At 38.7% G+C, this 72,089-nt stretch overlaps 1 long non-coding RNA gene across 1 annotated transcript; it reads left to right on the forward strand.

Moving 5' to 3' along the window:
* The first annotated feature begins 35,887 nt into the window (after window positions 1-35,887).
* Window positions 35,888-43,430, forward strand: LOC140248808 (uncharacterized). The gene is made up of 3 exons (XR_011902890.1): window positions 35,888-36,013; window positions 36,650-36,697; window positions 42,333-43,430. It is a non-coding gene; the product is annotated as an uncharacterized lncRNA (long non-coding RNA).
* Window positions 43,431-72,089: the final 28,659 nt, after the last annotated feature.

A 72,089-nucleotide genomic window follows, 5' to 3' on the forward strand; every position in this document is an offset into this window, starting at 1 on the left:
TTGTTGTGCATTGGTGCAGTCCCCTCCAGCCTTTTGAAGTGACTGTAAACAGACATTAAAAGTAACTGTGAAGTGAGAGTGAATGAAGACTCCTCTCTGTGTAGATTTTACACCTGCTTTCCAAAGCATACATGCAATAAAAGGGACCTTAAGATGTACTAGGTTGCATTTTTGACAGATGTTTGGCCACATTCAAGGCCCAGGGTAACAACCATCTACCTGGTTGAACAGCTTTGTTTTATGTGTATTGTGAGGGGGCTTCTGCAAGGTTCAAGATCTGTCTGCAGCTCCAAACTGTGTGTGAAGTACTCTGGTACAAGTACAGCTTACAGGCCCTGGATGTCATAAAAGGGCTGCAGCATTCAGCTGTGTTTAAGAGAATAATGTCTATCACTTCAAGTAGGTTTTACAACTCAGGTGTACAGGGTCTTATCCTCTGCACCTCAGCATTGCAGGGAAAAGTGGTGCAAATGCAGTGTATCCGAACAGCTTTGAATATTTCCATGCAAATGACACCATGGGTCACTGCCGTTATTCCAGGAGGAGAAAAAACAACAACAACAAAAAACCCAACACAAAACAACAACAAAGAACCCCCACACACACATGCACACAAAAGAAATAAGTAAAAAAGATGAGAAAAAAGGAACATTTTCTCCTTTCAGCTCAGATCCCATGTAGCTTCCTGACAGCTAGCAGGCCGCAGACCCCAGAGAATCAAACATTCCCACCTCCAGCTGCCAGCAGAGATACTTCTGACCATTCTATCTCTGCACTTTTCCCTCTTGTTTTCTACATTATCTTCCCAGCTGTCAAAACTGCAGCCATTTCACAGAGGCTAGTTTCAGGCTGAGCCTGTTTTCTGGGCAGAAGAATGGAAAGAGAGAAGGGATGCCAGAAAGGCACGAGGACAATGAGACCTTTAGTGAGATGTGACACTGCTAATTTGTGTGTGATGGCTCTCCGGGCCATGAGCTGAACAATGCCAGCTCGTAGTGTTTGCCCTGACATCACCTCTTCAGTGAGAGCAGAGGTGTAGCTCTGGGTGTTGCTGCTTGCTGAGAAGATTCTGGCTCTTGCATGGAAACACTTTCTTGTCTTTCTGATTGGAAATCCCAAGCTGGGGATCCTTTGAATGCTGGGGTACTTTCTGCTTTCAAACACCTCGGCTCTCAGAGGCTCCCGTTGTGCATACTTGGAGAGAAAAGCTTTTCTTCTTCATCTCATATAAACGAACAAACTTGAGAGTGCATGATACAGCTGAGAAGACAACGCTGCTTGAAAAGCAGTGCTCTTTTGACCCATTTTTATCCCCGTTTCAGCAAGCAGTGCAAATTCTTCACTTTGGTTTTGTCCACTAGCATCAACAGTGCCTCATGATGTTAATTAATACTGCAGGAGGCTAAACCTCAGGCTGACTGCCTCGCATGTGGGAATTAGTTGCGTGGGTTTGCAGAGAAACATCTGCCCGTGAATAGATTTAAAGAAATAATAATTAAATTAAACAAAAGAGAAGCTCTAAGCTGAATCTGTGGCTAAATGATTAATATTGCTTCATGTTTAAGATTTTTTATTTTTTTTCTCCCAGCTTATTTTGTTTAATGATTTTCAGCTATGAATATTACATGTCCTTCTGCAGTTAATTATTTATGCTGATGAAACATGGCACTCTAACTGCCTTGGATTCTGAATGGAAAGGAACGCAGTTTCTAGATGTTTCCTTCTGAATAGTGATGGCTCATAGAGGGGTCTTTCATCAGAGATAGGGTCATACTCAAAGGAGGCTTGGGGTTCAGTGGAAGAAACTCTTGTGAGAGCAGAGCTTTCACCACTGGCCTCTGGTTGTATATGCCAGGCTGCCTGCTCTGTGCTTCAAACAGCCTGCCCTCAGAAACCCTGCCCTTCCTGGTGGGAAAACCTTTCACATGAAAAATTAATTAGTCATCAGGGTTTCTATTTCAAAATTTTTGGTGCTTCAGGAGCAGTTTGCATCTTGCCCCGGATTTTAAACTGAGATTGGAGTCTGGCTAAGCAAAACGTTGACATTTTGAGCTTTCATTTTAAATGGGCATGAAAGTGCTCATCAAATATTGAAATCCTCCCCAAGCTGGAATTATCTTTTTCCATCCAGCTCTGATAGTTGATGTTTATGGATCTCTTTGCAGCCAGATATCTCTCATTCTATGAGCTGATCTAGGCAAGAGCTTTGGCTGAAAAAAGTCTGCAAATATTATCTCTGCTACTGTGTCATTTTAGTCAAAAAATCATAAAATTATAGAATCATCATGACCTTTAAAGGTCATCTGGTCCAACTCCCCTGCAGTGAGCAGGGACACTTACAGCTACATCAGACTGCTCAGAGCCCTGTGCAGTCTGACCTTGTCTCCAAGGATGGGGGCGTCCACCACCTCTCCAGGCAGTGTTTTCCAGTGCCTTAACACACTTACTGTAAAAATCTTCTTCCTTATATCCAATCTAAATGTCCCTTCTTCTAGTCTGAAACCATTTCCCAGTGTTCTATCACAACAGACCCTACTAAAGAGACTGTTCCTTTCCTTCTTATAGCCCCACTTTAGATACTGAAAGGCTGCTCTCCAGTCTCCCCAGAGCCTTCTCTTGTCCAGGCTGAACAGCCCCAGCTCCCTCAGCCTGTCCTCAACCATCTCTTGTTCCATCCCTTGCATCATTTTTGTTGCCCTCCTCTGGACGCACTCCAACAAGTCTGTCTGTCTCCTGTACTGAGGACTCCACATCTGGATGCAGTACTTCAGGTGAGGCCTTACCAGCACAGAGCAGAGGGGCAGGAGCACCTCCCTCCACCTGCTGGCCACGCTTCTTTTGATGCAGCCTAGGATACAATTGGCATTCTGGGCTGCCAGGGCACATTGCTGGCTCATGTCCATCTTGCCCTCTATTAGTGCCCCCAGGTTCCCACATGTGTGGCTGTCCTGCACCATAAGACCCTTGATTTACCAAAACCCTAGCACCACTTTTGGACAAGTCAAACCTTAAAAGCTTGACCTTTATCCTAATTTGTATAGCCTGAATGACAAGGAAGCCTATGAAATATAATCCTCAGAGAAACTCAGCTTGTTTGACCATCCTTGCTACGAGGTACCATGGTATACCAATCCTACCTAGGAACTCAGGTATTACAAGGTTTACAAACTCTAGCTATTAACAGTACTCTAGCTGTTAGCAGCACACACGTACTGCAATTAAATAAAAGAATATTATTCTCTACAGACATCAAAACACAATTACAAGGAATGAGAGAAATGTGTTTTTTAATGAACTCAGAATTGGGATATACCATTAACATTTGGTGAGACTTCTTTAAATTAAATGGCCTGTACATCAGCTGTGATTCATACCTCTTTATTTTTTCCTAGTGGTAAATTTTTTAAGTCTCTTTAACTGCCTCAGAACCTGGGTGCTGCAAAACTCATATCAGTGTTGTTTGCCATGACAGCTCGGGTAGCTCCAGAATCTTACCTTGTGAACACAGAATGCTGGAAATCACTTGGCTATGGGGGACTCTGTGCCTAGCCAGAATTACCATCTATATCCTCACTCCCAAGGCTCTTCTTCTCCTGTCCTGGCAGGCAACCCCATGGCACACTTGTCTTTCTCTCTCCTCACTACCCTCATCCCAACTACATGACAAATGGCCTTTCAGGTATCTGCTCCCTAGATAAGACAGTCAGCGCTATATAATGTAAGTATAGTATATTGTCAAGAGCGTCTTGGATGCCTATTTAGGGTATGAGTCAGATATAGAGAACTGAGAGAAAGAGATACAGATTTATTTCAGGCTTGAAGGCTTGATGCTCTACCAGTTGGCCCTAACAAGCATTCAGGTTTGGAATCCCAAGTCAGCCAAAACAGTCCCTGTAAAACAAACTTCAAAAACTACGCTATTCAACATGCATCAACTATTCATAAGGAAGTTTGCTGATATTCTTGACAAAGCAATTTTTTATCCCCCCTGCACAGAAATTGACATTGTTAAATAATTGAAAAGAAAGCAGCAAGTCATGACAGTGGATGGTGCTCAGATAAAATTTTCAAAAGCATCTAAGAGTATTTTCAAATAGCACTTTATAATTCCTTACTTTTTTAATGGGACTGTTTATGCTATGTGAAAGTTTGTGCTAACATAAGCTGTACTGCTTCTTTTACACTGATCCTGGCAATCCTGAACTAACTCCAGAAGCAGCTAGTGCCATGTAAACATATTCTCTGTAGATTTTGTACATTTCCCCTAAGTCTCTTTTGCCTTGAAATCTTCCACATTTTAGGATTGTCTATGTTTAAAAAAATATATTTTCAGACTTCTAACAATGACATCTTAAATAAAATAACTTCCTGTAATTCTGATAGCAGCTACCATCCTTATTTCCATAGCTTTCATCATTCAACTCTGATCCTCTTTCTTTCTTGCTTGTCATTATTTTTCTTTGCTTTTATTCTTTCTGATCACTATTGTTATCCAATTTCCTTCCTTCTTTCATCTTTCCTCAACTCCCACTGCATTTGTGTTCTGTCATTTTGTAATTTTGTTTTTACTCCCCATGTAGCTTTCTATCAAATATACAACTTTGTAACTGACTTTACCTTCATCTTTCTACCTTTTTTCCCCTTTTCTTAGTCATGCTCTAGGGATCCAACAAAGGCTGGCAATGCAGGCAGTCGAAGACACTTCTCACAAAAAATCCACAGAGCACAACCACTCAGTCTGCTTCCCCAGTGAATGGCAGAACAGCCTTTGGCTTCGTTTGTTATTCATATCAGCCTGAAGGCTCTGGAGGACAGCAAGTATTTCTTACTGTGTAGTATGCAGTGCCTAGAACACAGGGGCTCTGATCCTAATTGGGGTAGAAGCTATTGGAGCAGTAATAATAATCTCAGGGATCTGGGTCTGGCCTCACCATCAGGCTTTGGCTCACTCAAGTGGTGCAAGAAGAGCTCAGAGGAGCACCTCTGCTACATTGGCTAATCAAGCATTATTTATTAATTTACTTAGACTGCTACCAAAAATAGAGAGAGAGAAAGAAATGAAAGAAAGAAAGAAAAGAAAGAAAGGAAAGAAAGAAAGAAAGAAAGAAAGAAAGAAAGAAAGAAAGAAAGAAAGAAAGAAAGAAAGAAAGAAAGAAAGAGAAAGAAAGAAAGAAAGAAGAAGAAAGAAAGAAAGAAAGAAAGAAGAAAGAAGAAAGAAAGAAAGAAAGAAAGAAAGAGAGAAAGAGAAAGAAAGAGAGGAAAGAGAGAAAGAAAGAGAGGAAAGAAAGAAAGAAAGAAAGAAAGAAAGAAAGAAAGAAAGAAAGAAAGAAAGAAAGAAAAAGAAAGAAAGAAAAGAAAGAAAGAAAAGAAAGAAAGAAAGAAAGAAGGAAGAAAGAAAGAAAGGAAGAAAGAAAGAAAGAAGGAAAGAAAGAAAGAAAGAAAGAAAGGAAAGAAAGAAAGAAAGAAAGAAAGAAAGAAAGAAAGAAAGAAAGAAAGAAAGAAAGACAAGAAGAAAGAAAGAAAGAAAGAAAAAGAAAAGAAAGAAAGAAAGAAGAAAGAAAGAAAGAAAGAAAGAAAGAGATGATAGAGAGATGAATGAATAACAACAGAACTAGGAGAAAAAGGATTTCTGCACAGAAATAATTTCATCCCAATAATTAGTCAAAGGTAAGGCCCAATGTATGACTTCATACTATGTTATAAGGAAAGGGAAGGAAGAGGATAGAAGTTACCAAATAGATGTTTGATCAGTTTCTCCCCAATAGTTTTTGTGTTTGGCAGTATCTGTCTTGCTCCATTAATTTTGGTGCTTTAGACTACTTGGATACATCTGACATGCAACCATTTCTTGAGGGCAAGGATTGTACTCATGCCTGCAATCTTACAAAACAGAATAAATCTTCTGAATATGTGAGAAAAATTCCCTTTTCTTCCTTTTCTACCTTCCGGAAGGAATGGCCTTCAAAATTCAGTGATATGCTCTTGAACAAGATAGTAATTAATATTTAATGTCTTATTTGGGATTGAAGAAAATGGAAAATGGGTCATTAGCTTCAACTGTATGTCAAAAAAATTCTACGATACTGAGTTACTTAACTGAAATTCTTGATATAGCTGTATTTGCTTTAGTTGTCAAATATGCCATACCGAATGATTTCTTATGTGGTTGCAAGAAAAAGTGATCATGTCTTTCTCTTGAGAAAAACTTGTCCTGACAGAGGTGTCAGGGACAATCTACTTCACTCAGCTCAGGGTGAAGCTCCTTGTCCCTGAAGCTGTTTGTTCAGGCAGGACAGCGAACAACTCCAAGATGTTGAGAAACTTGAACTCACATTCTATGAGATAGGGAACAGACCTATCTTAGAATACTCCGATTTGGGGAGACAAAATCCTTCTCACCTTTTCCTGAGTTATTCTTCATGGTCACATAATCAAAAGGCAGGTCACATAGGTAAGGTGAGCGAGCCCAAGATTTAGAAAGCATTACCCAAATGGAAGGCCAATGCTGGATGTTTTCTATCCAAATACACTGGAGCACAGTCTCCTGTGTATCTGTAATCACCGGATACAATTCTTGGTCCTTTTCAGTCTTACTCTTTCTGCAATTCCATCTTTCTCTATCTCAAAAGAAAGAGAAGATTGCTTTTGGACAAGTCAGATTTCAACAGGTTCATTCTCAGTTTGCTGAATTATTACTACATGGTGTGTAGAAACTTTTCTGCGTATGAAAACTCAACCATGTGAACCAACACATTTTCAGGAGTTATACAAGAATAAAATGTCTTTAGAGATAACTATAAATGGATGTGGTTGTATGGGTTTGTAAACACATCACCTAAATCCAGGTATTCATTTAATGCCAGAGCTGAGCAGAGAAATCCTCAAAACTTACTGTTTGATCCTGACCAAGCAGTGGTTTTGAAGCATTTGAAAAGTTTCAGGGTGTCAAGCACAATAATTGATCCACTGAGGAAGCCAGTCAGTCTCCCCCTACAGTCAACAAAGAGGGAAAAGATCTCTCCAAAGCAGCTATCCTCACCCCCAACATGGCTGCCTGGAATAGCCTTGCAGGTGAGAATTATTCTCCTCTGTACAGAAAGGACTTAGATAAGGCAGGTGCACGGCCCTGTACTGGAGCTCAGCAGAGTGATTATACAGCAGTATCAAAGAGGTACAGCCAGTGCAGCACAGCTGAGAGCTAAGCACACGTACAGCATGGCCCTGGTGGTTTCTGCATGGGTTGAAAGCTCCTTTCTCAGTGAGGGCAGGTTGCAGGCACAGCAAGGATGTGGTGGCTGGGACATGAAACAGATGCTTGCCTGTTGTTTGACCCAGAGAACACGCTTCAATTACACTGCTCATTATGGGAAACTAACATTTCCCTTGCCAGCTTGGTAAATCTGCTTTCACTCAGAGTGTGCAGTTGATGAAACTATTTGTCCTGTAATGAATACCAATTTAAACTTCTCATTCTAACTTTTGCACACCCTAATGTGTGGCTTTTTACTGTGTCTAAGCTAAAAGGATCTCTTTGCAGCAGCAAGGACCAGAGTGTTCTCAGCCTGGAAGTAGGGTTCTTGGTCCCCCCAGTAAAGAAAACAAAATTGACATTATTTGTTTTGTGATCATGCCTCTAGGCCTCAATCAAAAAAGACACAAGAGAACAGATGGATGCAAGTACACGGGGGAAACAGAAGACAAAACATTTATTGATTTAGTAAGCATCAGCCACAGTGCACCAGCTGCTCAGGTATTAAATATTTTGTAGGCAGCATTGTATAGATATAAAAATCATAATAATTGTTGTTATAAATTAGCATATATGAGAGAAAGAAAGATTTTTTCTTGCTGTTGTACCATGAGACTGGAAAATGCGGCCATTAAATGCAAGCACCTCTGTAAGTATAATCAGCTATTCTTCAGCTGCAAACATTACATTATCCTAGATTGAGTTGAAGTTGATGGTTGTGTTCTCATTTAGAAGCTGATAAATATCATATTTGAATTTTGTGACAAGTGTGTCTGCAGTACATAACTTGTTTAATTTGCAACACTGGCTAATTCTACATCTGTTCAGATATCTAAACTGTTCTGAAAACACCCCTCCCAAAAATGTCCAGAAGCATTTTAAAGTGGCGCTGATGATGAAATACGCAAAGAGGAAAAGAGGAAGATGAATTTTGTTTTAGAATGATATTTTGAGTATAAACTCATGAAAATGTAGAGATCATAACCATAAATCTTAAGATTTCAATAAATATATTTAGGGACTGTTTTTGAAGCTTGGTTTAAATGGGAAAAAAACTAGACTCCAAACTTATAGCTCACATACCTTTAGAATTGCTTGCTTGTTTTACTCGGTGAGTGGAACTATTGGAAATTTTCCAGTGAAACTTCTTTCAAATTGGAAAAGGCAAAATGGAATTTTTTTCAGGGCAGTATTCCAAGATCGATTAAACTTTTTTTCAGGATTATTTTCTTGGATTTGTAATCGTATTAATTCTACAACTGAGGGGGAAGAATCCATCAGTTGACCCAACTTTCCCGTTTCTGTTGGTGTCAGAAGTTCCATGCTGCACATTGTGGGTGGTCCATCAGGCAGAATTATGGTGTCTGTTATTCCCATGTCCAAAACTTAAGCTGAAAGATTTTTCTCAAGAGCACATTCCTTTATATGAAAAGACAGGGAGATTTGGTTAGGGCCAAATTCATTTAGATCTAAATAAATATTTTTCCTTGGTGCTTTTGCAGAATTTGCTGCCCAGTTATTTTGTTCAAAGTTGGAAAGCTCCATTGTTTTTATTGTCTTTTTAGTCTGGTTTTTAGAGACCCAAAATATTAATGGCATTTTTTCACCTTACTTTTCAAGGACTAAAGCAATTTTATGGGAAGAACATGAAACAAGTAAAAACACATGGAAAGGGGAGCTTATGTATACAGTACATTGTCAACTTAGCCAACATATATAAAGTTTATTCGTAATTCCAACTTTTTTTTTTTTTTTTTTTTTTCATTTTTTCATAAGATGGGGAAGAATGACAACAATACTGACTGAGCCAATGGACTTGATTACATATGTGTTAAATAACCCGTAACAGATTCCCAACTAATGTAACTAACCATGAACTGTAATGAAGGCATGTCAGATAAGGAAGCAGCCCTCTTATTTTTGCAAACCCTAGGGAAACATGACATAAAATTTAGAACAGCTTATATGGATTTTTACCCTCATCAATAAACAATAACTACCTTTCAGCTATTCATTTTGTGTTTTGACAGCTGACAAAATCTGTAATGTAAAGTTTCTAGGTATAGGAGTTATATGAGATCCAGATGTACCTTTTCTATGTAAACAAAATTGCTACATGCTCTTTAATATTCCCATTAGCTCATTTTTCTTCTGCAAATGGCTTTATTTCTAGGACAAATGGAACTAGTGAGAACCTTGGCTTGTTCCCAATTGAAGGAATGTTTGTATAGTGAATACGCAATTTATAAAGCATTTGTAAGTACTTGAGAGTGAGCATAAATTCTAATAAGTCCTTTTTCCAGTAGAACTTTCTTTAAACTTCTGGTCTTACAGATGGACTTAATGTGTATTTCAGAAAATCCAGAAGTTGAACTGTCTGAAGATATTCCTCATATAGCTTGTCTTCTCTCTTTCAGGATGAATTCTAAACTAAATTAGCCAGCATGTTGGCAGCTCCTTCCTTTGAATTACTGTTTATTTACCTCATTGCTGAAATTAGCTTGGAAAGACCTTTATATGGACAATCATATTCCACATTAGTGCAATATAAAAAGTATATAGATCAGACTCTAATTTCATCCCATGATTTTTTTTGTGTGGGTGTGACTGGAGTAAATGTTTTTAATTTTTTCTACGGATATGGATGGTCGGATAGAATTACATCCTTGTATACTAAGTAGGGCTCATAGTCTGGTATCTTCTCACAAAGAGCACCTTTTGAACTCTGATTATCTCCTGGGCTCTGGACAGCCTAAGGTGTCACGCTCATTGAGACTGTCAGACTCAACTCCTAAGATTTTTCCTGGCCATGGTGGACATCACCCAGATGCCACAGCCTTCAGCAATGCTATTCAGTTTGGCTTACCACAGGGGGTCACTAGAAATCAGTGAGAAATACTCCCTTCTTCTCCACTCTAGGAACTATGAAATGCTCACAGCCACTGTGCCATTCCCTATTATTTTCAAGACTTCAGTGAGGGAAAAGAAGATGTGATTATTTTTCTTTATAACCAGACAGCTTTTACCATTAAAATGTACGAGTGGTTTCCTAAAATTTCGTAGAAGTTTGCTCTTGATGAAAGCTAGTTTGAGTTCAAAAGCTTGTGTTCATTTATTTTTCTAGTATAACTTTGTATTTATATTATTTTTCATTATATTTGCTAAAGCAAGTTTCAAATGTGACGCAGACCCTTAAGTTTTATGATCAGGAAGCAGAACTTTTGTTTCTTCCAAACTACATTGCATGTAATAATTTTTCTTAAATAAAAATTAATACAATGAAAATCATGTTCTACTAACCACCATGCAATCAAGGAAGTAGTTATAAGCAGCTGCATATCTTTTCTCTTATATAACTCATTTCAGTTTTATTCATGACTGCCCCATAAAGTCTATGCTCCATGAAGTCTATTCACCATGCTTGCATTGTGCTCTCTCACATTCCTTTCATTCCAAAAGATACTAGGGAAAAGTCAGAATAAAGAGGTCACAGGCTTGAAGTTTGACTCTCTATTGCTTTTGGGACAAAGCAGTGTGCCTAAGGGAGCCTTCTCAACATAAATTACAAGAAATTAAAGACCTGCATACACCACAGTAGGAACTAACATCTCATAAACATTACCAAATGCTATCTGATCATTTTCCTTTAGGCAGATATGAGATCAAGCTGATATCAGTTAATCTTATACTGCAGCTGTGTGTTGGGTAGTGTTCATGAAGACCTTGAAATTCCTCTTTCTAGCTGCAGCCATTCATCCTGAACAGCTGAGACGTAATGCTAATGAAATAATGCTGGGAAAATAGATTAGGAAATATTCAGTCTTTAATTTATGGAGACTATTATAGCAGATGGGTCAAAATACTGGTTAACCAATAAATTAAAAAAGAAAAAAGAAAAAATCCAATGGTTGAAACTGTCAGGAAATGATGGTTTAGTAGACTGAGTCATTTGCTGGAGGTATTATTGCTGTTGGCTTCAGTTTTGCGCTAGACAGTGTTAGTAGTAGAAAATAAAACTCTCTCTATGTATGTATATATGTTTGTTTGTTTATTTATTTACTTATTTATTATTGCCTCCAGCAAAAATTTGGCCAGTCCTGTTGCTGCTTGAGAGAAAACACTGATATCTCTGCAGTGTGACTTCTCTGTGCTTTGCACTGAGTTAGAGTATAACAAATGTATGTTCTGCATGGTGTGCAAAAGGACCTTGGACACAGACTAAAAGGTTAATTTTTCATGTATATTGCTAAAGTCAAAGCAATGTTACCCTTAAAAATTCAGGCAATGGCATTCCCTAAACTTCTCACTGTTCATATGTACAACGAGCAGAGGCTCTGATACATTTTTATTTTGCAACACTCATAATTCATTACAACTATAAAATGCATACTCAATATTGTTGAAAGTACCTAATTTCAGTTGCAGAGTTAAAAAACAAGATGCTCAGACAACCCTATTTCTGGTTCCTGTGATGGACAGTAGGGAAGGAAAAGCAATGGTTTGGCAAATTGAAACTAAGCTTTGGATTCAGGAGGTGAGCATCTCAAGGTACATCTTCTCCAGCAGTTTGCTGGTGTTCAGTGCATAGCAGCAGTGCCACACCAGCGTTTGTGTGAACCCGGAATGCTTGTTTTCTTATTCTCCTGACATGTAGTCAAAACCTGAAGTATGTTAAATCATTTATTTATATATTTTAAGATGATAGTTAACCAGGCAAACTTAAAACCAGAATGTTTCAGTCACCAGAGCTCATTTCCTCTTCCACACTGTGTGTCAGTTCTACTTTGTCACCAGGACCTGATCAAAGCCATGGGGATCAGAAAGCTTTGTGAAGAACAGTTGTGTCTGGAGGCCAGAGGAAAGGTTGGTCCCTAGGTGTGTTAAGTCCTGTAAATGAACATTGCAAGTGATAGCTCATCTACTATGAACTGAATAAACAAGATGGAGAAAAACTAATGATACTATCCTCATGCAGACCCATAGAGCTGAGATACAGTTGTGACTAAATGACTTCCCACAAGACACAACAGAGCTAGAAACCAAATTTTAATACCCTCACCCTCCCTTCTGTCACCCTGCCTTGCAGAAGAATCACTGACTTACTCCTGTGGTAGTGATCACATGTGACACGTTGACATTTGGGGCCTGACAGGCCAACCTTCCTGAGGACTGGTATTGCACTGGTGTGCTGAGAGGGAAGGTGGGCTGGGGCTCTGACAGACTGGGTGCTGATAAAAGAGCTTGGTTTGGATGCTTCATGGTAGCTGTGAGGTGAGGAGAAAAGGGAAAGTTTATAACTGGGGGGAGAGGAGGGTGGAACTCAATTGAAAAATATAAATTTAATGCATATTTAAAAGCTGGGTATGCAAGCTGAACTTTCCCTGGGGCTAATTGCTGTAATGGCATGTTAAATAAAACCTTTCTAAACTTGGCTGTACCACAGGAACACTGTTTAATAATGAAGTGCTCGTGGACAAATTCTCCCAAGTATCGGGCAGAAACAGGCTTTTATTTAACATGAATTGCAGTATATGTTTTTTCCTAACTAGGTATTGGCCATCACAAATCAGATCATTTCTTTTCCTGTTACTCTCAGAGTTGCCTTCTCCTTATGCTGTCCTGGTTAGCAATGAATAAAAAACCTGTTTCTCCTCTTTGCTTTTTTTTTTTTTTTTTTTTTTTTTTTTTTTTTTTTTTTTTTTTTTGTATAGTTCTCTGATAGATACAGAAATGTTCTTTGTCCTTTTCTGAGCAGCTGGTAACTGAGGCTGTTCCTCTTCCAGTATGTATGTGCTCAAGAAAAGGCAAAGCTGCTGGAAAACCGAAGATATGAAATAGTAGTACCCACTGACAAGCCTCTTGAACAATTGTACTTCAGCTGATGAGCCTGTACCTCAAATAAGTCTGAATGATGGCATTCCATGCTGAGCAAAAGAAGGGGGAAAAAAACAGCAACAGAAGATTACAAGATCTTTCTAAAATTAAAGCATTTAAGCCTGAAAAGTTTCTTCCAGTCTATGTATATAGAAACAGCTAGATATAGCCATGGATTTCCTGGTTTACTTGTGATACAGGCAAGGGACTCTGAGAAGTAGTTCAAGGGTTCAATTGGAAAATATTTCAGAATATTATCTAGTTGTTTGACAGTTTCTGCCCCCAGATAGGCTGTAAACAGTGCCAGTATCTATTCTTCTGTTGCAATACTTGGGGCATTCCTGCTTCTCATTCCATTAACTGGGATAAATGACCTCATAGGTGACTGAAAGACTAGTAGTAAAATTCTGAAATATTTCTAAATGTTTCCCTTTTGAAGGAAAAGAATGATGGACTTAATGAGAAAACTCTGTCAGTTGCAGATGCTGTCCAATAAAAGGAGGTTTGCTGTATCTGATTCATCCCTATTCCCCATCTCTTCAGTGGTTTTTGTGCTAGAGTAGGGCAAGAGTGTAGAGCAAGGAGATCTGCTTTTGAAATGCAACCTCACAACTACACATGATGTTATCATACTGGTGCAACCTTGTACCTTTCAGTGTTCAGTGGCATTTAATAGAATAAGTATTTTATTTACTTATTATTTATTTTATTATTTATTAGTATAAGGCAAAATTGGGGATGTATATATCCACTGTGTGAAAGGGCACCATAGATATTAGTACATTTTTCAAGAAGCGTACACAACACTTTATTTTCATAAAACCTTTATTTTGAGTGTCTTCAGTACAGAAATAAAAGTATATGATTCATCTAAGCCTTAGAATAATGAGTTTACGTATTAGGGAATCTATTTGGTAGAAATCAATATCTTTTCATTTCATCTGGGGAAGAATAATATTAGACACTTGTTGGTTCTTGGCATTCATAACATTCTGCTTGTAAAGGGAAACAAAGAATTTTACAGCTACTTCCAAGGCAGTGTATTATTAGATCTTAATACTTAACTGCATTTTCTCATAAACACTGATTTGTTGTTGTTATTGCTATGAGTGCATCCAGGTGGTCTTATAGTTTAAAAGAAATGAAGAAATAAAAGAAATTAAAAAAATATACTTTGTTTGTTTGTGTCTGCCTAGGTCCTGAACTCAGATGCAAGTCATTTGTTTTTGCTTCAGAAATGTAAAACTCAACTTCCTCTTATGAACTCCTCAGCTGTTAACAACCACAAAGAGTGATGGAGCATGACTCTTTTTCTAACCAAGAGCTTTTGCTGAGAGTGATGCTTCAGGTCTTTCATACTGCTCAATGGCATGGGAGACATCCCATTTTAGATTGCTATGCACATCCCAGAGAAGTGCCATAACTACCAAGCTTTGTTTTGGGTGGGGTGGGGGACAAGAAAGGAGAAGAAAGCAGAGGAGCTGGTGTAAGATACTGTCCAGCTCTAAATATTCTCCTCAAACTGCTTCACACTGTTGCCCAGTAGTTAAAACACTCTTCTCTGAGTTGAACTGATGAGAATTAAGGTCTTAAGATTTTTCTGTTCCTCCTGCCTGCAGGGGCTATAGCCAGTGCATAATTGGTTCTATATGTATTCCGACCAGAAATTCTTTCCACTTTGAAACTGTAGATACTCTATTGTTGAGAGCCTTTTTTCACAAACTGATTTTTATGTTTGAAAAATGGATCCTCCTAAACGTTCCTAGCCAGCTCCACTCTATATTTTCTAAAGATATGACTTCAAATACATTATTGCATCATTATTGTTGATTTTTTTTTCTTTTTTCTTTATTTTCTTTTTTATTCTGTTGACCTTTTATTCTGTCTGTTCCAATGCCAGAGTTACAAAGGCCATGTGATCTGAGTGTAACAGTGTCCTACCTAGGACATATTTATAGAACATCAGGTCCACTGTTTCCCAATATCAGGCATACGCAGATTTTTTGCTGTCTATTTTGGTTTTTGGACAATTAGCCATTCCAACACATTTTTTACAGCTAATGATCGTGAGCAGAAGCTTTGTCCAAGAAATGATCAGTTGAGCCATGTATTGGCTATGTGGTCTTTGAATGTCAACACTGCTCAGGTATACATTTCCTGCATGTTGTGTTTTATCTGCTAGTGCATCTCCACTGACACTGAAGGGCAGTGGGAGCCTTTGCAGAATGAAACTTTGCAAACTCATGTCTTTTATTCTTACTGTGGGGATATCCTCTGCTTACAAATGGCATCCTGTAGTACCACAGCTGGACACTTAGTGGTCCAAGAGCAGGGATGGATTATGTGGAAGGACTGGACTGATCCTCCTGATGGGCAGCACTCCTGCTCATAGGTCTGGGGCCAATATTGGTCTGGGGCCAAACTTGCAGATAGCTGGAGTATATTGTTCTGCTTGGAAGGGCTTTAACTTGCAGATTTAACTCTACTCATGAGAAAATTATGCCAGACCCTTGCCTTTGAAGATTTCGGTAAACTTCTTTTTCAGGGAAAAAGAGTTGCCAACTGGGATTTTTTGTGAGTTATCTGCTTTTCAAAGATCTTTGTCAGAGGGGCTTGGTTAAGGGCATTGCTAGGGGAAACCAATTATAATTTTCAAATACGTTAGACTTGAATAAACATTTAATTAAACTGAGACCAGCACTTTCAGCCATTGCCTATCTTCTCCTTTTTGCAGAGTTGAGGAGTTCTGGGAAATTCCTGATGCTACACATTTTTTGACACTGTCAGCAAACTCCAAACCAATTTTCAGTACTTCCTTTTCCTTTCTCTTCCTTCTCTCCTAACTCCTTCTCATAGATGCTGTAGCCTACCTTTTAGTCTCTTAATTTTCCATTTTCCCTCCATTCCTTATAATCACCAATTTCCTTCTAACTTCTCCTTCTTTTCTCATTACTCCATGGTCCCTTCTCTATGTTTTTCTTTTCTCCCTCTTTCCTCTGCTCAGCTGAAACTCACAAACTGAGTTATCTCCCCAGCATCCTAGTGATGGATAGAATATCCTAAATCTAAGTTCTTTACTAGGAGAGTGGTGAGGTCCTGGAACAGGCTCCCAGGGACGTTTTGGATGCCCCATCCCTGGAAGTGTTCAAGGCCAGGTTGGATGGGGCCCTGGGCAACCTGATCTAGTAAACATGTAAGTTTGGTGGCCCTGCCAGGCAGGGGGTTGGAGCTTCACAATCCTTGAGGTCCCTTCCAACCCAGACCATTCTGTGATTCTGTGATCTGTGAAATCTTAGCAGTTGTTGGTCAGATGGGCTGACCGTTCCCTCCCTGATTTGTATCATCCTTCTCCAAAGGTACATTCACCTTTGACAACAGCAGAAGCTGTATGTGGGCTGGGAAGAAGTGGAAAGAAAAAGGAAGATGTTTTTTTTTGGTCACTTACTGAAAAGCAGCAAATGGCTGCCAAGCAGCCAAGGAAGACCCACAGGGTGTGTGGAAGTGATAGAGGAGGGGGTCACATCCCATGTGACATACAACATACAATGATGTCTTCCTATTGAGGTACTGTAATGCTGATTTTATGGCATTGTCCACATTATAGCCACAACAGAGCATGCAACATTAGATGCTGAGTGTGAGTCTTTACAGTTATTAAAAACTATAAATATCTTCCATAAAAGTGAAGGGAAAATATTGACCACATGATGTTTATATTTCAAAAACATCCAACCAATCCTAGTTTGAACCAGGTTTAGAACTTCCCCTTCCTCCAATATAATTTGATTTCACATTGTCTTGCTCTTTCTTTGCCTTTTTCTTTCTTTTCCTCAAGGACTTCCAAAGGTTAAGTGTACTTGCATGGCAGGACATGATTAAGGAGCACAATACTGCACCGAGATAAAGTAAATGTAAACAGTACTATCATCTTTATTTTGTAGGGGAACAAAGAAGGCATTGCACAGTAGCTTGTGATGTTGGCTGATATTACGGATGCATTAATACACTAAACTGACTATTTTTTACATATCTTCAACCATACAAGCTTAGCAGACTTGGGCAGCAAATACAAAGGCCTACTAACTACAAACAAATGAACTAGGCATAACTTTATCCATTCCTACATCTTTGTGAGAGCTATGGCATTATTTGCAGAATAAAAAATAATATTTAAAATAACTCAGCAAAAACTCAAATTCTGTTTAAAAAAACGTGACCAAATTCTTACACACAGCTCCTCCACTGGCTTCTGCTCAGGCATGTTTTTCTCTTCCTCTATGCCAAACATAAGACATTATTTTCATTATTTTTCTTTTCTGTTTTAAAGTATGCAAGTCGTTAAACAAAATCCTGTAAACTTGGCCCATCAACCTTAACTTCTAGGCTTTCTAACTTATAAATCTAGTTTGCCATAAATCTCAACATGTGCTGTTCTTTTACTGTAATTAAAGTCTTGAAGGCATTTTGCTTTACACCTTCAGGTATTCTGTGAAGACCTACCACTTATCAATTCATTCTCAAGTGTAGAGGGTCTTTTAAAATTTTCACAATGTAGAGATGCTATTCCAGCAAGATTCAGCAGACTGAGGATTCAATGACGGTCTAAATTAATTTGGTTCAGATGAGGAGGTGTTTTCATGGTAGCCAGCCTGCTTATAAATTCTGTTTCAGCTATGAGCAGACTCTTTAGACTAGAGGCATTTCAGAGGTGAAGAAAGTATTTAGATCCTACTGAAAATAAACAATTTCTAGACTTCAAGAAAAAAAAAATGCAAAAATATATTCAAAGTAATGGTAGATTTCTCTTCTGGTTACAGTTCTTGGATAGAACTGGAAAGATAAGACATCAGAGATCACACTCAGTGTTTGTCAATTAATGGATTTGATAACTATGCTCTGTGATTTGGAAAGCATATAGTTGGTTGGTTGGAGATTTGGTTGCAAAAACCTTTCTCTTCATTTTCATACAGGCACAAAGGTTCTTTAAAAAAACGAACTGATGATATATCAATGTGATAATGTATGTTTAATTATAAACAAAAACAAAACACGATACTCTTCATGAATCTTCACACCACTGCTCCTATGTAACTCCCATCCTTTTGATGAGGATTAAATTCTGCTGTCTGGTAAAATACAAAAGGCAATGTGGTTTAAAAACTTCATGAAGAACAAGACATGGAGCATAACTTGTGTTTTTCAGTTTCAAAAGTAAATGGATCTACAATCAGTGTGGGAATTTTAGTCACATTCACAGCTTGTCAATTGAATGAAAGCAATCATTTCAATTTTCTCTGCTTTCTAGATACCATTAAAGTACATATTAAGTGTTCTGTAAATGGAATCAAATTATTTATTATGCCTATTAATATACATATGAATTATCTTGAATTACACATATTGGTTATTGAGTAGTTTAAATGAATCACTAAATACGTAATATATTGCATTACTAGTGCTCAACATTTACCAAACTACAGAAATTTGACATGCTGAGCATGTCTGAAAGCACCTCTCCTGTCTGATCAAATCAATTCATTAGTGATAAAATCACATAAAATGTTGCCTCCTAGTTAAAATTTTCATAATATCCTAGTAGATATTGTGTATGTTGTGTCCATCATTTGGAGGGGATGATTTCCATGCAGGAAGTGAACAAAAGACATTTCTCTTGTAGTTAATGATAAAAGCCGTCTTACAAAATCTACTTCTTGCTATTAGGATTTCACGTGTGTGAGTAAAGAGTAGCAACCTTGAAGTATTTCTAAAACTTTGAATTATTCCCCTGCGTAAGGAATTAACAGCTAATGAGATTTTCTACGTCTTACAATATGAATAAATATATGGAGCTTTTTCTGAGGAATTAGATCTTGTAAGCCATGTGTTTCTCTGATTTTTATATCTTTTATGTTAGTCATAAAAACTCAGAATATTATACCTACCTCTGAGGACATGTTTTCTTTATCTCTTAAATGTCTACATTCATATTTCACTTACATCACTTTTGAAAAACATTGCCTTCAGCTATCTGAGAGCTGAAGCCTTCTTTGCAGCTACAGCAGAGAAGCAGCTGCAATAGCAGTAATGGAAGTTTGCATTCCAATCCTCCTCATAAGAAACCATATGCCAAAGTCCCTCACCCTCTTCCTTAATTTTGGCATATCTTCCAAAGTTGTTAATGATACTGTTGTTTCTGAAATGGTGGTTTTAAGACTGTGAACACTGTTAATTTGTTTTTACAAACTGCTTTTATCTAATAACACCTTCACTAGTTGCCAAACTGCACTAAATTTGCACTGAGTTCCAATGACCAACAGCAAAGCATCTCAGGTGCTGCTCATGTGACTCTAAGTGTCTGTCCTTAAAAGAAAAGGTAATGTTGTCTAAGTTCTGGCTTAAGCACGTGTGTTAGTGGCAGATGTTCTTGGCAATTGTTAAATGAGCTCCAGATGGCAGCTTAGAAGTTTGACCTTAAACATTTTCTAACCTTCAGCTGTAATTTTTAAATGAAGAAATATGTAGATACATAGCCTGTTCGGTTTTTCTCCTGGATTCAGACAGAAGATAAGATGATGAGGTTAATCAAGAAGATGGATGATGGTATTATCTTGTCTTGAATTCATCGCAAGTGAAGTCTGAAGGAATCATCTGTTCACCATTATTTAAAAAAAAAAAAAAAGATTTTAAGGGGAAAGAAACAGTCCAGTAATTTTGTTCTATTTAGTTCCCACAAATAAAATAATGATAATAATAATAATAAAATAAAATAAAGTAAAACAACTTCCTGTTTGTATCTTTTTCTGTTTATGCAGATTGCTTTCTTTAAGGCTGTCCAGAGTAAACCCTAACTCACTGTGTTTATCCTAAAAGGGAGCAAACCATTCAGCTTCCAGGTTTCAGTAACTCTTTTAATTTGCTTTCTCCTTCAAGAGATTATCTTTAGATCATTTACTACTCTTGGTAGACAGCAGTAAACTTACTACTCTTATCTGACAGTTTGCCAGAAACCACAAGGAACTTCATCTCCATGGAAAGCTTTATAATTTAGAAAATAATGTACAAAATCACCTTTCTTGCCCATTGAAGATGTTCTCTACAAATGCAAAGAAAATCACAGAATCACAGACTTGTAGGGGTTGGAAGGGACCTCCAGAGATCATCGAGTCCAACTCCCCTGCCAAAGCAGGTTCCCTACACCAGGTAGGTGTCCAGGTGGGTCTTGAATACCTCCAGAGAAGGAGGCTCCACAGCCCCCCTGGGCAGCCTGTTCCACTGCTCTGTCACCCTCACTGTAAGAAGTTCTTGTGCACATTTGCGTGGAACTTCCTATGCTCTAGTTTCTGGCCATTTCCCCTTGTCCTGTCTCCATACACTGCTGAGAAGAGTCTGGCCTCACCACTTTATCCCCACACCTCAGATATTTATAGACCTGGATCATGTCCCCTCTCAGTCTTCTTTTCCCAAGGCTAAACAGACCCAGTTCACTTTGCTTTTCTTCATAGGGGAGATGCTCCAGGCCCTTCACCATCTTTGTGGCCCTTCGTTGAAATCTTTCCAAGAGATCCCTGTCTTTTTTGTACTGGGGAGCCCAGAACTGGACACAGTACTCCAGATGAGGCCTTGCCAGGGCAGAGTAGAGGGTGAGAATCACCTCCCTCGACCTGCTGGCCATGCTCTTTTTAATGCACCCCAGAATGCCATTGGCCTTTTTGGCTACAAGGGCACTCTGCTGGTTCATGGTCAACCTGTTGTCCACCAAGACACCCAGGTCCCTCTCTGCAGAGCTTCTCTCCAGCAGGTCATCCCCCAACCTGTACTGGTGAGTGCAATTATTCCTCCCCATGTGCAAGACTCTACACTTGCTTTTGTTAAACTTCATCCTGTTTCTTACCACCCAGCTCGCTAGCCATAGAAGGCTACCAGATTGGTTGAGCATGACCGCCTGTTGGTGAACCCATGCTGACTACTCCTGATAATCTCCTTTTCTTCCAATTGTCTGGAGATGACATCCAGCACAAGCTGTTCCATCAGCTTTCCAGGGGCAGAGATGAGGCTGACTGGACTGTAATTACTCAAATCTTCCTTTTTGCCCTTTTTGAATACCAGAGTGACACTGGCTATCCTCAGGCATCTTCCCCATTCTCCAAGACCTCTCAAAGATGATAGCGGTTTGGCAGTCACCTCCGCCAGCTCCCTCAGCACCCATGGATGCACTCCATCGGGTCCCATAGATTTATGAACATTGGTTCCCCAGATGCTCTCACAAGCCTCAAGGGTCTGGGATTCCTGAGGGAGAGCTTTGCCACTGAAGGCAGAAACAAAGAAGGCATTCAGTATCTCTGCCTTCTCAGCATCCCCCATTACCAGAACACACCCCTCACTTAGTAGGGGGCCCACATTCTCCCTAGTCTTCCTTTTACTGTTAGCATACTTTAAAAAGCCTTTTTTATTATCCTTTATCACTTTTGCCAGAAATAGAGGATAACTCATTTTTCACTTCCCAGTCAGAAAAGAAAATGACCTGTTGTTCCAGTAAAACTTAGGCTTGCCCCTTCCAGAATGGGTGTTTGTTCTAAGTGGATGATTTTGAATGCACAGTAGAAATGTGCAGGGAAATTGTGGTCCATTTTTTTCTCAGTTTCTTTCTTTTTTTTTCATGCACACCCACCACTGTACCATTTACACTGAAAATTATACTCTGAAGCTGCATTCCTTTGGCCAGACAGAAGGTACAAGCTTGCAGTGAAAGTTCAGCAATGCAGGGAAGGAGCCAGGCACTTTTGCAGCTTGAGGTGAGGACAGCACATCACAGCTGGGCTCTGCACATCCTGCTTCCCTCTTATGGAAGAGAAGTGGTGGGAGAGGACAGGACCATGCCCATGCTTCACCCTGACACCAGTCTGAAACTACTGTGCCCAGAAATTTAGATACAGTCACAATAATAAGAGCAACAGATATGATCTGCAACTCTAGGGACCTTGACATTTCAACCAAATTTAGCACTAGTACTGCTGCACCCAAAATAATGAACTTTTGATGAAAGATAATGAAATCTACAGAAGGCCTGCAAGTAGAGTTTGGGTTTTCAGTTTTAAAAGTTTCTTTTGAATGAAAAGATCTCTGAAAATATTGACATGGGAATATTTAAAGGTCGCCGTTGACCATATATTTGATCTATTGATAATTCAAGAAAATAAGATCTAATAACATATCTTATTAAAGCTGATGAATGCAATCATCAGCTTTCAGCCTGACTGGATATTGAATGCTCCTTTATATAGCAATAACTCAAAAGAGGAGGAAGCCATTGCTTAGAGGAAATGCAAACAAAATTGTGAGACCAAATAGGGTTCCTTAGAGCTAATTGTAAACCAGTTGGGCTGCGATATTGATTTATGCAAATGCCTGTGTCTGTATGAGGCAGAAAGATGACAAATAGAGTGACTCTAGGAACAGGTAGGAAGGTCTGGTGACAGCCAAGACATTGTCACACTGGGCAGCACTGCCATGTGGTACATCACTGAGTATGTGGGGGATTCCATCCCATTTTGCTTATTGGTATAACCAGTACCAGTATGACTTGGCATGTATTACATATATTTTGGAGAGGGCAGACACAAGATTTTCTTGACTTTGGTGTAATATACAGAAGTGATTGAATTTCTGCTTGAAAATCCTAACTTTTGTAATTTGAACAATGCTCTCAGTCACAGGGTTTGTTTAGATGGTCCTGTGTGGAGTCAGGAGTTGGCCTCAGTGATCTTTGTGGGTCTCTTCCAACTTGGGATATTCTACAATTCTATGACCCTAATAGATTTAATTACAATTTGTTACAGATATACTCACAACTGGGTTTAAACAAACTAAACCAACTGACCTTTTCTTCCTGTTCTCTAAGAGCTGTCATGAAGCAGAGCCCATGACCAGCTGCCTGCTCTAGGTGAGTGCAATATGAGCTGAGGGCAAGCACTGCCTGTGCAGTAGGAATAAAAACAGTTTCTTTCTATTTCAGTATGCTGTAGAATGGAAGTTTTTGTATTGATAGTCATGATAAATTCATTAAGTGTAATTTGAAACCAACCTGGTACAAAATTGTCCAGAAGACTGTTAAAATCAATGTAATTATGGAGTGAGTAATTAGAATTCAATCAGTGGGGAGAGCTGCCGATTCCTAAGACAGAGAAATCAATATATAGTTTAGCAGAAATCATAAATCGTGATGGTTACATTCTGTAAAATTAGAAGGCAACTTGTTTTATACTTTCAAGATTACCAATTAATTACATCTTTCACTTATATTACATCTTTGCATCTCTACCCACATAGTGATCTATAGCTATAATTGTGTTGAGGGCTTCTTTGTGTTGACCGTGAAAATTTGGATCATGTAAGCAATTTTTATGTTCTGATCAATTTGGGAAAAATGTCAATTTAAAACAAAGAGGTAGAGATGGAGACAAATTTCTTCATGCAAACTGAAAATTCAGGCATAGTATTCTAATACTTATGATAACATTTAAGGTAAATATAAAGACTTAGTCTGAGGATGTCATCTCACAAAAATCATTCCATTGGTGCTTCAGGGACTTGGAGCCTGGAATATAATAGAACTGCAGAAAGTTCTATTACTGGCTTAGTGGTGTAGAGACAGTACCTAAAATGGTTACCAATCCACTGTAGGAAATAGGGTGAAAGAAGGACATTCAAAATTAAGTACAAAGTATGCAACTTGCAAATTGGCCATCTGAGATTTCAGGGGGAATGTGTTGAGGACCATATGACAGAGTAAAGTATTGGTCACAAAATCCTTTTTTTTTTTTTTTTTTTTTTTTAATGTTAGAATCCTACTTAAAAGCAAAGAAAAAATATGAAATTATGGGCAAAAATATTGTACTGCCTGCCTTGAGCCACCTCATCAAAGCTGAGCATTAATGACTATAATGAAAGTATTAAAGAAAACATGAAATAATGTGCAAACAATTTGTGCTACCTATCTTAAGCCATTTCATCAAAGAGGAGTGCTAATAATTTGAGGAGGTATTCTGAGCAAGGCCTACCAATTTTAGCTTCTGAAATTCAGCCCTTGAGCATTATAGAAAACAACAAACAAGCATACAACTTTCTTGAAAAAATAAGCAGAAAAGAGATGAGAAAAGAGAGGGACAGGCTGAGTGTTGACCTAAAAAAACAACAACACTAAAACTGAAAGTGATCCTCAGTTCATCTGCACACAGTCTTGGTGATAGAGGAAAACATCCATTTCTCAATCCTGAAAGCTGAGTTTAGTGGCTCCTCCATCTCTTGAACTATAGGAGCAGGCAGAGACTATGACCTGCTGCTGAGTATTACTCGCATCCCGGGTAGAGTGCAAGGTTGGAATTGCAAGCAGTAACCTCATTTTCAGCTGCCTACCTGGAGATTTGTAGCAGAGACCCCCAGAGCAAGGCAACATTTTGTAGCTGGGCACTGCCATCACTCCATTGCTCACAAGAAATGGGGGAACAAAGCAATGGATGACAAATGGGTTCTGTGTTTCTGTCTTGGGCAGGCCCAAGTCTTGCTTTTCTTTAGACCAGAGTATTGAGCATCACTTCTTTGCACCTCATCAGTCTTCTATTCAGATCAACTGGGTGACTAGGCACTGCTCTGGGGAATCACAGGAAGTTATTGCTGATCCCAGGATGCTCTGTCTTGGCATTAATAGTAAAACATTTTAATAATCTATCATAAGTCTCAGTCTTTCACACATCTTCAACTCTGCAGAGAAGCTCTTAAACACTTCATGAGTCTCTGCCATTTAATACTATGCTAGATAGGCTCAGCTTGCAAAAGAGAAGGTATGTTGGTACCAGACATTCTTTTCTTTATCACTGCTAAATATCAGGCTGACAAGACTGATCATCTTCCCTGATTGCTTCCTTTACGTTTTATTAGAACATGTTCCTGCATTCATTCAGATATTTAATTTCACTATTGATGGCTGCTTCCAACATATGCTTCCTACACATAAACAATTCTATCTTGGGTTGAAAAAAAGTTTATATGATATCCAATAATTGCCTTAAGTGAAAGCAACCACAGTTACTAGCTCAATGCATTCCTCGAGGTTACTGGACTCAAGAGCATTTTCAACTACTAATTGTTTTTCTGCTTGCTCCTTTGTTTTTCCCTTGGTCTGATAATTAATTTCTTCATTCCTTCCTCAGGTTTTCATGTTCACACACTAATTTTCTTCCCCAAGCTCCTGCAACGCTTTTGTGTAGCTCGGCCTCGGGGATAGAACCACTACTCTCCTGAGCATACACCAGACTCTTAGGTGGGGCTGTGCTAAACAAGCTGACCCTGGAGCTGCCCCATCAGCTTCAGCAGAGACCTGGCAGAGATATACAGATGTAGGGTTGGTTCTCTTGCTATTTACGAATAAAATATCCTTTTCTTCCACAGTACTGGATCAAGGTCTGATATGTGTAATGGGAAACTCTAGATTCCTTACACTATCTTCCCAGACAGCTTCTGCTCCTTCAGAGACAGCCTGAGGAACTGTTTTTTTGTTTGTTTGTTTGTTTGTTTGTTTTTTGCTGTTTGAGCAAGGGACTGACAACAGCCAAAGGGTATTTCTAAATAATCATAGCATCACCGGGACTTACACTCCTCCTGAGAAACAGTCCTGGAAGAAACAGATTAAGATCTAGATGTATGCTCAAAAGGAAGAAAATAGCGGCTGTTGGATGCTCTGTGGAAACAATGTGACCCATCTTCTATGAATATGGAGTAGGATGCTGGCTGGGGTGATGAGTATGAGCCACAGCCATCATTGCCTCCACTACACTCAATCCAAAGTTTTTGGTAGTATTACCACGAGAGTTACTCATGCTTATACAGGGGAACATGGACATGCCAGAACAAAACATATTACTGTCATATCATTACCCATGCTCATCTCTCACTCTCCCAGTAAACTGCTACTACTTCTGTCACGTTCCCCATGTTTCGCAACAGCTGTATGTAAATACTTGATTTACAGTGGAAATCACAATCAGCATTTGTTGATCCACATTAGTATAAGATTAATATCTCAAATTCAAGTGTGCATATTGGCTTTCCTGGAAAACATGTTATTTCTCATCTCATTTAGAGGTAAATGTCATGTTCTGAAGCGCCAGTCTTCATGGGCCTGTTGACAAGAAGAAAGCAATCCTGTCTGAATATTCAACTTGCCCATATACCCAGAGCTACTGTACATGAAATGGATGGAGAACTAATTTTGTTTGTATACTTGGAGATATTAAATTGCCTGTAGTTGATATCGCAGCTTTTCCTATTAAATTATTCTATCTTCTGGTGATGCTGATGCTAGAGGTAATGGTGGCAGTTCTGGCTTACTAATACTAGGACTGGGTAAAAGAAAAAAGAGCTTCCTGAAGCAGAAAGTGTGATTGTAACAATGCAGAAATGAAAAAGGACGCTCAGGGACAAGTGTAATACCTGAAAGGTGTTGTAATTCACTTACTGAAAATGACCAGGTTTCATACTACCAACATCTTCTTAAAGGATTGCATTCCGTCCTCTTTGACAGCTTAAGGTCTCTTTTTCTATATAATGTAATCTTTACAGGCAGCTGCCAGAGAATGCAAGATAATGAATACGGGTGCTGAATACAAGATACATTTCTGTCATAAGGTGAATTTCATACATATTTTTGAAGTTGATCCAACCTTTGCAAAACACGATCTGATGTAGCTAAATGAGAAGCCCCATTTTGCTGGTAGGTTGGCAGAAATGAAACCTAATCTATAGTCTGCAGTCGCAGAATTGTATTGGAGCATGTGAATACATTTGCTGGGGAAAAGGTGACCTGAGCAAATGCTAAGTCTTTTGCTCCACTCTTCTGTGGGGAATATCCTACCCTATATTCAAAACCATATGCTAAAATTATGTTTGCAAGCAGTCAGAAAGAAAAGATGAACTGAAGTTAAACTACTCTGATTCACTTGGTAACCATCAATAATTCCTTTAATAAAACTTCTGTTCCCTACGCAAACTCACACCACATAAACTGGTAGTTGGTGCAAGACTGGTGATTCAGTGGGAGCCTGAACTGCTCCCTCATGTTAGTCCCTGCTGATGACTTTAGGAGAGTTTGCTCTAAAATCTGTTGTCTCACAGCTGACAGCTGGCTAGCTACTCCACTGGGACAGAAGGGCATAACAGTTATTTTTCTTGAAGTTCTATGATGCAAAAGGAGCAATCACAGGTGCAAACTCCAGAGTGGCCAAGGCTGTGGACACAACAGGAGACAAGTTTCATTCTGTGGAGCTCTAGGCTTTTAGGTTAATAAATCCAAACTGCAAACAGAGAATGCATTTGGTTCTGAAATTTAAAAAGGATGGACCCTCTGACAGCAAGGTACCAATGGGATTTCCCAATAAAGCTTTCCCTGTGAGCTACTCATCAAATGGAATTTTTTACAGCAGACAGTTGTGAAAAACCTGATTATTTCCATTTGTTTTGTTTTGAACTCACAGCTTTGCAGTCAGTCTTATGACATTGACAGGGCAGCAAGTAGATACCTAAAGTGAGTCTCAAGTCAGTGAAAGACAGTACGGAAAGTAAACAAAAATTCCTGATACTTTAATTCACTCCTATCAGTTCAAATTGTTGTAATCTCAGTTCTCTTTAGTTGACCTTCAAATTCAAAATAGATTCACAGACATATACAGACAAGTAGAAAGTGTATACGACGTCATGTACACATGTAGAAAATGTGTTGATCTTAACATATATGATTAAAAACAGGTGTCAGATAGGTGTAGTTGGAAAACCTGGACAGTGATAATCCACAAGTCACAGAATGGCTTGGGCTGGAATGGATCTTAAAGATAATTTGGTTCCAGCTCCCAGATATTTGGTTAAAAATACTGTGTTTGTGTGGGTCCCACATTTCTTGTGGTTTCTTGTCTAACATCCAAAAAATCTTCAACCTCTACTCAACAGAAACGTTGCAGTTGATAAACAATACAATAAACAACTGTATCTGGTTTAGTCCTACGTAGTCTATCAAATATTTGCCACTATGAATGTAAAGCTTTCTTAAACAACGTGTTTCGTACCTAAGCATTTAGCTTTAAAGGGATAATTATGAAGCAGAGCATTTGTTTGTAAAACAAACAAAAGAATAACAGGCTGCTTTGTTTGTTCTTTAGCTGTTTTCTCACAGTAATTATGATAATCCTGAAAATTACAAACTAACAAAAGTACTTGTGCTTTTCCATTTCCGAACTCGATGAAATTTCCAAGCATGTTTAATAAAATAGCTAAAACAAACAGAACCAATCATTTCATTTCAGATCTGGTGCGTACTAGGAAAGTCAGTCAAGAGCATGCTACAGTTCCACTGATAGCAAATGTTTAATTGTGCACATGGGTATTTTTCCTTCATAAAGATGAATGCTGAAATTATTTTAGATTCTCCTGTGAACAGGATTGTAAATCACGTTCCCCTTTTCAGATGTGGCACTACAGTCTGTAGCAATGGAAACACTGAATGAGTGTTCCTGTGGAAGGTCACAATGTTTCAAGTTAATTATCATGTATTCTTAAATTGTATTCCAAAGACATTAGAAATTAAATCTTACTATAGCGTCTGGAAAAGGTAAGCTCAGTCACAAGTCTGAAGAAAAACCTGACTAGGAGAATGGGTGATTGAAAACATCCTTGGCAACACCACATTTGTTCAGTAGGTGACAATGAGACAAAACCAGAAAGACAGCAGCTTACAAAGAATTCACAAATAAGATGAATTCATTGCAGAACTCAAACATAGGCTAAAGGATGACCACTTCCCATTAGAGAAACAGTCTGGTCTTTGCAGTGGTTTCCTTCATAAGAAGCATTATTTCAGCATGCAATAGGTTACCACAAAGAAGCTAGTGAGTTTTCTGTGTCTCATTCTGAGATGGAATGAGAAGAAAAGGGCATGAAATCAGGATGGGAAAATTAAGTTAGTTACAAAGAAAATTTTCCTTTTTAGGAAAAGCCTCCCTCAAAAACTTAATTAGTAGAGAAATGCCTTCCTTACAAACTTAATTTGTGGAGAGAGAGATAAGCTACAACCTCGAAAGCATTATTTATATACAGCCGATCTGAAATGAGCCAAGGGAAATTACCAGGAAACCTGTGAGATCTGCTAAGATTTTATGATCCTCGAGCATCAGTGTGGTGTTCACTTGTGCTTTCTTTCACAACATTCTGCAGCAGTGGAGCCCAGAGGCAGGAAATATGGCTGCGTGTACATGTCAGGAGGGAAACTCCTGAGGTTGGAGAACTTTCTGCCATTATCCCTGCTTTCAGAATTGCTCCAATCCAGTTCCCAGTCTGAGCTGAAACAGCTTTTTCCACATCTCCTCCACTTCTATCTGTGCAACATTAGAGTTATATTTAGTTCTCTCTGGTTTCTCTTCCTTAACTAACTAACTCTTAACTAAGAGGTTTTAATATATGAGAGTATTCATAGAACCAGGAGCACACATAATTCCAAATAACGATTCAGCTAGGAGAAGGGATAAGAATATGAAACACGCAGCTTTATTCAGCACCACATGGTGGTCAACTCCACCAAATACTGCCAACAGACTGAGCAACATTAGCATAGTAATCAATCCAAAAGATTATAGCTATAAGAAGATGGCCCACCAGAGCAATCACTATTGTCTCAGAGTAATATCTCCATCTAGCAAAAGCAGCTGTGAGAATAGTTTTGGCAGAATTCAGACAGCAATAGGCCCCTCTAGGTTATACCCTCTCAAACCTTTTTTTGTTTGTTTGTACATTTTATCCCAATTTGGAAGCCTGAGATGAGTAATTTTGTTGCTACCAAGTCTTAGGCTAGCATGTATCCTACTCTAGTACAGTATATTTGCCCTAGTTTTCCATAAATAGCTTTGAGGAGGTGCAAAAGCATAGGACAGTACTGACACTTGATCGCAAGTGATTCATTATATAATGATCAAACATTTCAAACTAACATTCTCAATAACTATATATTATACATATTATCTCTCTCTCTATATGTATATACACATATACAAATATATTTTATATATATGTATATATGTAAAACCTGTAGTTCTCTTTCTGTCCCTCTCTTACTATACAGTGTCTGGCTGTCAATCTACCTAGTCTTTGTTCTACTTTCCAACCTCATTTGCCCCAGAATTTCTCAGTTGTCTTTTTTTTCTGATACGTGCATAGTGTAATGTCACTGTTTGTGCAGTGCTTGAATCCAGGCTGTCAGAATGAGTTCGGAATCTGTCCATTGGTCCTAATAAGCAATGCAAACATTCAACGTGATACAATGCCAACACTGGTTAAGCAAATTATACAGTGTTTTATTTAATTTAATCTTCCTTTATCTATGCTTCAGCTGCCAGACTGTCACGTCACTGTATTTCTGCTTATTATCCCAGGTATTTTAGGAGGTTTAGGATGAAAAAGGAACAATAACATGGGAATTACATTTCTGATGTCATGGTGTCCTGTTTCAACAGACTGTGAATCATTTTGGAGACATACTTAGCTTCATGTATCAGTTTTCTTCTCTATCAATTTATGTAGACAGCTTGTCAACAGATGTTGAATCAGCGCAGAACTTTCTACTACCAAGAATGCTGCTGGGAGTAAGAGAATTTTCTTTGTCTCACATTTAGGGCATGTCAAGTGACCAAAGCATAACATTTAGATTTTACTTCTCTGATGTTTGGTAATTATGGAGAAGATAATAAAATACTCCTAACAGGTTTTTGGTTTGTTTGTTTTAATCTGCATAATGACCAAGAGCAGCCACTTGCAGGTAAGAAATATAGATTCCACAGTGAAGATGGAGACTGTTAATGTTCCATCAGCCAAAATTTAAAGGAAAGCATGATGAATATATGTTTTAAGATCTTTACAAAGACACTTAAACAGTTTAAAAATTCTCAGTTAATTACACATGAACATCAGAATAACAATAACCGAAACATCAAAGACACCATCTCAGTTAGGAACACTAACTGAGTGTTCCTAACAATAGGTTATTCTTCTCTAGGAAGTACCAAAATCAAGCATGATTTCAGAGAACAAGGATATCCACCCCCTTTCTCTAGAACTCATGAGACTAGTGTATGGGAAATTGGTAATCACAGCCTGAAACTCTGATTAATCATCTGAGGCAAGTGTCGGGTCAGCTGTGGGAGCACAGGTGAGAGTAATTTAGCTGTGCTCTCGGAAGGGGTGGAGCTTGACTCCACCTCATCTAGACCTCATTTAAGGGCTGACCACCACTAAGTTAACATCTCTTGGAGTTTGCTCCCTGGTGGAGATTGCCTCAGCATTTCCCAGTGAAGGCATCCATATTGGTGAGTTTTTCCTCATAAATAATCTTTTGAATATCTGTGACCATCTTTGTTACCATCTTTGTATCATTCCACCTTACAACTAGAAATTATGATGTAATGTAGTTTTTACAGTCACTGTTTAAAAGGCCTGGAAAAACAGCTGTCTCTTGGAATCTTCTCACAAAAGTGATGAAGGCTTTCAGAGAAACTTTCTCCTTTTACAAACCTCATTTCAACAGATAACCTGATGCTTAGTTAAGTACTTCATTCCTTATTTGTAGTCTGTGGCTCATTATTCTTACTGAAACCTGACCTCCTGATTTTCAGATGGGATATCCAACAGTACTGCATAAAATAGCTCAAGTAGGATGGGACCACAGGAAGTCTGTAATTCAACCTTTATGGGGTCAGGCCAGGCTGCTCAGGGCTTTATCTAGTCTTGGCTTGAAAACTTGATAGAATAGGGCCTGCAAAACTGGATATACTTTGATCTAAATTGTAAGAGTATCATATAACACAAAAACATATATACATACTGCTCACTAGTGCTAGCACAAGGGGAGTAAAAAAATAGGAGCTAATCTTAAACTTCCTAGACATGCCTGTAACTGGAAGACCTCAGTAGCTTTTTAAATACAGAACACATTTCCTTTTATTTAAATAAAATAAAATCAATTTTCAGGACATCTCGAGGCATCTTCCAGTTGTGCAGCACTTGGCATGATAGTAGCTGCCATTTGAAGAATATTTTGGACTTAGGGTAAGGTAATGGGCTAGCCTTCAATAAAAAGATTGCAGCTACTGTTTTCTTTTGGCCTTTGAGGCAGGAACCCATCAGACATGAAGAGCTTCTCTGTTAACTCACTGAAGTGTTTAAGTGAAGATTTTTTTGCTTTTCTGAGACTTCATAAAAATCAAACTTTTTTAATAGCTGAAGAACGGGCAATTTGAATTACCTAATATTTTTGAATGAGCGCACAACTTGCTTTGAAAGGCCTTATTAATTGCCCCAGTGTAGCAGTTATAAGCAAATGAATTTTATAACAAGCTGCTAGCAGATTTTGTTTTGCTTTTTTTTTTTTTTAAGAATCAAGTAAATGCCCCATAGTAATGCTTTGCAGAGGCAAATTTTAGCCTCCTAACCAAGAAACAGAATGTTGTAGGTGGTAAATTTCTAGCTAATTAGTTGAAAATTAAAACAGCTCAAAGAATTAAAATAGAACAACTTGCTGGTTGGCTTGTGCCCCAGAGCAAAAGACACCTTCATTATGATAAAATGCTTTTAATCTTCAAACGTTTCTCTAATCAGTTCTATGTTGATATACAGCACACACCACTGAAACAGACAGTGCTGACTTGGCCTATCCTGAAATTCACTGAGGGAAGCGATGGTGGTACTTGGAACCAATTTGTCTAATCTAGAAATCTCTGAAGGTCTAATCCTTCCCCTTAGGCAAAAGACCAGGCCAAACAGGCACATGTGCTGACTGAGTAATGAATTTTAAAGTTTTCTTAAAAACAAGGTCCTGTGACTTCTGATTCTTTGAAATTTGTGTTTATGGGCAGGGGCTGAGTTAGCTTCACTAAAAGCTTTGAAATATGTCAACTGGAAACCTGGGCTGCATGGAAAGCTGTGTTAGAGTGAGGGTTTTCTAGCAGCTCACAGCCATGGCACACCTGGTTTCTGTTCCGTATAACAGTGGGATATGGCCCCAATACCCACAGAGGATCTGGGGGAGCTACTGAAGTGTGGGGAAGATGTGTTACTGTAACCTGACCCCCAAACCAATCTTTTCTCCACAGATGTCACTGCTGAGCTGAAAACATGAAAAATGTGCTTGAAGAGCCTAAAATGGTCTTATTGTAAAGATGCTTTTATTTCAGCAACATGACTTTTCAGCACGTTTCATTTTCAGTTCAGGACCTGTTATTTCTCTTCTGTAACTGTGCTGACTACTCATGTTACTGTGAGTAAGCACCACTACCCTGCTACCATCTCACTGCTATCGGAAGATGACTTTGCTACTTTAACCACTGAGCTGCTGTCTGCAGGAAATGTGCCTAGAAGAAGCATGCAGAAGCCAGACAAGAGTAGGTTTTCTGAGGTAGGTGCTGGCTCTGTACCAGCTCAACTGACTCAGACAGACAGCCGCCACCCTTTTGTGATTCCTTTCTTTTTTGCTATGTGTCAGGCTTCAGAAGGTGCCGATTACATTTATGTAGTTAATGAGTTTCCTAATCCAGTGTCTAATTTCACCTGCATGTTGAATTTTTAATCTTGTAAAGATGCTTAAAACCACAGTTGGAATATGCCCCCTGTCCTGGAAGAACCTGTAGTGAAGCAAGTCATATATAAACTAAACATACTGTTTTTGTCTTTTGTTTTAACTTAGTTGTAAAATGAGACCTTAATTTATCCCAAGGCATTTAATTTATTCCTTTAACTGAAAATAAATAATAAATAAAATAAAAACCCAACCAGCAAGACATCTGATATTTTCAGTGTTATATATAACTTTAATCAGTTGATGGGTACAGCCGATGAGTAGATCAATCTGAAGAAATATGCTTTCAGTGTGTATTTATTGAGTGAAATTAAATCTACAACACTCAGAAGACTAATCTGTATATCCTTATTAGAAGCTTCAGTGACCTTTATTGCAACCTTCAGAGCATATTGCCTCAGGAAACTAAAATTCAGGAGGCATGTTGTTTTTCTCTAAAATCTTGCTGGCCACAAGGGACTAACAGGTGTAGAATTTTAATCCGAGGCTGTATTTTTTTGTTAGGGCATGTGCTTGTCATTGTGTTGCATTCTTGCCAGGTTGTCTAAAAGGGGAAATGTGCTCTACTCATGGGAATTAGCAAGAAATGGGCATTTTATGCCATTAAATTGATTTCCATTCCTCCTTCTCCTCTGTTTATCTGTACCAGGGAGAGTGTCAAGCTGCAGGTGTGTCAGTGTAAGGGACTGTCTTAACACAACTGTAATATTGGATCCATGGCTGGATTTAAAGAATAAGAAGGAAACATTGCTCTCTGGGTTTGCTCTGAGCTACTAACCTCTACAATGAATCCAGACTGGGGAAATCCTTAAGTTTAATGAAAATGTACAGTATCTCAAGTGAGGCTATATATGTAATCACACCATCCAGACTAAGCAGAAGCAGGCTGGTTTACTGTCTGGATTTGAAACCCATAAGGAACAACTCAGTGCACAGGTCTTGGCTGCCTTTGGCTGCTTCAGATCCTGGAGCACTTTTCTATGAACATGTGTTATCCCCAGTGTCTGAGCTCTGGTTTGGGGTAATTACAGTCTGCTTAGTTAAGTGCCCCCTGGAAATCAGAGCAGCACGTAGCTTTTTACTGTTTGCTCTGAACCACTTGTCTTGAGCTGGTTGGTGAAGTTCAGCCTCACACCAAAGGTTGTTGTGTTTGGCTGGTTAGAAGAGTAATTACAAGATGGTTTGCTGTCTGTTAGGATAAAAGGTGCTGTGTAAAAATGTTAAGTTATGTGACTGCTAAACCAAGAAAGGGATATTATGCTATAAGAAAATGGTGGGCAGTAACTCAAGGAGCTTTCCAGAGGCAAATGCTGGAGTAATTCTATACAACACTACAGCAAAAAGCTCAAAAGGGAGAGAGATGGATAAAAGTGGATTGAGAATAGCTCTGGAAAGTCAAAGCTCCTCTGTGCTTACACAATTGCTAGCAGGCACTAGAGAATGTCCTTAAAGAAATGTAAGGAAAGCAATGCATCTGTTGAAGACACAACATTATTGATCTATATGGCTGGACTACTGTAGCAAAAGCTGATCATGCTTGCAAAGCACAAAGTGTTAGTAAACTCAATTATTTTTCACTGGCTCCCATTGATGACAGTAAAGTTTGGATGTCAGAATCCTACCTGCTTCAGTAGCTAATTCCAGCTATGACTTGTCTCTGCCTGGCAGTGTATTTTCTGGCACTGGGAGAGCCTACCTCTGGATCTGTAACAGCAAACAAAATCTGTTAGCAAAGCGCTTAATCTCATACACGTTCTGAGGCAGGCACGACGAGGAGCTCTCCGCGTAATGACACGGGCTTCGCAGACACTGGCAGCAGGGCAGGCGGACGAGCAAAAACTCGATTTACCTGCCCCCGCACGGATAAACCGCAAAGCGCTTCTGAGGTTCCCCTTTAGGCGAGGACCACAACCCACCCGGCCCCAAAGTTTGGCGGTGAAACTTTACGCCTCGTTGCAGACACACCTCCAAGAACTCCCATCCCGCGGCACCGCCGAGGCGGGCAGGTAAGGGGCTGCCGCGGGGGCGGGCGGGCCGGCCGGGGAGTGGCGGGGCGGGACCGGCGGCGGCCTCCGCCCCGGGCGGCGGCGCGGGTGGACTTGTTGGGGGGTTTTCCTTCTAGCCCCAGCGAGTGGCAGCTCGTCTCTCGCGGTCCCTCCGCTGGCGTCCAGCCCCCGGGGTGCTGAGCGATTCACCGACGGGTGCGGGAGGAGTGCAGCGGACGGCGCTCGGTATGTTTTCACCCCGGTGGGATTGCGGTGGCCTGGGGCAGACAGATTGTTTCATCAGCTTCTGGGCTTTTCGTGGTGCGACGTCTTTCCGTAGCGAGGGGCTCTCTCTCGCGGGACCAGCCGCCTTGGGCTATCTCCCTGTGGAGAGGGGCAGGGTTGTGGGTCGCTGGAGCGTACCCAGAAGTTTAGCGGAAACCTATTAGTCTACGACGGAGCTCTGCAGAAGAAGCAACTTTTCTGCTGACTCCTCTTCCTCCCCGCAGTGGTCACACAACAAAAACTAGGGAATTCAGGGCATATTTGTTACATTAAAACAGCAACAACTAAGTTCTTTGTATCGTCTGTATGTTTTCAAGGAGTGAATTGAGTGATTGGGACAGACAGGCTGCAAGTCTATTTGGCATGTTGGTAACACTTTGGTTCACTGCAGTCAATAAATAAGTTCTCATAATTTCATTACGCTGCGGGGGGGAGGAGGGAAAGAAAAAATAAAATAAAAAGAATTGTTGAAACAAGATCATTTTTATCTCCCCCATCTTGAGAGGGGGGAGGAAAAAGTGCATCTTGAGCCCTGCTAGAATACCTGGAGTCATCAAGTTGTTGCTTCACAAGCCCTGATTCTGTTTAACTTTCCAGGTGACTTTCATGGGTCTGTGCACTGACTTCAGACTGTATAGGTAAGAGGTAAGTGTGCTGAACTTGTCTTTGTGTGCTCAGGAGCAGTAGTATTCCCCAGTCTTGACTGGGAGCTCTCAGGAAAAAGAAAATAACAAAGCTCTGTCACTTCTCTGTTCTGCAATGAGGAAGTGTCCTGGTCTGTTAAATGGAACCACTGACAGTGAATATCTGGTACAATTTTAAACCCATTGTTATTGGTACTACTTAGAGCATCTTCTCTGTTCTCCTTAAGCAATCAAAATGTTTCATGAAGCCAGTAGGTTAATCTATATGCGCACAGGTAGGATAGGTATGCATTTATCTATCATTACGACAAACACAGCTTTTTATTTGTTTCCTGTATAAAGAAAATTAGTAGATCTGCAGTAAAATAACCTGCAAAGAAGCTATTTGGATAGTTATTTTGTGGGTTAAACTGATATGGTCTGAAGTTCAAGAAAACTATGGTTGATGAGTAGGACTATTGTTGTGTGATCTCAGAAGTAGTGTGGGTACCACGGACTGGTTTCGGTCACCTGATGATATTACTGTGGAGCAATTTAATGGCATCAGAAAATAATACGTGCTCAGGTAGTTAAAATGATATGTGTTACGTGCATTGCATCATTACGAGGTTATTTTTCTTTGGAAAAATATTAAAGAGGTAATGAGAAACTTGTTTAAGTACGTTAAAACAGCCAAATCAATTGCAGAACTTATTTACTGTGCCACATTCTTCATTTTGTATAACATTGTATTCCATAAAATGCATTAATAAAATGTAATTACTATAGCAGGACTGAAGTTTGCTATGTAACAAGGGGGAATGAAGTAGGAAAATCTTAAATATGTGTGGCTTGAGTGGTGGGAAGTTGCTCTGGTGATGCTGATTTTTGGAATTGCTGATTGTTCTTGAAACTGCCATTGAAAAGGATTTGTTTCTGCTTTTTAGAAGGGCTTTATTGTTTCAGGATTTTCAGTGGGTGAGGGAAGGATGCATGCTTTAAGCAGTTTTCATCTTTGATAAGAAGTCTCTATGCATCTTTATGCAGAAAATTTCATTATGTACATTTCAGATGTGTATTTCATATGACAGATTCCATTATTTTTTCTTGTGGCACTCTATAACAAAATTACGTTAACTTGATTTGTGAGGTAGGTAGCTAGTAATCTTCTGTTATTGCTAGTTGTAAAGTCATGCAGGCCAGATGGTGTCTTCAGTTACACTTAGACACAGCCTTTGTGTAAGTGGCTTTGGAAGTTAAGGGGTTGCTGAAGTGTTGGTAGTACTAGTGGGTCTAGGCAGAGCATCTCCCTCTGCAGCAACAGTCACTGAAACACTGGTTGCCATTAGATGAGAGAGAAACTCATTGCTGTGCTGCCCTTCTGCTTAGACCCTGTAGTGAGGCCTGCTGGATATTTAACCTTTTTCTGTTTCTGATCAGATTCCTATGGATTGAAAGGGCAACGTTACAGTTGTTTTTTTTTTTTTTTCATTCCTACATGTTTGCCCTGTAGCACTGAGTTTATTGTCTCAATCCATTTACACAATTAATCCAAGTTTCTGTAAGGACTTTGGCTTCACCCAGCCAAAATGCTCTGTGTAATTTCTTGGAGAGAGAGAAAAGAGCAAATGTTGAATATTTATTCCCAGTAGCCACTGGGACAAACCAGAGTGAGGAGCAGCACTGCCTGATACAAGGAACTATGCAAGCATTGTTAAGAGCTGAGACTGTGCCTTGTGTTTGTTGTGAAGCCAGATGGATGGGGAGTGGAAAGGTGATCCTGGAGGACATGTGAAGTGTACACACAAGTTAACATGAGAAGTGAGGGAGGAGGGGAAGCAGTGAAGTGAGAAGATACCTTCATCTCCTTTTGCTGACTATGCTGAAAGCAGCCTGGGCGGGTGTCCAGCAGGATGTTCCTTGGTGCAAAATTTTTCTGTCATGATGCTCCAGTGGAGGCCTCAGGAAATGTGTTGATTCTTGGGTGTGGAAAGGAAAGAGAAGAGAATGTGGGTGGGCTGTGAAAGGTTGTGCCTTTGTGTGCTCTTTCTTGTTTTCCTTTTATTAATTCAGGTGTGCCTAAGAAGATGCTGAGTGGGTGGGAACTTGTGGTAACCCACAGTAGTATGAATGCTTTGACCATTAAAAGGAGCATCTGACTTTTTATCAGGTTTTGGCTGGTTAGCTAACCACTGATCTTGATGATCTTTTTCAGGAAAGAGGGGAAAAAAAAATGGAGGAAAATTAATAGATTGCCTCACAAATGATTTATCTTTTTTATTTCTGTGTCTCCAATTTCAGAACCATGTGATGGCAGGCAGAATAGTGGCAAGGAAGTACTAAGCCAAGTGTACTGTGACCAATGATACTGGCATTGATCTGGAATAGCAGAATTACTTGAGTGCTGGAGATGCCTCACCTCATCTGCAGGTGTATTTGCTTGCCAGGTGGAGCCAAGTGGGTGATGTAAGAAGCGATGTAAGATGCATTCCAAAACAAGGAAATGAGCTCTTCCTCTTTTTTGAGTGTTTGTGCTCTTTCATTTGCTTGTGTTGATCACATACAGGAATCTGTACCTTCGAGCTGGACTTGAAACATGAAAGGGGAAAATGCAAAAAGCTCTGCATTGTAGATGCGTAGTGTGTTTTTTTTGTGGTTTTTTTTTTTTTTCTGTTTGGTTTTTGCTTGTTTTTTATTTCTGCTCTTTTCCCTGTCACTGTACAGGGATTAAAAACGGTATGTACCAAATTACCTCAAACAGTCAGAACGCCCCTAGGATGCTGCCCTGTGGAAACTCAAGTTCAAATAGGTAGTACGTTGGGGTCCATACTTCCAAAAGAGGTAGGAAGTGGCTAAGCTAAAGTAAGAGTTGATCTTAGCATAGGTGAAAGGGACACCAGCAGTATCTTATATTAACTTCCCTGGAGTTAGCATCCTACCCAGCAGGTCAAGCTGTCATCCAATACAGCCACAACTAGGAGTGAAGGAAGTAAGATCTACAGCCTAACCGGGACACTGGAGCTTCATGTGGATAGGACTAATCTCTTTTGAAAATACTTAGGTTGAAAGTAATTACTTGTTTGCTCTTTCCTCGTAGCCACAGGGGGGCATTTATCTTGATGAAAGAATATTTGCAGATATTCACTCTTTGCCAGGATGCTAGGGAGTGTTATCCATGACCATGGCTTTTTAATGCTGAAGGAGCAAATTTGTCAGTGTTGTGTGGCCATTTTTCAAGTTATTCTAGTAGACTTTTAGATACAGGCTTCTTTAATGCTGCTATCATTTTTTTTTTTTCATATGTGAGTTACAAATCACTGCATTAAATAAAACATACTGTTTATTCAAGCTGAAAGGCCTTTAAAGTACTGTAAGGTAGCAGAGTACCTTTAAATTGTGTGGATTTGGTATGTTTAGATTCTGAGCAATGCTGAAATAAGTATTCTTATTTAAAGGTAGTCTTAAAACTTAGACAACGCATAAACAAATACTACAGTTTTATATAAACCGAATAAATTGAACTAATTGCAAATAGGATGAAAACTGGATACAGGGATAACTGTAATGACTGATGGTGGAGTAAACTGTCTACAGAGTGATATTTTTTTTTCTTCTTGCTTTGCTTACCTTTCCTTTATTGTGTGTGTACATATACATACATATATATGTATACATAACATGTAGAAATAGATACGTATAAAAATGTGTTTTATAAATTTCTACCCTTTCAGAACAGAAACTACCCTAGAAGATAAACATCTATTTTTAACAGATTAATTGTTCAGTACTGCTCCTGAATTTTTTTACTATGCGTCCAAGTGTTAATAGTGCAGGGTTAGCAGGTGGTGCTGCATTCAGCTGTGTTAGTAGTGGATTTCCACTTTTGGGGACCTGCATTCTTTTTCTTTCAAAGATGCTCATTCAGACCTACAGGTCCTACTTTATTTTCTTTTTTTTTCCCCTCCTAATCCAGATGCTGTCAATGTCCTATTACAGGCACAACGCAGCTTTTGTCTGTAAAAAAAACAGAAGGGCTTTGTATTCCTTATTCCTTTAACTGAAGCTTCTTAAAGCCTTCCTTATTGCTGGGTAGCTGTTTTCTCATCAGCAGAGTGATTTCTGAAGGTGTGTAAGCAGTGTAGTTGCTACAGGACTGATGCCAGGTGCAAAGGTTGGGAATGGGGACCTGGGTAAAACTAAATGAGGATGACTGCAAGTCTGAGAATGCTGAGGGTGCTGTATGAAGAGGTCAGTGTGGTACCAGATAAAGAGGAACAGATTGAAAGGAGGCTCCACTACTAACAACTTTTCCAAAGGCATTTCACAAATAATTCCCTAAAGTTTTCCTTGCTTTTGCCCAGTTTTCACTGCTTCCTTCAAATATCATATGTTGTAATAGTTGCAAACAGTTATATTGTGTGTAGGAAATCGCATCTCTGCAGAAGGAAGGTGGAAAGAACTGTATGGAATAGAGCAACTATTAACTTGCCTACAATGTCCCATGTTCAAACAGAGTACTTTGACCATAGAAGAAAGAGACTTCATACAGAGCATTTATGGTCTCTTAATGACTAGCTATCTGTCTTCTACAGAAAAATTGCACGTAAAGTGTTACTTGGAACTTTGATTTTCTTTCTGTAGGCAAGTTTCTGCTTCACAAAGTACTGTGTAATTTTAACAGCAGAATTGGAGGGGGAGGTAATATTCTGTCAGGTTAAGAATGTTGTTTTGCTCTTTCTGAAATCCTTTGTCTCTAAGGAAACATGGTTACTCTCTTTATTCAGCAGCCATTTTTAATGGGAGGCCCAGCCACTATAGATGTGGCAGTGTTAGAAATAAGAACGTTTCTTGTGGTATGCACCATATTCTTACATTTCAGAATAGCTCTAGGTGCCCATATGTTATTTTTGTGTTTATTTGAATGTACATGTGCTTCAGTTCAGTTCTTTTAATATCTGTATACTTCCAGTATTTTTTCAGTGTATCGTTTTCATTTAGAAGTTCAAGGTTTTTCATTATTTGTTGTTTACCGCACACTTTTGTCAGATACTTACATTATAAGAGTGTCCTATTGTGTTGAATTTCAATTTATTTTTTCTTGCTTTGCAGCCTAATTTTAACAACTGCTCTTGAGCTTCTAGTAACCTGCTTTCATAGTAAACGGGTTCTGATTCAGATTAATGAGTTGCCTCTTTGATATTCTGCAGTGTCTTCTATATTCTATTATAAACTGAATTTATGGTCCTTTTGTATCAGGCATACAGGAATAGGTAAATTATTTCTTGGCAAGATCATGTTTCCAATGAAGTTAGTGGCAGAAATCAGGTACTGGAGTCTTTTTCATGTCACATGGTATAGCTGGGTGAAAAGCTGGTCAATTAATTTCCCAGGCATCTCATCAGGGTATTAACTCCCTCCGTTACAGCTGCTGATGATGGCCAGCAGTGTGGAGGAGGTGTGGTGGCCACAGGCACTGTGAGAATTCTACTTGAATCACATATGAGATAGAAATATTGTCAGGAACATCAATGGAAACCTACATGTTGGAAATAACAGCTTGTAAGAGCTGCTGCTTGTATATATCATTATGCTGTTTACAGAGTCCTTGGTGGAGAATGACAACGTAACTTAAGAACTATCTGCATCTATTATTCCAGGTCAGAGTCCGGAGAAGACACTGAAGAAGATGTTGGCACACTGAGCACTTCAGAAAAATGAGCCATGCATCCTTCTGAAAGCTGAGAAGGAGCCCTCTGTTAGGGTCATGAACGTACGACAAGTCTTTGTGTCGCTACTGATGTTTGGAGTAGCTGGTCTACTCCTCTTCATGTATCTGCAGGCCTGGAGTGAAGAACAGAATACAGGTACAGTAGGCTTCTGGGTTGTGGGTTTCTTGTGGTGGTGTTTTTCTTTTTTGTTTGTTTCTTGTTTGTTTGATAAAGTGATTGCATCCATGGTTTAAAAGGTGACTGGGAAGTCCATTGAGCAAGTGTGGACAACTAAAAGAAGTCCCCCTGTGTGGCAGTGAAATGACATACAACAGATTTGTTCTAATAACTGTATCTTATGCATGCATGAGAAGAGGCCTGTAGGAACCTAATCATATCTTCATTAGGAAAAATAAGTCCTGTGAAAGCATGTTGTGTTTATTTGAAGCCAAGCACTTCTGAAATAGTTTTATTTGATGGTGTATGTGTGCTTTTTATACATTTATGCTGTATGGCAAAGCAATTTTTGAAGAACTGCTGTAACATAGACAAAAATGGTAACAGCATTCATAAGGAATGATCCCATCCTAGTGCTGTTTTTGCTAGAGATAGTTAGATACTGGGTTTGTGAGTGTTTGTCGTATGTCACATCAGAGTCATGTTGCAACTTCAGTTAAATGTGTAATGGTACTGGCTGAGGGTTGCGTTATTCAGTTGACTTTCTGTCATGGCAATTTACCATTCTTTGGTTTGCCCAAAGGGATGATCTATATCCGTTTTGGAACGAAGCTAAAATGGCCAATTCTTTTCAGCCCCCAGTACAAAGCTCAGTTAATCTGAAGTAAGCACCCTTGAAATGTGTATGAGGTGGATATTTGTAATGTCCTCATCACCCGCTGTTTTGCTTTGCCAATACACTTCTGTTGTAGCACACTGTGCCTTGATGTACTTGTTTTTCTTTCTTTTTCCTTCCTAAAAAAATGGTCTAGTTAAGAAGTACTGCCTGTTATGTCCTCTTGCCCTCTCTTGCTTAATTCCTATTTCCCCAATTAAAAAAAAAAAAAGTCTTTCTATAAAATATACTGATAATATTGTGAAGAGATATGTTCATAGAACCGCTTTAGTCTTTTGGTTTCATTGATCTGTGTTTTTATCCAGCATGAGCTGGTAGGCTCTGGTAAGGTAAATCTGTTTTACTTCAGGGAAGGATAGCTGGGGATTTCTAGTGCATTATTCCTGCAGTTTCTTGATGCTTATTTTGAGCGTTTCAACTAAGTGCAGTGGTCGCTATTTTGTTAGCTTCTTAATGTTTCTGGGCTGATAATAAAAACATAAAATATCCTGAGTTGGAGGCAATCCCCGTAGATCATTGAGTCCATGCAGGGCCACCCAAAATTCAAACCTTTTGTCTGAGAGTATTGTCCAAACACTTAAACTCTAGAGGCTTGGTTCTGTGACTGCTGCCCTCAGGAGCCTGTTCCATGCTCACCCTGTTGGTGAAAGACCTTTTTCTAATCCCCATCCTGTCCCTCCCCTGACACAGCTCCACGCCATTCTCTTAGGTACAGTTGCTGTCACCCCTGTATCCCTCATGGGGAGCAGTAAGTGGCCATGAGGCCTCTCCTCAGCCTCCTCTTCTCCAGGCTGAACAAAAAAGCCTCCTCTTGTCTTGCCCTCCAGACCCTTTAGCACCTTTGTATTCTTCCTTCAGATGCTCTTTAATAGTTTTATGTCCTTATACTGTAGCATGCTAGCCTGCACCCAGTGCTTGAGGTGAGGCCACGCAGCACAGAGCAGGACAGCACTTGCCCTCACCCACTGGCAGTGCTGGGCCTAATGCGCTCCAGGGTGTCGTTGGCACTTTGGGCTACCAGGGCACACTGCTGACTTGGGTTTAACTTGCTGTCAACCAGAACTCCCAGATCCCTTCCCATGGGGCCGATTCTCAACCTGTCATCCCCACAATCTGTACATAAATCCAGGATTGCCGTGTCTCAGGTGTAGAATCCAGCACTTGCTCTTATTGAACTTCATGCAGTTGGTCATTTCTCAACGCCCAAATCTGTCAAGTGCAAGGCTTCACTACTCCATGGAGAGTCTACATCTCCTGGTTTAGCATTGTCTGCAAACTTACTTAGTATGTTTGCTAGTCCTACATCAAAGTAATTGATGAAAGCGTTAAAGAGATCTGGCCCCAGAAAAGAACTCTGTGGAACCCGCTTTTATTTACAAGTTTATTTTAACGAAACTATCAGAAGTAGTGTGGGATCCCTTTGGAAAGGTTTCCCATGTAATCAAGCGTTGACAGAAGCAGACCTTACAGAGCAAGTCTTTCTTGAGAAATTTCTGCTTTTCTTGAGACTGTTAATGGCAGATATCTTTGCTTTCAAGGTAGTTCAGGAATGTAGATGATGTCTGTAGATTATTGATTTATTTACTTGCTGACATTCTTTACATTCCTTCCATCTTTTGTCCTGTAGTTAACCTTTCTTTCTGTGCAGTGCTCACTATTACCATTTCTGTTCTCCCACACGGGCACGCTTTCCTTTTTTCTATATGTATGGACTGTTAATAAGAAATAGGAAAAAAATAAAGGGGGAATTAGAAAATACTGCGTTCTTTGGGGCAACCAAATGCTTTGAGGGTTTTCTCTTTGATTATATTGCAGTTATTTTCATAGTGGGAGAGGTTTTTCCTTGTTTTCACATAAAAATGATGTATGTGTATATTTCAATAATAAAGTGGAAAATATCAGAAAATAACACAATTGTTCATGAGCTTAAAATATGATTGCAATTCTGTGCCCTTTTGTTTCACTGGATTGTTGCTCTGACAGCACTTCATCAGAATCCAAACAGTGAATTTTGGCATTCTTTGCAGTGGATAGGTCAAGCACATCAGAAATTATGTGGAGAACAGTTGTTCTTTAGTGTCTGCTCTTGCTTGTTTCTCTTCCAATTTAAAATGTAGGGAGCATTCTGTTTTATTTCAAACACCTGTACCTCCTCTAAGCATTCTACAGCACAATTCTCTGATGATTTTTGTCCTTTCCTTGATGCTACTTAAATTTACTGTGAAATGTATTTCTGTATTCACAATATGCCTTGATTTATGAGCACTTTCCACTCTTTTCTGCTATATTTTTCATATTGACTTGTTTTGTGCACTGTAGCATTTCTGGGGGATGAGCTGTCTGGAGAAGCACAAATTGACAAGTATCTATATAAGGATTTTATATTGTCTTTTAATTGTGTCACTAGTTGCACAGCTGTAAGATAGCTAGAGTTTTAATCTGCAAGTATTTGATTTGAAGTTCTACTGAGAAATGGAAAATGTTCCTTGTGCTTCTCAGCTGCTATGCCGTGAGTCTGCAGAGACAAATGTTTGTTGTGGTTGGAACTGTTTTAATCTTCTGTGGTGCCCTGTTCAAGACAGATAACAATCATGTTTGCATTTGGTTGGTGAAGCAGAAAGTAGTTAAGGTTTGACTTGGCACAGGGATGCTGTCTTCTGCTCCCTCTTGTGCTGCTTGTGCTCCTCGGGTTAATTCTAATCATGGTGCTCATCTCTGTCTCTTTGAAAAAATAAATAAATAAAAATTAATAAAAATATTTCATTCTGAAAAGCAGCTCCTAGCTCCATGGTGGTCCTTTCTGATAGCTTTTTAGAGAGGCTTTATCAAACTGGATAAGAGACAAGCATCTTGGTTTGTCTTTCCGCATGGAGTGTGTAGAGACAGGATGATAAATCCATACTTGGATGTCAGAGCCCATTCTGCTGGATGTCATCAGTTCACCTCCTTGCATAGCAGGAAACGGACATGTCAAGGGTAATTGGGGACATGGATATCAACACCTACATATTTTACCAAGCTAACATCACTGTGACATCAACATTGGTAGTGTAAAATGTTCTTGTGTGTTCTGCCTCCAACATAAATGCAAATATATAAATAAAAATGCTCATAGAAATGAAATTGGTATGAAAACAAGTATGTCCTAGTACTTTACTGGACAGTTCTCTGTACTGTCTTAGGCTCTTCACTGGGAGCATTAAATAATGTGTCACTGATTCTTTTTTTTTAAAGCAGTTACTATTTATTACATGCTTAATAATTTCCAGCAATATAATCGCATATAGGAGAAGCAATAATGGGTCTTCCAGAACTCAGTTTTGTACTATGAATTTCTTTAACTAGGATGTGTGAGTGTGCATAGGACACTTGCATTTTAACCCAGCTATGTTATAGGTATGAATTATACTTTTAAGTTAGAGATTCTGATATTGTACTTTGAAAGCTTATGTTTTTGGAGGCTGAAGTGGTTTACTGTGGTCGGCTAGTACAAAATTGTCCTTGTCTGTTTTTGTGAATAGTATTGTGTCTCGCTCCAATTTAGGAGGGAGGCAAGGTTCTTTTGATATGTTATGCCTGGTGTGAGATTAAGAAGAAAACATTCAAATGTTGTTCTGGCCAGTTTATTAGAAATAATAGACAGCTGAGGGGATAGGGAAGGAAGAGCGGTGAATACCAAAATTAGGGTGATGGGGACAGGAAAGTGGGCAATAGGAAAGGTAGAAAAAGGGCAAGAATTGTGTAAAAGCGGGGAATAGTCACCACCTGGATGCAGCAGCATCCTGTTGCACAGTGTTTTGTTGGTCTGGGGCAAAATAGGCATAGGGGAGAGCAGCAGCAGAGTGGCAGGCTGCAAGCAGCAGATTGGTGCAGCTCAGAGCAGGCGGTGGAAAGAGCAGCGAGGTCTCAGGGAGCAGTGAGGTCTCATGAAGCAGAATCTCGAGCAGCAAGCCCAGGAGAGTCCGCTGGCAGCAGTAGGATGGCGGTAGAGGAATCTGAGGCCAGATACCTAATCTTGACACATCCTTCTCTCCCAATTGGGGAGAGATGGATTTGAAAGATAGACTGTTTGATGGATAAGGAATTGGTTGGAGGGTCACAGCCAGAGGGCTGTAGTCAGTGTCACCAGTCTCCACCTGGACATAAAGACTTGTGGTGTCCATCAGGTGTCTGTCTTGGAACCAGTACTCTAACATCTTTATCAACAACACATATGATGAGATTGAGTGTACCCTTGGCACCAAGCTGAGCAGTGCAGTTGATACAGCAGAAGGAAGGGATACCATCCAGAGGGACCTTAATAAACTTAAAAGGTAGGCCCTTGCAAACCTAATGAAGCTCAGCAAAGCATTCTTTTCTATAGAAAATCAGTGTCAGAGAGCAAATCAGCTTAAAGGCTCTATTTCTGAGACTGTAAATATTCATTAATTAAGGATTGCAGAATATGCTGTATTTAAAGCATTACTCTGTATATAGATTACATTATTCTCAGGCACTCATCAGCTTACCTTGGTAGAGGGTAAAATATCAGGCACATCATTTAGTTTGGATTTTGACTGATTTAGTGAAGATGTACAGTAGCAACTTTCCTGGAAAGCCTTAGTTGGCAGCAAGTAGCTATAGTGTCTTTCAGCTTGGAAAATATTCTGTTCCAGTCAGTCTTTATGCCCTTTTACTAATTCCAGTAGAGCTCATATCAACTAAAAATGATTTTCCTTTGCCATACTTCCCCACGATAACAAAGTCTAAGAGTGTCATTGACCTCTAGCAAGACTCTGTGCTACCTGGAAGCAAATAGAATTTGTCCCTCACTGCTTTGTTGCTTCGGATAATTTTGTGTTGATATTGACCGTGCAGCTTTCCATAGCATAATTCTAGCTGAAATTCACAGTGAAGTTCACAGTTCAAGTGTATTCAGGCTGGGTATGCATAGTTGCCTCTTAATCCTCTGGTTTCCTATGAGCCCACATATGTAAGGGACAATGACATGACAGTTATCAACGTTGCTGATGGATGGTAGAAGTTAGTGTGGGGATAGGGAGAAAACTTGCTGTCCTTTAGTCCCTGTTTAAAATAATAAAGAAAAAAAAAATTCACTTTACGTATGAGTGTGACTCTGTGCCTTACTTGCTGGTAATATTTCATCTAATGGCACACAAGGTGAAATTCATAATTCCTGGAAGACCTCAACCCCCACCTTTCTTGTTGTAGCTGAGCACTGTCACTCTCTGCCCAGATGTTGCCCAGGTATGGGTGAACCAACAAGGTTGATTATTTTGAATTCCAGTAGGCCAGTTGGATGCAAGTGGTGGTTTAAGAAAAATTCAGAGAGATCTCCAGACTTTTCTTGGTTCTGGGGTTAAATATTGCATCCTTGTTATTTCTTTTTTGCTTTCAAAACTTGCTTTAGTGGGCCAGCAACAAATGTTTCATCTGTTTGCGTTTTCCCCTCTAATCTGAGTAGTCAAACATCAGTCTGTCACATCAGGTCTGGCATTTCATCTTGCTAGGGATACTGTGATTTGTTTACTTCTCTCATTACCCAGTTGTTTTTTTGTGCCTTGGAGCTTGGCCCTCAAAGGTGATTCTGAAGTTTTTCCTAACAATTTTGTTTCTCCTTTGAGTACTAACATAACTGGAATACTTTAGCGTTTTGCACATGGTTTCTGATGCCTTACCTATTGCTTTCATTTTTATGTGTAGGTGTCTAAGGAATTCATGAGCTTAGGAAAACTGAGTTTCTTCCTGAAAAATTGAGATAGCAAGGGGAAATACTTGTCTCTTGGCAAGTACTTCCATTGCTTTAGAATGTAATGGATGTTGGCCTAATAGCCACAAAATTTGACATGTACCATAGGGGACTGCTTCTGCATGTCATGGGCACTGAGAAACATACAGAAATGTAACTAAAGATGGCAGCCTGAGGTTAACAATAATCAAAATTAATATTAAATTTTACTATGAGAAAATACCACGTGAAAGAAGAGGAGGTGTTAGTTGATTTCATTCTTATGAACGTGGTTGGAATATCTTGTGGTTGGAATGGACCAGGTCATTTCAGTACCAACTAGAATCTAGCAATAGGTTAATTCAAACAGCCGTACGTGCGTAAGAGCATAGATGAATAAGCAGTTAAGGATTTATAATACCTCCTACTACACAGAAATTACAGTCTCAATTTAGTTTCTCAGCTTGTGCTTTGAAACAGCTCAAATGAACTGGGATTGTCTGGAGTCATGCAGTTTTGTGCCCTTTGTGCTTATCACCTTTCGGTAAATTCACAATAAAGAGGAGGGCATGGGAGCTCTTGCTTTTGATGGTGATTAGCCAGGGAGATCTGGTGCACGAGCTATGCTAGCTGCAGCTGGAAGCATTCATGTGTATTAGGTAGAAAAAGGGAAATATCAGTGCTTGGTGCATCACCATTGATCCATAAAATACTTTGGTTAGGAAAAGAAAATGCATTTAGTGGGAAGTAATAAACAGAGTAAACATTGTATATAAAGGCAGTTTTATCTTTTGACTTTTGGTTGTATTTTCAGTTCTTGCTTAAACTTGGAAGAGGAGCAGACAGTCACAAGGAAGAAGCACAATTATTCCTGACTGCTTTGTTGCCAAAGTCTTAGTTTTTGTCATTCCTACTCACACACAGCTGCTGACCATTTTCAGATGCACTTCTGCCTGGGCTGGCAATCTGAGCGTGAACAAAGGTTTGTTGGGTTAGGGTGGAGGCCTTGGGTTTCTTGCTAAGGGACGTGCTTGCTGAGGCACGAGTGGTATTTTTCTTCATAGCTGTGAGTCGTGGTGTGATTTCCACTATCCTTAACTATGTGGGAAGCCAGCTTCTTTTGACAGCCTTTCAGGAAGGCTGAAAATAGAGTGTTGCATGTAATGCAAGTAGTGTGGGAGGGTCAGCTACTCTACAGGAAGGGGTGCAACATAAGGTCCGTGTTCTTGAGAGAGGGACATGTTGCAGTGCTGTGGGGTTATTGGTGGTGGGGACTGACTGGGAAAGGCAGTTTGCCTTGTAGATGGCTTTGAGAACAACGGTGGAGTAGAAAAAGCTGGAGCTCTTAGTTAAGGGATAGCTGTTTGATGGAAGAAGTAAAAGCTCCCAGAACCAATATCCTAGAGCCCTGTTCCTTCCCAGATTTCTTCCTGACCTTGGCCTTATTATTGTAGCAATTGGAAGAGAAACTTTATTAAAGTGAAGTCCATAAAATTTCATTTTTCTTACTACACTAATCTAAAAGTGATTTTATTATTTCTTGGGGGGGGGGGGGGGGATGAAAAAAACAACACTTAATGACAAACAGTACAGGGGAATCTGTGTTGCAATAGTGGAAAGTAGAAAAATTCATGGGAAGCATTACAGTATATTTTAAAAAAACTACTGTATACTTTTCAAATGAAGCATGGCAAGGTAAGTGAAGAAAATACACATTGATACATTAGTTCTGGTTTTGTTTATCCTTGCTTCCAGCTCTTTGTTGTTCTTAAAAGACTCACTGACAGCGCAGTATGTGCTGTCTGCTACTGAGAACTAATGGCTTACAAACTGTTGACATTAGTCGTGACACTTGAATTGTGTGTAAAAAATGCAGCCTGGTAGTTCAACCATGTCCTGCACGTAATTCATTAAATGTCATTGTTTTAAGATGATTCTGTAATTGTGGTCAAGAATTATGATGCGTTTACCAGGAAGCACTGCTCCTCTATTCTTGATGTAGGGCCAAAGAACTGAGACTCTCCATGAACTTATGCTTGATTTATAAGCCACTTAGACACACTCAAGCTGAGTAGCTCTGCAGAACAGTCATTAACAAAAGCAAAAGGAAGTAGTTTTCCTTAAAGACTGAACTTTATTTAGAAGTGTAAGATCCTCAAGATGTCTAACCTTTTCTGTCTATTAGCAGTCCTCTAAGAGAGGAGGAGGAGGAGGGGAAGACAGGCAGGTTGGCAGAGACCAGAATTTAATTCTTTGCTTTTTTTTTTTTTTTTTTTTTTTTAAACTGTTCCTTTGGGAACTGCTGAATAATGGATGTAATAATACAAGCCCATTTGATATGAATAGAGTCCTAATCACTAAAGAAATTACTTGTAGGAGCAAATTCATTAGAGTGAGAGTTGGCTGACTGGCCCCCAATTAAGTTATATCCAATGAAGTACAAAAAGATTTAGTTTATATTTTGTTGCAAGAATTTTTGTTGTTTCCTTTTTCTTTCTATTTGATCTTGTTGTCAGTTTTAAGAATGGAATGATACATGTCTCAAACACTATTCTTGCCCCTGACTTTCATGTTAATTTCATCACAGAGGTGGAAGGGATGGCACAGTGTATGTGAAATGTGAAAATGATATGGACAGTATCTTGTTTTTATTTGCCTTGCTCTTGCAGATGGCAAAATTAATTTCGCCCTATTTTTCTCTCCTAATTTTGCACTTCAGTGTGTCTGTTTTGAAGATGAACAGGCAGATGAGACTGAGCTTATGTAGGCTTAAGTAGTTTCAGTGAAGTATAAATACTTCATGATTTATTTAACCTCTGAGCAGAAATTCCTTTCTGGTAGAATTAATCTGCAAATAGCTGAGGTGTGCTACCTCTTAAGTTATGATTGATCATGCAGTATAATGAAGCTCCATTGGCATCAGGTTTAGGACTGATGTATATATAAATATAGCACAGATAAAGCTGCCAGATGCTGTGACTGATGGGTTGGTTCAAGGTACTCCAAGCAAGTTGAGTCAGCCTTGTCTCTCCAGCTATCAAATGCTGCGGACTGTGTGGCTGGCATTAATATGCTGTAAATAGAACTTAGTTTATATCATAGTTGGAAGTTAATTTAAGGAAAAACTTTTCTGTAGTGGTCATTCTGCATATGTTTGCCTTTCTGGAACACTAGAGGTTTATCTTGGTATTTAAAGTGGGGTAATCTATGTAGGCTGGTATCCACGTAAGACATTCCTATTAATTACTGGAGCAGTGATTTGTCTGTTTGGAAAGTTTTGCTACCCTTTCAGCATTGTTTTTCTCCTGAAGACTAGATATTTCCTCTGGATAAGAGGACTCAGAATATCTAACTCCAGAGCTGCAGGAACATCTCTTATCCCTTACTTTTTCTTTCAAGCATGATCATTGCCTTGCCATCTTCTGCTGTCATTGTGTATCCCAAGAAAGAAGAATAAAAACCTGCAAGGACCAAAGATCCATGGAGAAAAAAAAAAAAATAAAAAAAAAAATAAAAAGGACTTTTTCATCTTGTTCAGTAATAAATTATTTATTAGCAAGTATGTCAAATTATTTTTTTCTACCATACATGTTAAACAATAAGAAGTGAGAGATTTCAAAAATGGGAGAGAAAAAATATGAATGGTTTCTTACTCTTCAGTGATTGGAAATGAGGGCAAGCCAGGCAATATGGTTGCTTTATTCTATCTTCTGTTATGACTACTATCAAGACAGATGCACTAAACTTGTTTTTTGAAATTATATCTTATTGTATGTGTTAGTGTTCTTCATGACTATACATTACTTTCATCTGACTATTTCTGGGTAGCTCCTATCAGTAAAATATTTTTGGCATTGATTGTTTCTGACACATTAGTTATTATTTAAATTTGTGATTTAATAATCATGTTTCAGTGACTGAAAGCTGTCACCACACAGGTAGGCATTCTGAGGGGTGGGAAATGCAGAACTGATAGTAGTCATACATCATGACTAACCTGGTCTTAACTCTAGTTCATTATTTTTTTTGCCTTGACAAAACTGGTGATATTGCAGTCTTCTTCCAGTATTTTCCTGCCTCACAGATACCTGGAATAAACTAATGCAAGAAACAATGTTTGATCAATTACAAGTGTTTTAGCATATGCTCCTGCAAGTCCCCAACTTGATTTCTGTGTAGACTTTTTCTTTGACCTTTATTTCATTGGATGTGATAGTACGGTTGTGCAACAAGTGTTCATGACGTGGAGTCAGTGTTTTGGGGTATTTATATTGCTACAGATAGTCATGTTTTGATCTTAAATAACAGTAAAACAGAGCAAATAAACATGTTTGTATTTCATATGATGCCAAAGTATCTGAGCAGAAATGTTCATTTGTAACTGCACTGTCTGAATGTTTTCTAGCTACTAATACAATGTTTGTTGTGGGAGAAGGAGGTCTAATCTGACACTGAAGTGTCTAATAAAAACTAACCATATGGATTTTTGTATGAAGTACTACCTTGTAATGGTACTGTGAACAGTGGAAATAAAGGAATGGTGGAAGAAAGGAAAAATAGAGCCTGAGAAGGTGAAATACATTTGGTGGTGTGTAACTCAGCCCTTGGGAGATAGTGGCAAACTAGAACAGTCAAAGATGAGCAATAAAGACTCCTAAACAGGACAGTGTAATGAAGGGGTTCATAAGTAAGCTTTTTTAATGAGGATTGTATGTCAATTTTGGCTTCAAGTACCTCAACTAGTATTTTGATGAAACTAATTTTACTTGGCAGATATGGGGGAAAAAGAACTAAACTAGGTGAAGCCTTAAAGACACTCTTAGCTTAAAGTATAGTTCCTGCTTCAGTGTCTAGAGTAGTCCATATACATAAGGCAAGTTTTACAATGGTAATCTAGAATTTTCTTTGCCCTTTGTGATTTAATAATTAGAGGCTTCCTGAACTGGAGATATGTTAAGTAGCCCTGGATTATTCCTTCTTCAGTTAATTTGTGCAGTGATGTCTTGACTGATGCCTTTCCCCTGTGATTTCTGTGCTGAGGAGGGCCCAGCTTGGGCATCTTGGAGATTCTTCCTAGTGCTTTTTATTTGATGCTATGTAATCCTATGGGAGTTTTCACCAAAGTGTGACATCATTGGATTACTTACAGATTTTCTGCCTTGTCTTGTAATGAGTGTGCTTTACCAATCTTGAAATGTTAAGGTGACTCAAGGGTGACTGACTTGGCAGAAAATCCCTATTACTTTTTTACTTCCTTATTACTATTTTTTTTAATGCTTTTCTCTAGCAAAAGCAGCAGGTCAGGAGTGATCAGCTGTTTCGTGTTGGATTTGTACCCATCAAGGAATTAATGGTAATGTACGGCGTTGTGTTGTTCTCACAGCTGTTCTGGAATTGAGTTTCCACCAGTGCCAATAAACTGTAAAAGAGGTTTATATAAGAAAAGGTCAGATCTGATGGACATTTAGACGGGGAGGGGGCTGAGTGTTAAGCACTTCCGCCATAGGAAGATGATTAGCATTTTTAAAATATGATTAGCAGAATAACATTTCTCTGCCAATGGGATCAGTAACAGGACTGAAATAATGATTAGTTTTTGATTAGATGGATTTTTCTGTGATTTTTGACAAACTATGCATATTTAATGTGCAAGATTGAGAGGGAGAGAAATATGTGAGGATTTTTTTAAATATAAAACACCAAGTGTTCTGAATGCCACATCTGGTTAACGTTACTCATACAGTGATTAGAAATGAAGCTGACAGTCTAAATTAGGCAAAACATTTACTGAGCCTGGTAGTAGCGTAGTGGGGTTTTTATTTATTTATTTATTTATCATCTAGAATGAAATTTTTAGTGTATCAATCAGCTGCAACACCTTTGGGAACAGAATAATGATTAAACAGTGTTTGTGAACCTCCTGCGATTGCTGTTTCCACTGCTTCAATAAAGTGACCTGCTGCCACTTCATCTCTGAAGAGCTGTCTGTCATTAGCGGGCATAGGTATGACAACTCACTTCTTCATCATGGAAAAACTGAGCATCTCACAATAGCAAAAATGTTTGTAGAATGAAACTGCTGCCTAAACTTTAGCAACTGAGAACTGAGTTTTCCTGTCTTATCCAACAGTCAACAAGGAAAATGACAGTAGTCATTTTCACTTTTCTGATTATTGTTTTTCTCAAAGTATAAACACTTAAATTACATACTACTTTTAGAATTTTTTAAGCCTATATTTTTCTTCGCTTCCCCAAATAATGCTAAGTGTATTATTAGGGTTTAGGTTTCCTTTTCATTAGGATATTTTTCCTGAAAAAGACTATTTTATTAAAGTAGGATATAAATTAAATAAGATTTTCTCATGTTACTTCAAGGTAAAACTGTAATACAAATAACAATTTTTATTTTTTTTAATCCAAGTTTACTTTTTTTTTTTTTTTAATGAAGCCTTTTGATTCTGAGCAAGATGTGATGCGTAGCTGAATTCTGAGTCCTGTTAACATGGAAGAAAAATTGCATGTCAGTGTTTCCTTCAAAAGAGTACTTGAAATTTTACTAGCTGTAATGAAGACCCCTGAAACCTATTTTGATATATCTTTATCATTTGAATTTAAGGGTGAGAAGGCAAATGATAACGTGCCACATAACTTATTTGACAAATGTACTTTGATTAGCTATTTCAGAGACTATTAGCAAATGTTTTGCAGTCTGTTCTCTTTCATGTGATTTCTTGTAAGGAATCCTTGCAACAACAATCTATTCAGTTTTCATTTAAGATGAAGGTGCCTCAGAAATCTGTGATTAAAATGTGTAGAGTTTATTGAGGCATAAGCTGGAAACTGATATTGCAGATTCTTTTTGTCAATACTTAATTTTTTTTCTTTTGTTTTTAATTTTAGTTCTACAAAGTTGCATTTTCTGATAAAAACTCTACTGTGTGTGTTTGAGCTGTCAGATAGGGGCTGAAGTTTGTTTGTTTGTTTAACTCCAATCCTGAAAGTAAGAAAAAGGCAATGTTCAGTCACTGATAAAATAATCAGCAAAACTGATAAAGTCTTCTGAAGCTTTTAGAAAAACCTCTTTTCATTCATGTAGTTTTGATTTGAAGAAGTCTTTTACTTGTAACAAAATATATCCTTCTTTGAGAATTAATTTTCTTTTGGAAGAAGTTCTTGAAGTCTATTTCTAGTAACTGATTAAGAGACGCAAGAGAGTGTATATGATTGCTGAATGCCTTCTTGAAGGAGCTCAAGAACTTTGTTTAGTGTAAATATCTCTGAGTGTGTGTGTGTGTATATATATATATGTTAAAAAAAAAAAAAAAAAGTGTGTGCATGGATGTATATAGTGATCTAACCTTTGTCATAGCACAGGCAGTTGTTTTGTGGATCAATTCTAACCTAATAGACCAGCAGGTAGAAACTATCTCGCGGGTTCATAGTGAAACAATAGCTCACTATTGAATACAAAATAGCTTTTCAGAAGACACTCATGCATAATGCAAATGGATAAGAAAAAGTGACATGTGGAACTTGCTTTTCATTGATACAGTGACAAGCAGTAGATGGGACTACAGTCCTATGTATGTTTAGGTTTAGTACTTTTCTTGTCTGACAGTAGAAATGCCAGTATAAATTTGACTCCTCTCCCCCTTAAATTGCAAAATGTCAGTCAGTAGTTGCAGTGGTTTATGGAAATGAGGGTAATGTCAGCTTACTTCAGGGTTATGCTTTTCATGCTTTAAGCAAATAAGACCACTTTCATAGCTCATTTGTGGTCAGATAAATTTGAGGTATTTTGGATATGAGCGATAAAGCACTGTAACAGATGTTAAGCACCATGCTAGGCATGACATAGCTGCTGTCACTAAGACACAACCAAGGCCTTTGGGTGTAGTCCTGTAATGGATGGTTCTGTTTGACTGCACCTGCTCTGGTGTGTACTGTTACTCTTGCAAGCCCAATCATAATATATATATTATATATATATATATATATATATATACATATATATATATATAATATTATATATATATATATATAAGGAGGTGTTTGGTGTTTGGTTTTTTTGTTTGTTTGTTTGGTTTTTTTTGTTTGTTTGTTTTTTGTAATTCTTATAGTCTGGAACTGTCCTACTACCTGCTGTGGCTGGGGGAGAGGGGCATGCTTCTCTTTGACTCACAAGATAATTTCAGGTCTTGGGCTCTTCTGCAGTGAAGTGCTGGTGAGGTTAGTGCTGCATAATGGTTTAGGCTTGGGCTGGGCTGGAGTTGGTAGTTCTTGGAAGCATGCATTGACTGTGTGGACCAAGAACATCTGTCTGAGTCAGGCTGAAAATGAGTTGAGAGCAGGCAGTTGGTTTAAAGTTTCAAAATAGGTGTTCTTCTTTTTTTCTCCTGTTGGATTGCTGGTTGCAGTGACAAATTCAGCTTAATTGTCCTCTTCTGACTATCTCATTTGCAGCTGCTGATTTTCCAATGGCTTGTGAGAGAGTCTGGAAAGAGGCTGTTTTCCGCTGCCTAAAATTAGCTTCGTGAATACCCTCCAGAGGTACTACGGTTTGCATGCTATGTAAACATTTTAAAGAGGGTGTGCAAAGGAAATCTATCCAAGAATAGAAAGAAGGTTTCATGTTGCTAGGTTATATTGAACTGCAAAGGTTTGCCAGGTTCTTCCATAGTTACTCAGCTTACTTAACTCTTTATGTGGTCTGTAGTTAATGTTTTTTAAGATCATTTTTGTGTGTCAGCTCAAGTACTGAGTCAAGGAAGTATAAATGCCCTTCTATGAACAGTGAGGAAAAATAATGCATAATAAGTTTGCAATGCAAAATGCTCTGGGGAGGGATATATAGAATGCCTCATCTTCTTTAAGCTGTTATATACTCAGGAAGCTTCTTCGTGTTTTATGAAGGAGTGTGACTTTCCTCCGATGGGGTGAGCTTAGCTGGTAAACAACAAATTGAGAGATTTACGACTATACTATTTTTGCCTCCCCTTCATGTGGGAGAGAAGGAGACTTCTTAACCAAGATCCTAGATGAAGTGGGTGATAACACATTCTGTCTGACTTACTCTTAGGAAACCTTCAAAAAATAGAAAGAACTTCTATGCCCCAGTCCTTTGTCTACACTCTTGCGGTTAATACTGATTTCTAGTTTATGGGGTTCTTATGGTATTTGAATCCTGTGCTACAAGGGGCATATCTTCTAAGGTATGTCCTGAGTGGAAATTTCTTTGTTTGGTGTTTTTGGAAACCCTTGCTTACAAAGGGAGAACTTTCCTCACGGACGGATTAAATTCTGTTTATTATATTTCTTCTTGGTGACTCCATATTTTTGAAGTTATTTTGAATGAACTTATGAGATACAATTCATCAGGATTTAAATTATACTTTGTTTTCTGTTGTTTACAAGGTTCTTACAACCAATTTGTTTATCTTATCAAAATGTCTAGTTGGACGAAATGACTTCTGCACCGTGGTCATTATCACTCACAAGTAGGTTGGGTTGAAAGTTGATAGGTGGTGTGTAAATCTGACTTCTCTGTATCCTTTTCTTATTTATCCTAGTTGAAGAACTGCCAGTCACTGGTATGTCAGTATGAGTATTTAATTTACTGCATTTAGAAGCCAATTCTTTTCACCATCTCAAATTTCCTGTCTACTTATGTACTTGCACATTTAACTCATTCAAAGCAAATTAAAAAAACCTCAAACGTATTTAGCATAACTCAATTACTAACAGAAAAAACTTGTCTAGTATATTCTCAAACAGGCTTTCAAGAAATAGTATACCAGCATCTTTAAGGCTCCTATTTATAACCAGTGTATTCCAAAAGGACAAAAATGCAATTGATTGTTTCCTCAACCATTTAAGCTGTAAAACACAGGCAAAGGTTATAGTCCTGTATTCCAGTATCATATCCCATCCTTCTAAAATAAGAGAAGTTTGGGGAGAGTGGTTTAATATTAATCAGCCTGATCCAAAGTGCTTAAATATTAAGTCCTAATGGTGTATGAGTAGTTCTTCATAAAACAAGTTTTTGTACTTCTCCATTTCCTTTTTTGTTCCTAAAAGCAAAGTAGATGTATTTTTGATTATTTGAAAGCCTAACTTAGAAAAATGTATGTGTTTGTTTATGTCTTTTGCATACACAAGGTGTAAACTGGTAACTTGAATGAAGGATTGTTCTAAAGGGACGAAGAGCAGAGCAGAGATAGTGAAAAATGTGCACTGTTTCTTATTACCAAGAATATACCTTCTCAAGACAAAACTCCTAAATTCTTCATGCAATATCCAAAGTATCACCTGTAATCTTATCTATGTTTGACAGATTCACTCCTTCTTTTCATTCTCCCATTCCTCTTTCAATCCCTCAGGCTGAATGGTGGGTTTGTCTTTTATTTTTTATAATTTTCATTCCAGCAGTTATATATAATAAGGTATATTAAAGTAGAAGAAGAAAAATACTCAGAACCCATAGACATTAATAAATAAAGAAGAGCAAGTTTACTGAAGTGTATTCTAACTTTCTTTGTTTTTCTTATCTTCACCCAAGAGCCTCAAACTGGGTCTTGCTTTTACATAAGTGTTGTAATATTTTACTACTATGATATTGCTTTCTACCAGAAATACTTCATGAGAAAATATTCACCAGACAATCTAAAGTGAAAAAGGAGTCTATCTATACCAATAATAAGACTAGGGAAAAAGCAGATATCAAAAATAGAAAGAACAGCTATTTGTATGTGCCTTCTTTTGTTACTCTTCCAAAGTAATGTAGTCAAAGAGTCTATGCTTATTGCAGTGGCAGTTCTGTTTGAACAGGTCAGCTCTTTATCTCTGCATTTTCTGCACATAATCCTTGTACCTCTCAGATGGAGTAACCCTATGGAATGAGTCCCAGCCTTTTCTAAAGTATTGCACATGCTGGGTCTACCATTTGAAGCAAAAGGAAAACTAATTGTCCTAACTCAGAAAATGGGCAAACAGCAGCTAATTTTGGCAAAGAGAAGAATTCTATCAGCTGTTTGAAACAGCTGGGCTGTGCTTTGCTGCTCTTGCTCTTGGTGTCAATGCAGCTACATGAAAATGTGTATACATGTGTGTACGCCATTTTTCTTGTACACAATTTGTTGTCCCTTGAGCCAGTAAACATAGTAAGATCTTGAAGCACTGGAAAGAGAATATATTTTTGTAAGTGGATGAGATACAGATAACACTTTTATTGTTCCTTTTTTTTTTTTTTTTTCCTTTTTTTTTTTTTTTCTTTTTTGAATATTTCTTTTCAGATATCTGTGAGTTTAGCACAAAATGTTTGGGATATATTTTATTTCTTGTTTTTTTTTTTTGGTACAGGTTGGTGTAGCTCACTGTATTGTCATGCTTAGTGAAGTGAAATGGGATTAGAAGCCCATTACAGGAGAAACACGAATCTTGTAGGCAAAGCCTGTACACAAGGAGATGACTTCACTGCATCAGTTGTTACAGGAAACAGATTTTGTTTGATGTGTGAAAAAGTTATGTGACTGGAGAGGAAATTATCTTTCTTCTGTTGTATCTGAGGTTGCTGAGGCTGTGGCAAGCATCCTTTACTGAACGTTTACTGTATTGATTTTGCATGCTTTCAGTTAGGGTTCCTTACAACAAAGAGCTACCCTGAAACTGCTACCACAGTTCCAAATAGGAAAAAAAGAACCCTAAGTACAAAACCTAGTGACAATTGTTTGAGATTTTTTTTTTTTTTTAATTTTTTTTTAAATGTAGTTGGGGCCTTGAGAAACAGGATAAATTTATTCAGTTGTAAGCCTGTGAAGAATTCCCAGCTGAGATTAAACAAGGTAGATTTCCTCTGAACTGGCTGAATATAATAGAACAGATAGTAGAAATTACTTAAGAATTCTGTACTGAGACAGCCTTGCAAATTGGTAGGCTTAGTAACTGAGCAGAAAGAAAAGAATCACTACAGAACAACAGAGTATTAACAGAGATGTGTAGTAATTTGAAACTGGTCTTAATATTTACAAAATATCTCTGTTGTGGCAGAGTTAACTACAGTGTTGACTTCTAGTACTGCAAAAACACTGAGACATGTATATTAGAACAGGAAATATGGGAACAGATTTCTAAATCAACATCAGGTCTCTAAACAAAACCAACTTGAATTTGAAATGTATTTTATTTTGTGAAACTTAATGTTCTGTTATGCAGTAGCAAAAACATGCACCATTCTGTGTGTGTGTATTCTTCATTTAAAGTAACAAAAAGTGTCTAGGGATGTAAGGCTGGAGGAGAATGCTCTGAATTCCAGGACTCTGAGAGCATCCTGGAAAGAGCTGAAATAATTCTTCCAAAGTCCTTGTTCTAGGACCCAGTTCTTGTAGGATGGTGTGGGAGGCAATATTTGCAAAACCCACAAACATATTGACTCCAGCTCTGCTATCTGCTTGGATGCCTTTCCCCATCTGAGAGTGCTGCCTACTGACAAAGCTGTTGCTTCTTGGGAAAACAGTTTGGGTATTACATCCCTTTGAAGTCTTCTCTGTCTCAGCCACTTTAATGTGTTATTGATGACACAGCTACCAGCATCTATACCATATTTTAGTGAATGAGTTAAAGATCTGTATGGAGGACATTAGGTTACCTTTTTATAAACAAGTCAGCCTTTCCCAATAAAAGCTGTATTTAATTTTTCATACTCATTCAGCATGGTGCTACTGAAGTGTGAGGACTGCCACTAACTTCCATTAGAAGAATTTGCAAAGTTGTAGCCCACTGTAAATCATCCACTGTTGAGGCAAGTATTCTTGAGTTAGTTGGCTTTTCAAGACTTGACCTATCTAGTACAGTCTGTTGGGATTTGATGGGTGAAGTAACTCAGGAAAGGAAGGACACAGTGAAAAGAGGGATGAGCTATCACATAGCCTTCTCTAAGGACAAGGTAACCTAAGGAAATGTAGGAGGAGGTGGTGAAATGAAACATTCTCTATACTGTAAGGTGTTCTCATGTTGTGCAGAAGCATACAGTGCTTGCCTCTTTAAATGTTACTACAACAGGTTTGATGTGGTGCCTCAGATCTCATATTTCATAGCAGTAATCTCATTAAAAGTTTCTTTTGTTTTTCCTGAATAATGTCAGGCAACACTAGTATACTACTGCATTATTGCCTGTCTTTCATATGCTAGAACCTTAATGCTTCTTTGGCCATCCTGCAACATTATATTCATTTCTGCTCTTGATTATGGCACTGGGATGTGTGGATACAACATGTATGCTTCGTATGATAAGGGTGGCAGATGTGACTGCTAGGCCACCAGGCAAGGCAAGAGTTTAGTTTTTTTCCCCCTACTTCTTGTGATGTGTTGTATGGGAACTGTTGAATCATGGCCTGAACCTCTGATTGATCGCCTGAGGCATGCACTGAGTCAGCATCGGGAGCACATGTGAAGGCAGTTCAGCTGTGTGACTAGAAGGGGTGGAGCCTGGCTGCACCACTCCTAGACCCCATTTAAAGGCTGACTGCCACTGGGGAAGGATCTCTTCCTGGAGATCACTCCCTTTGGAGTTTTTCTGCGAGCCTAGGAAATGTGTGAGCATTTTCTTTTATTTTCAGTTATCCCTTTCCACTGTGATAATATTTCTTGCTATACAATCTGTAAAATATCAGCCTAACCACACCACTCTGTTGGTCATACAGGTATGATTACCAGAATGCATTTATTACTGGCTTCAAAAATAAAATTGGCTTATATAGTCACATCTATTCTTTTTAACTCTTAGAAGTTGGATATTTTGATATAATTTTCCTGTATCACAACCGACTGTCATAAGTTAAAGATGAAAGCTCATGCCTGACTTTATCTCATCTGAAGAATGGTGGTTCCTTTCTTCTCTCCTACTCATCTGGATTCTGAAGTAAAAGAGAAAAGTAACTTGGGCTACAGAGTGGAGTAGTGCTACTACAAAACATTAATATCAAAGCAGAGCTACCAAACCAGAAAGTGTTCTCTTGTAAATTTAAAGGAGTGCCAGGTTTGATCTAGGTGTTTTTCTCTCTGAAGAAATGTTTGATCTTCAAAAACGAAACTGAACCTGTTCTTCCCTGAATAGGTTTAGAAATTATTAATAAAATATTGTACTGTCAATACCAGTTGTTTGCAAGACTTTAAACCAAATAGATCTTTGTGGATGGAATGGAATTACCCATGTTGGAAAAGACCTCAAAGATCATCAAGTCCAACCGCAACCTATACATAGTACCCTAACTCTAACAACTCTCTGCTAAATCATATCCCTGAGCACCACATCCAAATGGCTCTTAAACACATCCAGGGATGGTGATCCAACCACCTCTCTGTGGAGCCTCTTCCAATACTTAGCTACCCTTTCTGTAAAGAAGTGTTTCCTAACATCCAATCTAAACTTACCTTGGTGCAACTTGAGGCCATTTCCCCTCGTCCTGTCACTTGTCACCAGTGAGAAGAGACTTGCCCCACTCTCACTGTAAGCACCTCTCAGGTACTGGAAGAGGGTGATAAGGTCTCCCCTCAGCCTCCTTTTCCTCAGACTAAACAGCCCCAGCTTCCTTAGCCTTTCCTCGTAGGGTTGGTTCTCCAAGCCCTTCACAAGCCTCGTTGCCCTTCTCTGGACCTGCTCCAGTACCTCCATGTCTTTCCTGTGCTGAGGTGCCCAAAACTCACCAATGCTGAGTTCAGGGGCAGGATGACTTCCCTAGTCCTGCTCACCACACTATTCCTGATACAAGCCAGGATGCCATTGGCCCTCTTGGCTGCCTGGGCACACTGCTGGCTCATATTCAGCTGACTGTACATCAGCACACCAAGGTCCCTTTCTGGGAAAGGAATAGCTATCTCATTAACAAGTTACCCTAACCACCAATGCCACAGGTACAGGTCTTCATAAAATATGACTCATTGCACAGTGTCAGTGATGAAGTATGTAAAAATGTTTGATTATTAAAGCATTTTGAAGTTAACAATTTCCAGGTTTAAAAACACTGAACTTAGGATTTATTTATTTTTTACTCTATCTAGTGATAAACTTTATATAACAGTATGTAAAAGAGCTTTTATTTGGGATGAGTGACGTGAGTTTGTATATGCTTTAGTACTTTCTGCCTCCCAAACATTTGAATACACATGAAGGACTGTTTTGATCTAGACACTTGGCAACTACACTGTGATCTAAGTTGTGTTTACAAATAGGGACTTAATTGTATTGGAGATAACGTAGGCTAGCTCTAAACTAGATAAGTAGCAAATCTTTCTGCAGCACTATTATTCCCTAATAATTTAGAGCTCTTGAATAGGCCTGAATTTTCTGATCACTTGCTAGACATCATTCAGTTCTTGCAGTTTTAAAGGACTGAAAGATTGTTTTTCTATCTCCATGTTAACAAAAAAATAAAAATAAAATAACCTGGTTATATTTATATATCTGGCTTCTTCCACTGAGTTGTCTGGGCTTTTTTCCTGCTGGGCAGCATGAAGGTATGGAGTCTGGAAGGGAAATAGATCCTTACTGTGTGTGTTAGGCAGCCAGTCATAGCTTTTAGTCATCCAGCATTTGAATGTCAATATTGAAAATAATCGTTCTACCTCTTTTTGTTTTCCATGCTATATATATTGGAGAATTTAATAGAATCATAAAGGTTGGAAAATACCACTAAGATCACTTAGTCCAGTCATCAACCCTGTGCCCTAATCATGTTCCTCAGTGCCACATCTCCTCATTTCTAGAACGCCTCTAGGGATGATGACTCTACCACCTTTCTGGACAGCCTGTTCCAATACATCACCACTCTTTCGGAAAATGTTTCCTAATATCCAACCTGAACATTCCCTGACACAATTTAAGGTCATTTGCTCTAATTCTGTTACCTGGGAGAAGTGGCTAGTCCCCACCTTGCCACAACCACCTTTCAAGTAATTTTAGAGATTGTAAAGGTCTTCACCTGAGCCTCCTCTTCTCCAGACTAAACAACCCTATTTCCCTCATATACTGCTCTTAAGACTTGTGCTCCAGATGCCTCACAGCTTCATTGCTCTTTTCTGGACACTTTCCAGAGCCTCAACGTTGTCTTTTAGTGAGGGGCCTGAAAGTGAACACAGTACCAGGGCTGAGAAATGGAGGAATGATCACCAACCTGGTCCTACTGGCTGCAGTATTTCTGATACAAGCAAGGATGCTGTTGGCCTTCTTGGCCACCTGGGTACACCGATGGATCATGTTCAGCTGGCCTTTTTACAGATTTTTTTTCTTTCCATGCAAAAGGTTTAGCCCTAAACCTTTTGTGATGCCTGGAATTTTTGTTACCAAAGTGCAGGTCTCAGCACTTGGTCTTGCTGAAGCACATATAATTAGCCTTATCCCATCAGCCAATCCAGATCCCTCTGTAGAGCCTTTCTACCCTCAGGTAGATCAGCACTTTCTCCCATCATCTGCAAACTCATTGAGAGTGCATTCAATCCCTTGGTCCAGATCATCAGTAAAGGTATTAAACAGGGCTGGCTGCAGCACTGACCCCTGGGGAATATCACTAATGATCAATTACCAGCTGAGTTTAACTTAATTCACCACCACTCTCTAGGCCCAGCACTCTCGCCAGTTTTTTACCCAGTGAGGAATGCACTTGTCCAAGTCACAGACTGTCAGCTTCTCTATGAGAATGCTGTGGGAGACAGTCAAAGGCTTTACTGAAGTCTAGGTAGTCTGTAACCGCAGCTATTCTCTCATCCAGTAGGCAGGTCAGAGAAAGTCAGGTTGGTCAAGAAGGACCTGCCTTTCATGAGCCCTTCCTGGCTAGGCCTGATCCCTTGGTTGTCCTGCACATGCCTTGTGTTTGCAGTCTGTATTATTTTCTGTGACCTTCCTGATACTGAGGTCAGGCTGGCGGGCCTGAAGTTCCCCAGATCTCATTTGATCGTGAAGTGAATACTTCTCTGACTGTAGGTACTATACATTACCAAAATCAACAGCAGATGAGGTGCTGTGAAAAAGACTCCAGCTTTGTGCTTTTGATGCTGAATCTGAGTGCCTGTAAGTTAGATGGAATTTCTAGAGCTTGAAAGAGTACTTATGCACTCATATCCAGAAACGGTTCTGCATAATCTGCAGTCACACCTTGGATCTCTACAGTTCCAAGTGGCAGAAGGATTCTGTTATGCTGAGTTCTCAGCAGCTGCACTTAAAAGCATGAAGTCATTTTTCCTTGATCAAACAAGATTTTCATGGTGACTTCACCATTTCATTTATTTATTTATTTTGCCTTTAAGAATAATATATAATTGAATGTGATGAAAACAGGCTCTGCTTGCTTCAAACTAGCTGGTGGATGGTTCAAAATCCAAAAACAACATAGAGCCTGCTTTTTAAAAACCTACACTTAGACATCTAACAATTCAGTGCTTAGCATTTCCAAAAACAGTGAGTGCAAATGTCTCCGCCTCTGTAAAGGTAAGGTCATGATGAGAGTTAATTGAAAATAATGTGTTAAAAACCAAAAACTACAAATCAAAACTCTGAAAAAAACAGTTAATGTTCCATACTACATAAATTTTTGGAGATGAATGCCATACAGTAATGCCATACTTACAGAAGGCATTCAGCGTCCATTTTTTAGCATAAATAATTGAGAACAGCTTGCACTTTACTTCAGAGGGCACCCAAACATAAGCAGGAGGAGTAAGAAATGGTATGCTGTTGTTGAAGGTCATTTTTTGTTTCTTTATTCTGTACAATGTGGACTACTCTCATTATGATTTTGGTGGTACTGTTTGCAAGTGTGTTTCCTGTAATAATGACAATGCTAGTTTCTAACTCAGGAGTCTATAAAAAATGCTGTAGCACTGGTTACTGTCATTTTGTCCAAGTGCTATATTCTCCAGGTCAGAACTCACAGACAAAGGCTTATTTTCCCTAGAAATAGAAGAGTTTTGCAGGCCTGCTCTTGACATTCAGAATTTTCTCATTTCAGCAGAATGCCAGATTAGGGTGCTATGGGTTTGTAATGTTGCACGTGTTCTGTGGCTCCTTTCCTGATTTTGAAGACTACAACCCAAACTTCTAGGTGTAAATATGTACTAAATATTGATACACTCTAATCAGTTCTGTCATTAGGTCCTAAAGGGATAGAACCTGTTCTCATCCAGTTGAATTGTAGTGGGTATTTGAACTCTAAAATTACTAGAAAGCTGTTCAAATAGGTATTTTCTTTAAGCCAGTCTACTCAGTAGGAGTGGTGTATTCCAGCTATGCTCATCAGCTTCACAGCAGAAGTTAAATTTGCCATTAACTCCATGCAGACAAACTGAAGCGGAGAGGAGGGAAATGTGGACTGTTGCTAATTTCATGTAGCAAAAATGAGACCTTTTGCAGTTTTTCAGATGAGGCAGAAGGTCCTATTAAAGACCTTAGGACAACTGAAAAATGTCATCCTGTTGTCTTGGAGTAAAATAACGCATTTCTTTCTTTGCGCTATGACTTTGTTTCACGCTTTTCAGTTCAGCTGAACTACTGATGCTCATTAGGTAAAAAGAGACATTTAAGTTACATCCTTTCATTGGGCTGCTTCGCCTTTTTTGTTACGTAGGACTTTGTAGCCTATCACTTAATGCCCCTGCTTCAAGCCATTGGTAACACTTCCTAGATGTGACAGGCATAAGAGTAGGATGTCTATGACTATTTTTACATGCTACCCCTTCAATGGGTGGTTGCAAAGTGAGCATCTGAGTATTGAGTGAGTTGTTTTATATGATAAAATGCATGAAATGGATATCTTGTGGTATGACTAAAAAAAGCTGTAGAATAAGTATAGACTTTTACGTAGAGGTGCAAATCTTATATCAGTAAACATAAACTATTCTAATTTACTTAGGCATATGCAGTATTTATTTTTTTTTTCAAATGTTAGCTGTTTTAGTTCACTACACTGAAAATTAGCTAATGCTCTCATTGTAAACCATTTCTAACACACTAGTGTCTTTGAATCATTCCAGTAGCTATGCGGCTGAACCTTTCACCTTGATTTTAATTTGTATTGTATATCTGTTATCCAAAAGGTACATGTTCTGAATGAAGCTGTACTATGCAAACTGTAGACTGTGCTGTTCTTATTTTTCTTGTTAATCCATATTCTGCTATGAGAGTCTTGATTTTTTTTATTATTTTTATTTTTTTAATTCAGCTATTGCAAGTTAGCTTTCTTGTCTCAAATCTGTGTGTTCCTCATGGCACTTTTTTAACAAAGGGAAACATTAAGCTTAAATGAACATCTCCAGGTAGCCTAGCAACAGGATATGATTAATAATACCTTTCACCTAAGTGTATGCAGATAAATGTCTGAAAGTGAAAGCAAATTTAGAATTGCTTGGTCAGTGCCTGGTAGTGCAATGAGAGAGAAAATGTAAAATGGGATAATATCCTGTGATCTTCAGTAACAAAATAAGAGAAAAAGAAGATATATTTAATGGGACAGACCTGCCTTGAGGAGTAAAGTACAAAGCAAAATATCTTTTCTATTTTTTCTTCCTAACAATTAAATGGTATACCAAGAGAAAAAATAAATGCCCATGCTTCTCATTATTGGTTATCATCACTAATTTACCAGCCATGTTTTTTCGTATGTGAGAGATCAGAAACAATCAGCAGTAATTACTAGGCCATTATGGCTAAAATTAAATGTAGTATAAATGAAATGTTGTATAATTTAATATACAGTTAATGGCTCTGTGGTAACGTACCAGCGCTTTTAGGTCTGAAATGATTATTTGTACTCAGTGCTGTACTTAAGAAAAAAAAAATAGCAAAAAAACTAACAATAATAATAATTCTGTATCCAGTGATTTGTGTATTTATTTAAGCATATAATGGGGGTTTTCTAGCTCAGGAATGAAGGAGGAGCTGCACTAACATTTAACACAATGTCCACAGCATTACTTAGCTTTTCTTATTTTGTTTGCAAAAACTCAAATGCCTTTTGTGTTTATGCATATGTGTATATAGACACGTATATAAAACTGGAAATACTTTTCATGTACGCTAAACGTGTTAGAATCTGAATTGGCCATGCACACCTAATTCTTTCCTGATTTGTATTCATTCTGTATAAAGAAAGGGCACAGTGGGATTACTGTGAATATGGATTCATTTAAAGCTCATCTTGTAATAGTGGGGAATTGGTATTTGTGTAGGAGTAAAATGGAGTAATGCATTTATTTATATGCTGAATGTAGAAGATCTGGTTATCTTGAGACAATCCCATGGACTGGCATGAAATCATAAACACTTGCCTTTAGAGGAGAAGTAACCTATTACAATGCAGAAGCACAAATTGCTGTCCTGTGCTACAGAACCTGCATAACCTGCATTTTCTATTTTCAAATTACTGAATTATACCAATTGTGCACTATCTTCTGTGTAAAATCAGTAGAGCTGTTTTTTTCCTGTTCATAAGATGGACTGTGTTTGTATTTCCTGTTCAATGGCACAGTGTTACAAAAATTGTATGGGAAATATTATGTAAGGTTAACCAGTGATAGTACTCCCTGCAGCTATTGTGGTACGTTCATAGGCTGACAACCTCTGCAGTCATTTCAGTTTTCACTTATTTATCAAAGCTTGATTCTTTACTGTCCAGTGGGATCCCAGGTTATGTTACTGAAACTAGGAAAAGAGTTCTAGTGTTTAATTAGGAATTTCCTTTTTTGTTCATCCTTGGTACCTACTGTCAAAGTATGGAAATTGTTTTGAGTTAGAAAGCAGGTCTATTTAGTAGACTTCAGACTCTTTGAGTGAAGGTTGTTGTCTATTTCAGCAATAGCTGCCACCCTCGGTTACACCTGTTACACTCAGTGCAAGGTGTAATTGTGTTGTAGTATTTCACACATGCAGCCTTGTACATCACGGGATTGCTCTACCCTTTGCTAGCTGAAATGCCCTCCTGCAGCTACCTGTTGCATAGTAAGCATTCATTCTGTTGCCTGATACTCACTATAGCATAATTAAGAATGAGGGCTGACAGCACACTGTTGGCACAAACATGAGATCAAGTATTGAGTTTCGCTTTCTCCTTCAAATAAACAAGAAATCTGCCATTTTGAGGGATTTCACTGGCATGTCTCTCTAGAATTATTGGAGCAAACAGTTCCTAATACTGATTAGGAAGCAAATATCCTTATCTTGAAGTCTGAGACTCCTCTGTTTGAAATTACAGTAAGTCATGCTACTAATTTACTTGAGTTACCTGGTGGCCTATTTTCTTGAGTTCTGTTGAATGAAATCTCTTTGGATCTCTGCTCGTAACCTACCCTAGGAAAAAACTTCTTGTACTTCTTTGAGACAGCATTCAGCAAAGGCTTTTCACAGAACTAGTTCAACCTGTATCTCAGCTCATTATTTATTCTCCAAGAGTTACAGCTTCTGGTCAGTGAAAACTATTCATGAAGCTGTTTACCAGCTGTATTGAACTGCTAGTTTTAGTCAACTGATTTTACTTGGATCTTCTGCCCCTAACTATGTTTCTAGAATTTGGTTGAAAACCACAAAATAAGAAGATAGTGTAACTACAAGCCCACTTTTGGGGCTGTAGTTTCAGGAAAACATTTATTTTGCTAGAGAATCACACTTCTAGGTCATATAGGAGAGCCTTTTATATGGGATATGTAAACTGGGATGAGATAAAAAGTGATTGCTTTCAGACAAACTTCATTTTCCAGCCAGTCAGTTTTAAGATGGAGAGTAAGTAACAATACAGCTGTGCATAGTGTAAGCAAAACAATTCTAAAAGGAGAAATGGCTACTGTTGGGGGTAAAAGAAGAGACACAGTATTAGTGACTACAGCCAGCTATGAAAACGTTCCTATGCAATCCTTCCCCGTAGCTCATTGTATTTGAGTAGGTGGATGCAATAGTTCTCAATGAAATAGACAGTAATAAAGTTCTGTGTCCCCTGAGTAATGGTTCGTGAAAGAGTAATTATGCAAGTTTATTGCATGTTATCTAGTCTAAATTTTCAGAAGTCATTTGTGACGTGGAATGCCTTGGTATCTTCTGCAACCAAACTGAGACACCCTGTAGCACCCTGATTTTGAAAGTGCTGTAAATCTGAATTCAAGGCAAAGGAGGTAAGTAAATAATGCTGCATCATTTCAGGCTTTTATGTGGAGTATAGTTTGGAGTTGTTTGTTGTTTTTTTTTTTTTGGTTTTTTTTTTTGTGTGTGTGTTTTTTTTTTTTTTTTTTTTTTTTTTTGTGGATATCTGAAATGTTAAATATGTTTATTTTTTTCTTGAACTAAGCAGGAGTGGTTTATTTAATACCAGAAAGAGAGAAAAAAAGAAAAAGAGAGAAAGCAAATACAGTGATTGAAGTTGCTTTTGTGTGCAGTTCAGGCTGTTGTTCCTCTTTTATCTCTGCTTGTTCATCAGCTACTGCTTAGTCATCTTTTGTTTCAACTGTTTCTTGCACTGTACTCCCTTTTGTTTGAGTGAATTTTCTTCTAGATCAATCTCTCTATCATGATTTTTAATATTGCATTTTTTTTTTTTATTGTCTTAATATTGAGGATTGGATCTCTTCAGGCTTCTTCATCTCTTCAGTCTTTCTCCTCTTCCCTTCTCAGCAGTGTTCACACATTTCTTTTACTGAACACTTCCAGTCCTTTGCACTTGGTGCTGGCAATTTATTTATTTGTTGGAGAGTGTAACTGGCATATGACAACATCATCCTTTCACTGCCAATAGAAGAGGATATTTAAATATTTTCACATGAAACTGAATCAACAGATAAAAATTGATTCATTAGCTTTTACTGTTCCTTTGCCAATTGAGAAACAGCATCACATTACCATAGAATCATAGAATCATAGAATCGCCTGAGTTGAAAAGGACCACAGTGATCATCTACTTTCAACCCCCTGCTATGTGCAGAGTCACCAACCACCAGACCAGGCTGCATTGATGTTGTCCTGGACTCCTGGCAGTATATGGGGGGTTCTGCAAGATTTTTGGGGATGGTTGGCTTGTTTTTTGAGCTGGGGAGAGTTATTTGACTCAAGGAGAATACATTTAAGGAAGGATGTGCAAACTGTACTCAGTAGTTTAGCGGG

Source organism: Excalfactoria chinensis, chromosome 2 (genome assembly GCF_039878825.1).
Source record: "Excalfactoria chinensis isolate bCotChi1 chromosome 2, bCotChi1.hap2, whole genome shotgun sequence".
In the NCBI taxonomy this organism is placed as follows: Eukaryota; Metazoa; Chordata; class Aves; order Galliformes; family Phasianidae; genus Excalfactoria; species Excalfactoria chinensis.